Consider the following 72089-nt stretch of genomic DNA (forward strand, 5'->3'; position numbering starts at 1 on the left):
TCCCCACATTACAGATTGAGCTGTATTTTATATTAGACTCTACAGGTAACACTGACACCTGGTGGTCATCTCCCCACATTACAGGCTGAGCTGTATTTTATATTAGACCCTACAGGTAACACTGACACCTGGTGGTCATCTCTCCACATTACAGGCTGAGCTGTATTTTATATTAGACCCTACAGGTAACACTGACATCTGGTGGTCATCTCTCCACATTACAGGCTGAGCTGTATTTTATATTAGACCCTACAGGTAACACTGACACCTGGTGGTCATCTCTCCACATTACAGGCTGAGCTGTATTTTATATTAGTCTCTACAGGTAACACTGACACCTGGTGTTCATCTCCCCACATTACAGGCTGAGCTGTATTTTATATTAGTCACTACAGGTAACACTGACACCTGGTGGTCATCTCCCCACATTACAGGCTGAGCTGTATTTTATATTAGACCCTACAGGTAACACTGACACCTGGTGGCCATCTCTCCACATTACAGGCTGAGCTGTATTTTATATTAGACCCTACAGGTAACACTGACACCTGGTGGTCATCTCCCCACATTACAGGCTGAGCTGTATTTTATATTAGACTCTACAGGTAACACTGACACCTGGTGGTCATCTCTCCACATTACAGGCTGAGCTGTATTTTATATTAGACCCTACAGGTAACACTGACACCTGGTGGTCATCTCTCCACATTACAGGCTGAGCTGTATTTTATATTAGACCCTACAGGTAACACTGACACCTGGTGGTCATCTCCCCACATTACAGGCTGTGCTGTATTTTATATTTGTCTCTACAGGTAACACTGACACCTGGTGGTCATCTCTCCACATTACAGGCTGAGCTGTATTTTATATTAGGCCCTACAGGTAACACTGACACCTGGTGGCCATCTCTCCACATTACAGGCTGAGCTGTATTTTATATTAGACCCTACAGGTAACACTGACACCTGGTGGTCATCTCTCCACATTACAGGCTGAGCTGTATTTTATATTAGACTCTACAGGTAACACTGACACCTGGTGGACATCTCCCCACATTACAGGCTGAGCTGTATTTTATATTAGACCCTACAGGTAACACTGACACCTGGTGGCCATCTCTCCACATTACAGGCTGAGCTGTATTTTATATTAGACTCTACAGGTAACACTGACACCTGGTGGACATCTCCCCACATTACAGGCTGAGCTGTATTTTATATTAGACTCTACAGGTAACACTGACACCTGGTGGTCATCTCCCCACATTACAGGCTGAGCTGTATTTTATATTAGACCCTACAGGTAACACTGACACCTGGTGGTCATCTCTCCACATTACAGGCTGAGCTGTATTTTATATTAGACTCTACAGGTAACACTGACACCTGGTGGTCATCTCTCCACATTACAGGCTGAGCTGTATTTTATATTAGACTCTACAGGTAACACTGACACCTGGTGGTCATCTCCCCACATTACAGGCTGAGCTGTATTTTATATTAGACCCTACAGGTAACACTGACATCTGGTGGTCATCTCTCCACATTACAGGCTGAGCTGTATTTTATATTAGACTCTACAGGTAACACTGACACCTGGTGGTCATCTCCCCACATTACAGGCTGAGCTGTATTTTATATTAGACCCTACAGGTAACACTGACACCTGGTGGTCATCTCTCCACATTACAGGCTGAGCTGTATTTTATATTAGACTCTACAGGTAACACTGACACCTGGTGGTCATCTCCCCACATTACAGGCTGAGCTGTATTTTATATTAGACTCTACAGGTAACACTGACACCTGGTGGCCATCTCTCCACATTACAGGCTGAGCTGTATTTTATATTAGACCCTACAGGTAACACTGACACCTGGTGGTCATCTCTCCACATTACAGGCTGAGCTGTATTTTATATTAGACCCTACAGGTAACACTGACACCTGGTGGTCATCTCTCCACATTACAGGCTGAGCTGTATTTTATATTAGTCACTACAGGTAACACTGACACCTGGTGGTCATCTCTCCACATTACAGGCTGAGCTGTATTCTATATTAGACTCTACAGGTAACACTGACACCTGGTGGTCATCTCCCCACATTACAGGCTGAGCTGTATTTTATATTAGTGTCTACAGGTAACACTGACACCTGGTGGTCATCTCCCCACATTACAGGCTGAGCTGTATTCTATATTAGAATCTACAGGTAACACTGACACCTGGTGGCCATCTCCCCACATTACAGGCTGAGCTGTATTTTATATTAGTGTCTACAGGTAACACTGACACCTGGTGGTCATCTCCCCACATTACAGGCTGAGCTGTATTCTATATTAGACTCTACAGGTAACACTGACACCTGGTGGTCATCTCCCCACATTACAGGCTGAGCTGTATTCTATATTAGACCCTACAGGTAACACTGACACCTAGTGGTCATCTCTCCACATTACAGGCTGAGCTGTATTCTATATTAGACTCTACAGGTAACACTGACACCTGGTGGTCATCTCTCCACATTACAGGCTGAGCTGTATTTTATATTAGACCCTACAGGTAACACTGACACCTGGTGGTCATCTCCCCACATTACAGGCTGAGCTGTATTTTATATTAGTGTCTACAGGTAACACTGACACCTGGTGGTCATCTCCCCACATTACAGGCTGAGCTGTATTTTATATTAGTCTCTACAGGTAACACTGACACCTGGTGGTCATCTCCCCACATTACTGGCTGAGCTGTATTTTATATTAGTCTCTACAGGTAACACTGACACCTGGTGGTCATCTCCCCACATTACAGGCTGAGCTGTATTTTATATTAGTCTCTACAGGTAACACTGACACCTGGTGGTCATCTCTCCATATTACAGGCTGAGCTGTATTTTATATTAGACTCTACAGGTAACACTGACACCTGGTGGTCATCTCCCCACATTACAGGCTGAGCTGTATTTTATATTAGTCTCTACAGGTAACACTGACACCTGGTGGTCATCTCTCCACATTACAGGCTGAGCTGTATTTTATATTAGACCCTACAGGTAACACTGACACCTGGTGGTCATCTCTCCACATTACAGGCTGAGCTGTATTTTATATTAGTCTCTACAGGTAACACTGACACCTGGTGGTCATCTCCCCACATTACAGGCTGAGCTGTATTTTATATTAGACTGTACAGGTAACACTGACACCTGGTGGTCATCTCTCCACATTACAGGCTGAGCTGTATTTTATATTAGACCCTACAGGTAACACTGACACCTGGTGGTCATCTCCCCACATTACAGGCTGAGCTGTATTTTATATTAGACCCTACAGGTAACACTGACACCTGGTGGTCATCTCCCAACATTACAGGCCGAGCTGTATTTTATATTAGACCCTACAGGTAACACTGACACCTGGTGGTCATCTCTCCACATTACAGGCTGAGCTGTATTTTATATTAGACTCTACAGGTAACACTGACACCTGGTGGTCATCTCCTCACATTACAGGCTGAGCTGTATTTTATATTAGACCCTACAGGTAAGTCTCCCACACCTTTACATTGGCCATGTGACATCATTCACATTACTGTTTCCTATTACTGCTGGATACTGATCCATTGTACCAAGCATGTGGCATGATTGTCCACCTTAGTGCATTCCAGAGTACAGGTGCAGCACTGGAGTAGTCTTGTAGGGCTGATGTTTGGTGATGGTGTCATGTGACAGTGGATGTTGGACCAGTCCTAAGCCGTGGACTTGATGGTGCAGCAGGTGCCGCCGGCCTTTGCTTGTGTTGTGGGGTCAGCACTGACCTTTTCCGTCATTGATATTGATACCAATGTTTGTTTTTCTGACAATTGATGCGCTGTGTCCCTTTAAGTGACCGAGTTCCCACCCGAGACAGGGATGGTGGTATATACTGGGCGTGAAAGGGTTATGTGTGAGGCAGGTGCAGTGGATATATATATCCCATGTTAAGGTCAGGACTCAGTCTCCCCCCTCTCCGGCTCATTCCCGAGACGCCTAAAGGGCAGGGGTAACAGGAGCCCGAGCTGACCCCTGACAAGGTCACGTAGGGGACAGCAGATCTCCAGTGTCCGCTCCCCACACCCTGCTCCAGCCCTACAGTCCGGGTGTCACCGTCTGATTACAGGGGTCACCGACATCAATGTATGAGCAGAAGTGAGAGATCCAGACATGCGGCACCAGAAACTTCATAGAACAAGACCGAGTCACATACAGGTCCTTCTCAAAAACTTAGCATATAGTGTTAAATTTCATTATTTACCATAATGTAATGATTACAATTAAACTTTCATATATTATAGATTCATTATCCACCAACTGAAATTTGTCAGGTCTTTTATTGTTTTAATACTGATGATTTTGGCATACAACTCCTGATAACCCAAAAAACCTGTCTCAATAAATTAGCATATTTCACCCATCCAATCAAATAAAAGTGTTTTTTAATAACAAACAAAAAAACCATCAAATAATAATGTTCAGTTATGCCCTCAATACTTGGTGGGGAATCCTTTGGCAGAAATGACTGCTTCAATGCGGCGTGGCATGGAGGCAATCAGCCTGTGACACTGCTGAGATGTTATGGAGGCCCAGGATGCTTCAATAGCGGCCTTAAGCTCATCCAGAGTGTTGGGTCTTGCGTCTCTCAACTTTCTCTTCACAATATCCCACAGATTCTCTATGGGGTTCAGGTCAGGAGAGTTGGCAGGCCAATTGAGCACAGTAATATCATGGTCAGTAAACCATTTACCAGTGGTTTTGGCACTGTGAGCAGGTGCCAGGTCGTGCTGAAAAATGAAATCTTCATCTCCATAAAGCATTTCAGCCGATGGAAGCATGAAGTGCTCCAAAATCTCCTGATAGCTAGCTGCATTGACCCTGCCCTTGATGAAACACAGTGGCCCAACACCAGCAGCTGACATGGCACCCCACACCATCACTGACTGTGGGTACTTGACACTGGACTTCAGGCATTTTGGCATTTCCTTCTCCCCAGTCTTCCTCCAGACTCTGGCACCTTGATTTCCGAATGACATGCAAAATTTGCTTTCATCAGAAAAAAGTACTTGGGACCACTTAGCAACAGTCCAGTGCTGCTTCTCTGTAGCCCAGGTCAGGCGCCTCTGCCGCTGTTTATGGTTCAAAAGTGGCTTTACCTGGGGAATGCGGCACCTGTAGCCCATTTCCTGCACACGCCTGTGCACGGTGGCTCTGGATGTTTCCACACCAGACTCAGTCCACTGCTTCCTCAGGTTCCCCAAGGTCTGGAATCGCTCCTTCTCCACAATCTTCCTCAGGGTCCGGTCTCCTCTTCTCGTTGTACAGCGTTTTCTGCCACATTGTTTCCTTCCAACAGACTTACCATTGAGGTGCCTTGATACAGCACTCTGGGAACAGCCTATTTGTTGAGAAATTTCTTTCTGGGTCTTACCCTCTTGCTTGAGGGTGTCAATGATGGCCTTCTTGACATCTGTCAGGTCGCTAGTCTTACCCATGATGGGGGTTTTGAGTAATGAACCAGGCAGGGAGTTTATAAAAGCCTCAGGTATCTTTTGCATGTGTTTAGAGTTAATTAGTTGATTCAGAAGATTAGGGTAATAGGTCGTTTAGAGAACCTTTTCTTGATATACTAATTTATTGAGACAGGTTTTTTGGGTTATCAGGAGTTGTATGCCAAAATCATCAGTATTAAAACAATAAAAGACCTGACAAATTTCAGTTGGTGGATAATGAATCTATAATATATGAAAGTTTAATTGTAATCATTACATTATGGTAAATAATGAAATTTAACACTATATGCTAATTTTTTGAGAAGGACCTGTATTACTCCCCTCCCCCACTGCTTGTAAAACTGCCCCATTATAGCTTATCCTGATAATCAGTATCGGACAGAGGTGCTAAGGCCCACCGATAACCAACTCCAGGGCCCACCGATAACTAACTCCAGCGCCCACCAGTAAACAGCTCCAGGGCCCAGCAGTAACCTATTCCAGGGCCCACCGGTAACCAACTCCACAGCCCAGCGGTAACAAACTCCAGGGCCCACCGGTAACCAACTCCATGACACACCAGTAACCAATTCCAGAGCCCACCGGTAACCAACTCCAGCACCTAACAGTAACCAACTACAGGACACACCAGTAACCAGCTCCAGAGCCCATCGATAACCAACTCCATGACCCACAAGTATCCTACTCCAGGGCCCACCGATAACTAACTCCAGCGCCCACCAGTAACCAACTCCAGAGCCCACCGGCAACCAACTCCATGACCCACCAGTAACCTACTCCAGGGCCCACCAGTAACCTACTCCAGGGCCCACCGATAACTATCTCCTGGGCCCAGCAGTAACCAACTCCAGAGCCCACCGGCAACCAAGTCTATGACCAACCAGTAACCTACTGTAGGGTACACCAGTAACCAACTCCCGGGCCCACCAGTAACCTATTCCAGGTCACACCAGTAACCTATTCCAAAGCCCATCAGTAACATACTCCAGGGCCCACCGATAACTAACTCCAGCGCCCAACAGTAAACCGCTCCAGGGCCCAGCAGTAACCAACACAAGGACCCACCGATAACCAACTCCACGGCCCAGTAGTAACCAACTCCAGGGCCCAACAGTAACCAACTCCAGGGCCCAACAGTAACCAACTCCATGGCCCAACAGTAACCAACTCCATGGCCCAGCAGTAACCAACTCCAGGGCCCACCGGTAACCAACTCCACAGCCCAGCAGTAACCAACTCTAGGGTCCACCAGTAACCAACTCCACAGCCCAGCAGTAACCAACTCCAGGGTCCACCAGTAACCAACTCCACAGCCCAGCAGTAACCAACTCCATGACCCACCAGTAACCTATTCCAGGGCCCACCAGAAACCTACTCCAGGGCCCACCGGTAACCAACTCCAGCACCTAACAGTAACCAACTACAGGACACAGCAGTAACCAGCTCCAGAGCCCATCGATAACCAACTCCGTGACCCACCAGTATCCTACTCCAGGTCCCACCAGTAACCTACTCCAGGGCCCACCGATAACTAACTCCAGGGCCCAACAGTAACCAACTCCAGAGCCCACCGGCAACCAACTCCATGACCCACCAGTAACCTACTCCAGGGTCCACTAGTAACCTATTCCAGGGCCCACCAGTAACCTATTCCAGGGCCCACCAGTAACCTATTCCAGGGCCCACCAGTAACCTACTCCAGGGCCCACCGGTAACCAACTCCAGCACCTAACAGTAACCAACTACAGGACACACCAGTAACCAGCTCCAGAGCGCATCGATAACCAACTCCGTGACCCACCAGTAACCTACTCCAGGTCCCACCAGTAACCTACTCCAGGGCCCACCGATAACTAACTCCAGCGCCCACCAGTAACCAACTCCAAAGCCCACGGGTAACCAACTCCAGCGCCCACCAGTGAACAGCTCCAGGGCCCAGAAGTAACCAACTCCAGTGCCCACCGATAACCAACTCCATGAACCAGCAGTAACCTATTCCAGGGTCCACCGGTAACCAACTCCATGACCCACCAGTAACCAACTCCAGAGCCCACCAGTAACCAACTCCAGCGCCTAACAGTAACCAACTACAGGACACACCAGTAACCAGCTCCAGAGCCCATCGATAACCAACTCCAGGGCCCACAGGCAACCAACTCCAGGGCCCACCAGTAACCAAATCCAGGGCCCAGTAGTAACCTACTCCAGAGCCCACCAGTAACTTACTCCAGGACCCACCAGTAATGAACTCTAGGGCCCACCAGAGCCCACCGGCAACCAAGTCTATGACCAACCAGTAACCTACTGTAGGGTACACCAGTAACCAACTCCCGGGCCCACCAGTAACCTATTCCAGGTCACACCAGTAACCTATTCCAAAGCCCATCAGTAACATACTCCAGGGCCCACCGATAACTAACTCCAGCGCCCAACAGTAAACCGCTCCAGGGCCCAGCAGTAACCAACACAAGGACCCACCGATAACCAACTCCATGGCCCAGTAGTAACCAACTCCAGGGCCCAACAGTAACCAACTCCAGGGCCCAACAGTAACCAACTCCATGGCCCAACAGTAACCAACTCCATGGCCCAGCAGTAACCAACTCCAGGGCCCACCGGTAACCAACTCCACAGCCCAGCAGTAACCAACTCTAGGGTCCACCAGTAACCAACTCCACAGCCCAGCAGTAACCAACTCCAGGGTCCACCAGTAACCAACTCCACAGCCCAGCAGTAACCAACTCCATGACCCACCAGTAACCTATTCCAGGGCCCACCAGAAACCTACTCCAGGGCCCACCGGTAACCAACTCCAGCACCTAACAGTAACCAACTACAGGACACAGCAGTAACCAGCTCCAGAGCCCATCGATAACCAACTCCGTGACCCACCAGTATCCTACTCCAGGTCCCACCAGTAACCTACTCCAGGGCCCACCGATAACTAACTCCAGGGCCCAACAGTAACCAACTCCAGAGCCCACCGGCAACCAACTCCATGACCCACCAGTAACCTACTCCAGGGTCCACTAGTAACCTATTCCAGGGCCCACCAGTAACCTATTCCAGGGCCCACCAGTAACCTATTCCAGGGCCCACCAGTAACCTACTCCAGGGCCCACCGGTAACCAACTCCAGCACCTAACAGTAACCAACTACAGGACACACCAGTATCCAGCTCCAGAGCGCATCGATAACCAACTCCGTGACCCACCAGTAACCTACTCCAGGTCCCACCAGTAACCTACTCCAGGGCCCACCGATAACTAACTCCAGCGCCCACCAGTAACCAACTCCAAAGCCCACGGGTAACCAACTCCAGCGCCCACCAGTGAACAGCTCCAGGGCCCAGAAGTAACCAACTCCAGTGCCCACCGATAACCAACTCCATGAACCAGCAGTAACCTATTCCAGGGTCCACCGGTAACCAACTCCATGACCCACCAGTAACCAACTCCAGAGCCCACCAGTAACCAACTCCAGCGCCTAACAGTAACCAACTACAGGACACACCAGTAACCAGCTCCAGAGCCCATCGATAACCAACTCCAGGGCCCACAGGCAACCAACTCCAGGGCCCACCAGTAACCAAATCCAGGGCCCAGTAGTAACCTACTCCAGAGCCCACCAGTAACTTACTCCAGGACCCACCAGTAATGAACTCTAGGGCCCACCAGTAACCAACTCCAGGGCCCACTGACAGGAAAAAAATCTATGACCACCAGTAACCAACTCCAGGGCCGACCTATAACCAACTCCAGGGCCCACCAGTAACCTATTCCAGGGCTCACTAGTAACCTACTCCAGGGCCAACCAGCAACCAACTCCAGGGCCCACCAGTAACCAACTCCAGGGCCCACCGGCAACCAAATCCATGACCCACCAGTAACCAACTCCAGAGCCCACGGGTAACCAACTCCAGCACCCACCAGTAACTAACTCCAGGGCCCACCAGTAACCAGCTCCAGGGCCCACAAGTAACTGTCACGGTTCACAGGGAGGATAACTTTATTATCCCCACCACTCTCACCAATTTGTCATAAACCGGGGTTGTTTGGTTGCCCCTGGTTCTTTCTAAGGGGGATTTATCTATATCCCACTTCCCAGTTCCCATTTGGAACTTGCAGCTCTCTGGCACCACCCTTACCCTCAGGTCAGACCGGGTACTGTACCTAGGATAATTAGTCGCCAGAAATGCTACCTTCTATGTACTGGCTTTTTGACATGCTGCAGTGAGGGCAATATAACTACTTCCACTCAGGCGGGAACAATAATTATCAATGCCGCCGGTCACAACAAAGCCTCTCAATCACACAGGACAAATCCCGCTGCCACCAGCTCCGATTCCTTAATTATTAACGGGTCCGGAGCCAACCCAGATTAGTAGCATAATTCAATTCAGAGGACGTGACAGTTCGTTATAGAGCAAGGAGAGACAAGATAGTCTATTTTATATTTTACTCCAAAAAAAGGTAAGCAGTGTTTACAGAAGTATAAAAAGATATTATAAAGAAGACAAGTATCGTATGTACAGTACAGTTACAAATAAAATGGGATTAATGTTGAAAAACACTTACATTTCTCTATGCCATATAATTTCATGGCTGACCGTGTGATGTGGGGGATGAGTGAGCATATATCCAGATGCATCACACCCCTGTATAGCAGCTAGACCCCAGACAAAGACACGTGAGACTGCTGCTTCACTCACTTATTTCCTAGCCTAAAACCCAGGCACTCCCCCTGGGGTGACCTCACTTAGAGGTAGAAACCTCTGATTTACTTAGAGTTATGGCAACCATTTTTATGCCTAGCTTGCTGTATGAATCCCATATAGGAAAGACACAATGATCAGGATGTGCCCCGCATCAGGGGGATTCTTTTATGTGTAAATACGGTGTAATTACATGACCCGCTTATGGAAAAACCAGCTCTTTGCACTCGTTGGGTTTAGCTTCTAGCGATTTCAGGGAGTTATAGATCCCTCAATGGACATCCGGAATACATAATTCTTCTATCTCTAGCCCTTATTGGTGCCAATAGACATAACCTTCAGATAACAATAGAATCTCCTGCTTTCTGTACCAGTTTTAACCAGTACCAGGTGGGAGGGGGCGGAAGAGAAGGATAGCGAGACTTGTCTGTGGCAGCATAGAGCCATATGAATTCTGAGGGAGGGGGGAAATGAGGGGTTTTGGATTACACGCTCCGGAACAGTGAAAAGACGGGGGGAAGGGGAGGGGGGTGTTTGAAAAGCCATGGAACTTTTAGGTAAATAGTCAAACATGGCATATTCACATTATCGTGAGAGTAACCAACTCCAGAGCCCACCAGAAACCAGCTCCACGGCCCACAAGTAACCAGTTCCAGAGCCCACCAGTAACCACCTCCACGGCCCACAAGTAACCAGTTCCAGAGTCCACCAGTAACCAACTCCAGAGCCCACCAGTAACCACCTCCACGGCCCACAAGTAACCAGTTCCAGAGCCCACCGGTAACCAACTCTAGGCCTTACTTTTCAGCTACATGTAACTTTGACATGATCTTCAATCACAGATTTATATAACAATGATCTGATTGTTAATGAATAAGACACCGCCTCTGACTTTACACAGTGATCAATGTATATAGTGTCCAGTACTGCTCATATAGCAGGGTAGTGGCTTCCGGAGGATTCTCCTGATGGCCTGTGGGCCAGTCCAAGACTGCTGATAATGAACGCATAGATTCTATGACGATATATCCTCGGAGGTAATGATGCACCATGAACGGTGATGACAGCAGCCAAAACGCAGCAGATCCTGGGTTTGGAATGTACAAGTTGTCTTGCAGGTTCCCGACACCACAAACCACCACAGGGACAAACACAGAACTGAATGAGGTCACTAAAGTGACAGATCTGCCCCCTCCAGACTTCTCTATATCCTCTAACCTACTCTGCCACATTCAGACTCCTATATCTCATTCCAGACATCTGTCTCCTACTATACTCCTCTTTCTCCTTCTGACTCCTCTGTCTCCTTTCAGACTCCTCTGCCCCGTTCCAGACCCATCTGTCCTCTCGTATATTTGTCTATATCCTCCAGACTACTCTTTCCTCATCCACACTTCTCTTTCTCCTCCGGACTTCTCTGTCTCCTCCTATACTTCTTTCTGCTCCAGTCTCCTCCTATACTTCTCTTTCTCCTCCGGACTCCTCTGTCTTGTCCTATTCTTCTCTTTCTCCTCCGGACTCCTCCTATACTTCTTTCTCCTCTGGACTCCTCTGTCTTGTTCTATACTTCTTTCTTCTTCGGACTCCTCTGTCTTGTCCTATTCTTCTTTCTCCTCCCGACTCTTCAGTCTCCTCTTAAACTTCTCTTTCACCTCCAGACTCCACTGTTTTGTCCAATACATCTCTTTCTCCTCTGGACTTCTGTCTCCTCCTATACTTCTCTTTCTTCTCTGAACTCCTCTGTCTCCTCCTATACTTCTTTCTCCTCCGGACTCCTCTGTCTTGTCTTGTCCTATTCTTCTCTTTCTCCTCCGTACTCCTCTGTCTCCTCCTATACCCCTATACCCCTCTTTCTCCTCTGGACTCCTTTGTCTTGTTCTATACTTCTTTCTCCTTTGGACTCCTCTGTCTTGTCCTATTCTTCTTTCTCCTCCCGACTCTTCTGTCTCCTCTTATACTTCTCTTTCACCTCCAGACTCTGCTGTTTTGTCCTATACTTCTTTCTCCTCCAAACTCCTGTCTCCTCCTATACTTCTCTTTCTCCTTCGGACTCCTCTGTCTCCTCCTACACTTCTTTTTCTTATCTGGACTCATCGGTCTCCTCCTATACTTCTTTCTCCTCCGGACTCCTCTTTCCTCCTCCACACTTCTGTGTCTCCTTCCAGACTCCTCTGTCTTTTCCAATGCTTCTTTCTCCTCTGGACTCCTCAGTCTCCTCTTATACTTCTCTTTCTCCTTCAAACTTCTCTGTCCTCCTCCAGATTCCTCTGTCTCTTTACAGACTCATCTGTCCCCTTGCAGACACATCTGTCCTCTCCTATACTTCCCTTTCTCCTCGAGACTCCTCTTTCCTTAACCACACTCCTCTATGCTCCTCCACACTTCTCTATCGTCTCCTTCCAGACCATACTGTCTTTTCCATAATTCCTTGTTTCTACTAGACCCTTTTGTGTCTATTCAGACTCCTCTGTCTTCCTCCTCACTTTTCTGTTTCCATTTGCCTCTTCTCTTTGCTGGAGATGCAGGCTCGGACTGGCCCATGGGGTAATAGGTGAATAACCCGGTGGGCCCTTGCCCCTTACATCAGCAGTGTCGGGCTCAGGACACTCAATATGTGTAAAGACATGGGCAGCATTTCACTTTTTAACAATCTTCTCTATGTATCAATAAATAGAAGCAGAGGCAATCTTGTGAGCAGGGGTCAGGTAGTATTGCTTGTTGCAGTGGGCTCCCAGAATCAATGTCACTGGTGGGCGTTTGGAATTCCAGTCCGACATTCTCCAGACTCTACTGTGCCATACACACTCCTCTGTCAGCGACAGACATGTTTGTCTCTTCCAGACTCTTTGGTTCCCCTCCAGAACTCTGTTTCCTCCAGGCTACTTTGTTTTCCTCCATTTCCATAATTCCTCTGACCCTTCTGTTTCCTCCAGACCCCTCTGTTCCCTGCATATTTCCCTGTTTCTTCCAGATCCTTCTAACTCCATTCAGAACCTTCCGTCTTCCTCTAGAGCCTTTTATTTTCTTGTTTTCTCCAGGCTTTGTTTCCCCTCCAGACTCCTCTTTCTCCTGAGACACCTTAATAGACTCTTCCTTCTAAACATCTATGTCCTCCTCCGAACTCCTCTTTCTCCTGAGACACCCTACTGGACTCTTCCTTCTAAACATCTATGTCCTCCTCCGGACTCCTCTTTGCTCTTCAAGCTCTTCTGTCCTCTGCAAAACCCTTTATCTCTCAAAAAGTTTCACTTCACACTCCTCTGTCCCTTCTAAACTTCTCTCTGCTCCATACTCCCATGTCACCATCCAGACTTCCATGTACCCTTCAAAACTCAGTGGTCTCCATTCAGACCCGCATGTCTGTTCTTCTTGAGACAACTCTATGCATTCTAGACTCTCTTCTAGTCTGCGGCTGGACAGTCTTCTGCCATCTGTTCCCTGCAAAACTCTGTGTCCCGCTAAACTCTATGTCCTGTTTCCACTCTCCTCACCCCCATACTTGTCTAAATTACTGTCATGCATACAGCTGTCCATCATCAGACTCCTCTCTTCTCCACCAGACTCCTGTGTCCTCCACTAGACTCCACTGTCTTCTATTAGACCTCTCTCTTTCCTTTTCTAGAGACCACTTTTCCTTTTCAGATTTCTCTGCTCCTCCAAGACATATCTTCCTGATTATATCTTTTTGTCTCCTCCAGGCTCCTCAACATAAACTCCTCTGCTCCCTCTACATTCTTTTTCATCCTCCAGACCCCTCTATCCTCATCCAGACCCATCTGTCCTCATCCAGACCCCTCTGTCCTCATCCAGACTTCTTTGGTCCTTCCCAGACTGTTCTTCTAACCCCAAATACATCTTCTCCTGCAGACCCTTCCCTCCTCTCTAGACTCCTCTGCTCTCGTCAGAGACCTCATACCTTTCGGAAATCTCTTCTCCATACACCTCTCCTCCTGACAGACACCAACGCACAAAATCCGCATAAAAAATGTGCAGATTTTGACCTGCATTTTCTGCCAAGAGATACAGAATCCGCACAGAAAATTCAACAGGCAAATCCGCAACGTGTGCACATACCCTTAAAGACTCTTCTGTCTTCTCCAGAATCGTAATACTAGCCTACACACTAACCCTAGCCCTAACACCAATCCTAGCCCTAACACCAATCCTAGCCCTAACACCAATCCTAGCCCTAACACCAATCCTAGCCCTAACACCAATCCTAGCCCTAACACCAATCCTAGCCCTGACACTAATCCTAGCTCGAATACTAATCCTAGCCAAAACACCAATCCTATCTCTAACAATAATCCTAGCCCTATCACTAATCCTAGCCCTCGCTGGAGAGCTGTCTGTGTGACAGCTCTCCAGCGACCAAACAGCGACGCTGCAGCGATCGACATCGTTGTCGGTATCGCTGCAGCGTCGCTTAGTGTGACGGTACCTTTAGGGCTAGGATTAGTGTTAGGGCTAGGATTAGTGTTAGGGCTAGGATTAGTGTTAGGGCTAGGATTAGTGTTAGGGCTAGGATTAGTGTTAGGGCTAGGATTAGTGTTAGGGCTCATACTCACCTGCGAGAAACTCGGATAAGTCTCGCACGTCAATACCCGCGCTGCTGCCGGCACTCAGGAGCGGAGCGTGCTGCTGCATGTATTCCTATGCGGTGATAGGACTAAGATTAGTGTTAGAGATAGGACTAAGATTAGTGTTAGAGATGGTACCTTTAGACTAATCCTATCACTAATCTTAGTCCTATCACTAATCTTGGTCCTATCACTAATCTTAGTCCTATCACTAATCTTAGTCCTATCACTAATCTTAGTCCTATCACTAATCTTAGTCCTATCACTAATTCAAGCCATAACACTAATTCTAGCCCTGTCCCTAATCCAGTCCCTAAGGGCTCATACTCACCTGTGAGAAACTCGGATGAGTCTCGCACGTCAATACCCGGCACTGCACCCGGAACTCAGATCGGAGCGTGCGGCCGCATAGGAATACATGCAGCAGCACGCTCCGCTCCTGAGTGCCGGCAGCAGCGCGGGTATTGACGTGCGAGACTTATCCGAGTTTCTCGCAGGTGAGTATGAGCCCTAACACTAATCCTAGCCCTAACACTAATCCTAGCCCTAACACTAATCCTAGCCCTAACACTAATCCTAGCCCTAACACTAATCCTAGCCCTAAAGGTACCGTCACACTTAGCGACGCTGCAGCGATACCGACAACGATCCGGATCGCTGCAGCGTCGCTGTTTGGTCGCTGGAGAGCTGTCACACAGACAGCTCTCCAGGGACCAACGATGCCGGTAACCAGGGTAAACATCGGGTAACTAAGCGCAGAGCCGCGCTTAGTAACCCGATGTTTACCCTGGTTACCATCCTAAAAGTAAAAAAAACAAACACTACATACTTACCTACAGCAGTCTGTCCTCCAGCGCTGTGCTCTGCACTCCTCCTGTACTGTCTGTGTGAGCACAGCGGCCGGAAAGCAGAGCGGTGACGTCACCGCTCTGCTTTCCGGCTGACCGATGCTCACAGCCAGTACAGGAGGAGTGCAGAGCACAGCGCTGGAGTACAGACGGCTGTAGGTAAGTATGTAGTGTTTGTTTTTTTTACTTTTAGGATGGTAACCAGGGTAAACATCGGGTTACTAAGCGCGGCCCTGCGCTTAGTTACCCGATGTTTACCCTGGTTACCAGTGAAGACATCGCTGAATCGGTGTCACACACGCCGATTCAGCGATGTCTGCGGGGAGTCCAGCGACGAAATAAAGTTCTGGACTTTCTTCCCCGACCAGCGACAGCACAGCAGGGGCCTGATCGCTGCTGCCTGTCACACTGGACGATATCGCTAGCGAGGACGCTGCAACGTCACGGATCGCTAGCGATATCGTCTAGTGTGACGGTACCCTAACACTAATCCTAGCCCTAACACTAATCCTAGCCCTAACACTAATCCTAGCCCTAACACTAATCCTAGCCCTAACACTAATCCTAGCCCTAACACTAATCCTAGCTGTGATGGTGTGATACGTTATGTGGGTATCATTTTGTGAATATTTATATTTTACTGATTTCCATAGTGTTCTCTTGTTGCCCTGTATCATTCTGTGTATTCCCCATATTGTCTAGAGTCTCTATTACCTTCCAAAAGGCTGATAATTGAATTAGCCCACTAAGGGTACCGTCACACAGTGGCATTTTGATCGCTACGACGGCACGATTTGTGACGTTCCAGTGATATATCCGTGAGGTTCCAGCGATCTCGCTGTGTCTGACACGCTCCTGCGATCAGGGACCCCGCTGAGAATCGTACGTCGTAGCAGATCGTTTGAAACTTTCTTTCGTCGTCTAGTTTCCCGCTGTGGCGGCATGATCGCATGGTGTAACAAAGGTGTGCACGATATTGTATACGATGTGCGCATAGTAACCAACGGCTTTTACATCGCACATACGTCATGAAATTATCGCTCCAGCGTCGTACATTGCAAAGTGTGACAGCAGTCTACGACGCTGGAGCGATATTGTTACGATGCTGGAGCGTCACGGATCGTGCCGTCGTAGCGATCAAAATGCCACTGTGTGACGGTACCCTTACTGTCTGCAGCCTGACTGTATCTATGCCTCTTGATGACCCCCTGTAGTGCCTTAATCCCCGAGGCACCTTTGTCAGGTCTGGGAAGCCTGAAAACCACCCTAACCTGTCTGATTACCCCTGGACATAGGGAGGGGGCTGGGGAGGACAGGAGCTGGGAAGTCAGTTCCTGTGTGGTGAGGATGGTGTGAACACAGCACATCAGAGAGAAAGGGAAGTTTATGGATTTTTTATCCTCTGTGTGCTGGATTATTGGACTCTCATCTCCTTGGACATTTTATCCTGTTACTGAACTGCATTCGTGTTCTGGACTATTGAATCCTCAGTGTGGTGGATCGTATATGGACCTTTTAGTTTTGCCTATAATAAAGGTCTTGGGATTGTTCACACTTCCCTCGCTCTGATTGTGTGGTATCGAAGACGTACCCCATGACACTAGCCCTAACACTAATTCTAGCTCTTACACTAACTCAAGCCATAACACTATTCCTAGCCCTATCCCTAATCCTGTCCCTAACACTAATCCTATCCCTTAAGGTACCTTCACACTGAACAACATTACAACGATAACGATAGCGATCCGTGATGTTGCAGCGTCCTGGATAGCGATCTCGTTGTGTTTGACACGCAGCCGCGATCTGGATCCTGCTGTGACATCGCTGGTCGGAGCTAGAAGGCCAGAACTTTATTTCATCGCTGCATCACCCGCTGACATCGCTGGATCGGCGTGTGTGACGCCGATCCAGCGATGTATTCACTGGTAACCAGGGTAAATATCGGGTTACTAAGCGCAGGGCCGCGCTTAGTAACCCGATGTTTACCCTGGTTACCATTGTAAATGTAAAAAAAAACCCACTACATACTTACATTCCGGTGTCTGTCAGGTCCCTCGCCGTCAACTTCCCGCACTGACTGTGACTGTTTTTTTTTTTTTTTACATTTACAATGGTAACCAGGGTAAACATCGGGTTACTAAGCGTGGCCCTGTGCTTAGTAACCCGATGTTTACCCTGGTTACCCGGGGACTTCAGCATCGTTGGTCGCTGGAGAGCTGTCTGTATGACAGCTCTCCAGCGACCACACAAGGACTTTCCAACGATCACGGCCAGGTCGTATCGCTGGTCGTGATCGTTGGAAAGTTGCTGAGTGTGACGGTACCTTTACACTAATTATAGCTGTTATACACTATTCCTAGGCCTAACCCTAATCCTGTCCCTAATACTAATCCTATCCCTAACACTAATCCCAGCCCAAACACTGATCCCAGCCCTAACTCTAATCCCAGCCCTAACTCTAATCCCAGCCCTAACACTAATCTTAGCCCTATCCCTAATCCTAGCCCTAACATTAATCTTAGCCCTGTCCCTAATCCTAGCCCTAACACTGATCCTAGCCCTAACACTGATCCTAGCTCTAATACTAATCCTATCCCTAACACAAATCCCAGCCCTAACACAGATCCCAGCCCTAATACTAATCCTATCCCTAACACAAATCCCAGCCCTAGCAGTGATCCCAGCCCTAGCAGTGATCCCAGCCCTAGCAGTGATCCCAGCCCTAACACAGATCCCAGCCCTAACACAGATCCCAGCCCTAGCAGTGATCCCAGCCCTAGCAGTGATCCCAGCCCTAGCAGTGATCCCAGCCCTAGCAGTGATCCCAGCCCTAGCAGTGATCCCAGCCCTAACACTGATCCCAGCCCTAACACTGATCCCAGCCCTAACACTGATCCCAGCCCTAACACTGATCCCAGCCCTAACACTGATCCCAGCCCTAACACTGATCCCAGCCCTAACACTGATCCCAGCCCTAGCAGTGATCCCAGCCCTAGCAGTGATCCCAGCCCTAGCAGTGATCCCAGCCCTAACACTGATCCCAGCCCTAACACTGATCCCAGCCCTAACACTGATCCCAGCCCTAACACTGATCCCAGCCCTAACACTGATCCCAGCCCTAACACTGATCCCAGCCCTAACACTGATCCCAGCCCTAACACTGATCCCAGCCCTAACACTGATCCCAGCCCTAACACTGATCCCAGCCCTAACACTGATCCCAGCCCTAACACTGATCCCAGCCCTAACACTGATCCCAGCCCTAGCAGTGATCCCAGCCCTAGCAGTGATCCCAGCCCTAGCAGTGATCCCAGCCCTAGCAGTGATCCCAGCCCTAGCAGTGATCCCAGCCCTAGCAGTGATCCCAGCCCTAACACTGATCCCAGCCCTAACACTGATCCCAGCCCTAACACTGATCCCAGCCCTAACACTGATCCCAGCCCTAACACTGATCCCAGCCCTAACACTGATCCCAGCCCTAACACAGATCCCAGCCCTAACACAGATCCCAGCCCTAGCAGTGATCCCAGCCCTAGCAGTGATCCCAGCCCTAGCAGTGATCCCAGCCCTAACACTGATCCCAGCCCTAACACTGATCCCAGCCCTAACACTGATCCCAGCCCTAACACTGATCCCAGCCCTAACACTGATCCCAGCCCTAACACTGATCCCAGCCCTAACACTGATCCCAGCCCTAACACTGATCCCAGCCCTAACACAGATCCCAGCCCTAACACAGATCCCAGCCCTAGCAGTGATCCCAGCCCTAGCAGTGATCCCAGCCCTAACACTGATCCCAGCCCTAACACTGATCCCAGCCCTAACACTGATCCCAGCCCTAACACTGATCCCAGCCCTAACACTGATCCCAGCCCTAACACTGATCCCAGCCCTAACACAGATCCCAGCCCTAACACAGATCCCAGCCCTAGCAGTGATCCCAGCCCTAGCAGTGATCCCAGCCCTAGCAGTGATCCCAGCCCTAGCAGTGATCCCAGCCCTAGCAGTGATCCCAGCCCTAACACTGATCCCAGCCCTAACACTGATCCCAGCCCTAACACTGATCCCAGCCCTAACACTGATCCCAGCCCTAACACTGATCCCAGCCCTAACACTGATCCCAGCCCTAACACAGATCCCAGCCCTAACACAGATCCCAGCCCTAGCAGTGATCCCAGCCCTAGCAGTGATCCCAGCCCTAACACTGATCCCAGCCCTAACACTGATCCCAGCCCTAACACTGATCCCAGCCCTAACACTGATCCCAGCCCTAACACTGATCCCAGCCCTAACACTGATCCCAGCCCTAACACTGATCCCAGCCCTAACACTGATCCCAGCCCTAACACTGATCCCAGCCCTAACACTGATCCCAGCCCTAACACTGATCCTAGCCCTAATCCTAGATATGTTCTGTTCCGTGTACATGGGGTTGCGGAAACATCGTGGGCTGTAGATTATTGTCGGATCTGGCACGTATCTCCTCCCGGATCCTGGTGCAGAACCTGTGTGTAATCTGACATGTGCACACGTAACGTTATATGGCAGCCATAGAGGGGGAGGGGTGGTATAAAGCTGCAGGACGGGGTCGGGGGTCCCATACAGTGTGAACTGTCCTGATTATTGTATATTTTGACAATGAAGGTGCAGATAGGTTTTCACAGCGCTGTGATCGTGTGTCTGTTTCCCCCTCCCTCGTTATATGACCCCCGGACCATCCCTCCCTGTATATAAGGCAGGCGATGTACCGAGCTGTCACATCACCCACCGGCCAGTGGCACCGCACACCGGGTAAGAGCTGCTGTATACATGATAGAGGCTCACGCCTGTACATTATATACTGTGTATTACACAGACTCCTCACCTTATATATCATTATACACTGCATATTACACCGCGTCACCCCTGCACTGTACATTATACACTGCATATTACACCGCGTCACCCCTGCACTGTACATTATATACAGAATATTACACCATCACCCCTGCACTGTACATTATATACTGTATATTACACTGTCACCCCTGCACTGTACATTATACACTGTATATTACACCATCACCCCTGCACACTACACTATACACTGTATATTACACCGTCACCCTGCACTGTACATTATACACTGTATATTACACTGTCACCCCTGCACACTACACTATACACTGTATATTACACCGTCACCCTGCACTGTACATTATATACTGTGTATTACACACTCCTCACCTTATATATCGTTATATACTGTATATTACAGTCACCCCTGCACTGTACATTATACACTGTATATTACACCGTCACCCCTGCACTGTACATTATACACTGTATATTACACCGTCACCCCTGCACTGTACATTATACACTGTATATTACACCGTCACCCTGCACTGTACATTATACACTGCATATTACACCGTCACCCCTGCACTGTACATTATACACTGTATATTACACCGTCACCCCTGCACTGTACATTATACACTGTATATTACACCGTCACCCTGCACTGTACATTATACACTGCATATTAGACAATCACCCCTGCACTGTACATTATACACTGTATATTACACCGTCACCCCTGCACTGTACATTATACACTGTATATTACACAATCACCCCTGCACTGTACATTATACACTGTATGTTACACCGTCACCCCTGCACTGTACATTATACACTGTATATTACACCGTCACCCCTGCACTGTACATTATACACTGTATATTACCCTGTCACCCCTGCACTGTACATTATATACTGTGTATTACACCGTCACCCCTGCACTGTACATTATACACTGCGTATTACACAATCACCCCTGCACTGTACATTATACACTGTATATTACACCGTCACCCCTGCACTGTACATTATACACTGTATATTACACCGTCACCCTGCACTGTACATTATACACTGTATATTACACCGTCACCCCTGCACTGTACATTATACACTGTATATTACACCGTCACCCCTGCACAGTACATTATACTCTGTATATTACACCGTCACCCCTGCACTGTACATTATACACTGTATATTACACCGTCACCCCTGCACTGTACATTATATACTGTATATTACACCGTCACCCCTGCACTGTACATTATATACTGTATATTAGTTACCCTGCACTGTACATTATATACTGTATATTACACCGTCACCCCTGCACTGTACATTATATACTGTATATTAGTTACCCTGCACTGTACATTATATACTGTATATTACACCGTCACCCCTGCACTGTACATTATATACTGTATATTAGTTACCCTGCACTGTACATTATATACTGTATATTACACCGTCACCCCTGCACTGTACATTATATACTGTATATTACACCGTCACCCCTGCACTGTACATTATATACTGTATATTAGTTACCCTGCACTGTACATTATATACTGTATATTACACCGTCACCCCTGCACTGTACATTATACACTGTATATTACACCGTCACCCCTGCACTGTACATTATATACTGTATATTACAGTTACCCTGCACTGTACATTATACACTGTGTATTACACCGTCACCCCTGCACTGTACATTATACACTGTATATTACACCGTCAGCCCTGCACTGTACATTATACACTGTATATTACACCGTCACCCCTGCACTGTACATTATACACTGTATATTACACCGTCACCCTGCACTGTACATTATACACTGTATATTACACCGTCACCCTGCACAGTACATTATACTCTGTATATTACACCGTCACCCCTGCACTGTACATTATACACTGTATATTACACCGTCACCCTGCACAGTACATTATACTCTGTATATTACACCGTCACCCCTGCACTGTACATTATACACTGTATATTACACCGTCACCCTGCACTGTACATTATACACTGTATATTACACAGGTCCCAGTAGTGTATGGATTGTGGACTGGCCCTATATGATATGGCCATAGTCACAGTCCTGGTGACCTTTCCCTTTGACTATAATTGTCCTGACCTTTATCTGTCTCCAGTGACTTTTACGCCGGCTATTTATAAATCTCTCGAGATAATTCTAGATACAAATTAAAATACCTCACGTAGAACCCGAGAGCCACACGTACTGCACCGGCATGATGTGCAGAATCAGTGTATAGCGGTATTATAAGTGTCATGTGACCAGTGTATATCGGTATTATTACAGTCATGTGATCAGTGTATATCGGTATTATTACAGTCATGTGATCAGTGTATATCGGTATTACAGTCATGTGATCAGTGTATATCGGTATTATTACAGTCATGTGATCAGTGTATATCGGTATTACAGTCATGTGATCAGTGTATATCAGTATTATTACAGTCATGTGATCAGTGTATATCGGTATTATTAGTCATGTGATCAGTGTATATCGGTATTATTACAGTCATGTGATCAGTGTATATCGGTATTATTACAGTCATGTGATCAGTGTATATCGGTATTATTACAGTCATGTGATCAGTGTATATCGGTATTATTACAGTCATGTGATCAGTGTATATCGGTATTATTACAGTCATGTGATCAGTGTATATCGGTATTATTACAGTCATGTGATCAGTGTATATCGGTATTATTACAGTCATGTGATCAGTGTATATCGGTATTACAGTCATGTGATCAGTGTATATCGGTATTATTACAGTCATGTGATCAGTGTATATCGGTATTACAGTCATGTGATGAGTGTATATCGGTATTATTACAGTCATGTGATCAGTGTATATCGGTATTATTAGTCATGTGATCAGTGTATATCTGTATTATTACAGTCATGTGACCAGTGTATATCGGTATTATTACAGTCATGTGATCAGTGTATATCGGTATTATTACAGTCATGTGATCAGTGTATATCGGTATTATTAGTGTCATGTGATCAGTGTATATTGGTATTAGTGTCATGTATCAGTGTATATCGGTATTATTAGTGTCATGTGATCAGTGTATATCGGTATTACTACAGTCATGTGATCAGTGTATATCTGTATTAGTCATGTGATCAGTGTATATCGGTATTAGTCATGTGATCAGTGTATATCGGTATTATTACAGTCATGTGATCAGTGTATATCGGTATTAATACAGTCATGTGATCAGTGTATATCGGTATTATTACAGTCATGTGATCAGTGTATATCGGTATTATTACAGTCATGTGATCAGTGTATATCGGTATTATTACAGTCATGTGATCAGTGTATATCGGTATTACTACAGTCATGTGACCAGTGTATATCGGTATTATTACAGTCATGTGATCAGTGTATATTGGTATTAGTGTCATGTGATCAGTGTATATCGGTATTATTAGTGTCATGTGATCAGTGTATATCGGTATTATTAGTGTCATGTGATCAGTGTATATCGGTATTACTACAGTCATGTGATCAGTGTATATTGGTATTAGTCATGTGATCAGTGTATATCGGTTATTAGTCATGTGATCAGTGTATATCGGTATTATTACAGTCATGTGATCAGTGTATATCGGTATTATTACAGTCATGTGATCAGTGTATATCTGTATTACTACAGTCATGTGACCAGTGTATATCGGTATTATTACAGTCATGTGATCAGTGTATATCGGTATTATTAGAGTCATGTGATCAGTGTATATCGGTATTACTACAGTCATGTGACCAGTGTATATCGGTATTATTACAGTCATGTGATCAGTGTACATCGGTATTAGTGTCATGTGACCAGTGTATATCGGTATTATTACAGTCATGTGATCAGTGTATATCGGTATTATTAGTCATGTGATCAGTGTATATCGGTATTATTACAGTCATGTGATCAGTGTATATCGGTATTATTACAGTCATGTGATCAGTGTATATCGGTATTAGTGTCATGTGACCAGTGTATATCGGTATTACTACAGTAATGTGACCAGTGTATATCGGTATTAGTGTCATGTGACCAGTGTATATCGGTATTACTACAGTAATGTGACCAGTGTATATCGGTATTAGTGTCATGTGACCAGTGTATATCGGTATTACTACAGTAATGTGACCAGTGTATATCGGTATTATCACAGTCATGTGATCAGTGTATATCGGTATTACTACAGTCATGTGACCAGTGTATATCGGTATTATTACAGTCATGTGATCAGTGTATATCGGTATTATTAGTCATGTGATCAGTGTATATCGGTATTATTACAGTCATGTCATCAGTGTATATCGGTATTATTACAGTCATGTGATCAGTGTATATCGGTATTATTAGTCATGTGATCAGTGTATATCGGTATTATTACAGTCATGTGATCAGTGTATATCGGTATTATTACAGTCATGTGATCAGTGTATATCGGTATTACTACAGTCATGTGACCAGTGTATATCGGTATTATTACAGTCATGTGATCAGTGTATATCGGTATTATTACAGTCATGTGATCAGTGTATATCGGTATTAGTGTCATGTGACCAGTGTATATCGGTATTACTACAGTAATGTGACCAGTGTATATCGGTATTAGTGTCATGTGACCAGTGTATATCGGTATTACTACAGTAATGTGACCAGTATATATCGGTATTATTACAGTCATGTGATCAGTGTATATCGGTATTACTACAGTCATGTGATCAGTGTATATCGGTATTATTAGTCATGTGATCAGTGTATATCGGTATTATTACAGTCATGTGATCAGTGTATATCGGTATTATTACAGTCATGTGATCAGTGTATATCGGTATTATTAGTCATGTGACCAGTGTATATCGGTATTACTACAGTAATGTGACCAGTGTATATCGGTATTATTAGTCATGTGATCAGTGTATATCGGTATTATTACAGTCATGTGATCAGTGTATATCGGTATTATTACAGTCATGTGATCAGTGTATATTGGTATTATTACTGTCATGTGATCAGTGTATATCGGTATTATTACAGTCATGTGATCAGTGTATATCGGTATTATTAGTGTCATGTGGTCAGTGTATATCGGTATTATTGCAGTCATGTGATCAGTGTATATCGGTATTATTAGTGTCATGTGATCAGCGTATATCGTTATTTTATGTCATAAGCCAAAAAAAGAAGAAACAAAGCAGCACCGTAAAGCCCGCACACTACACCAAGAATAGCAATATATCAAACTTTTTTGGGTACATAAACACAGCAAAAAACATAAAACATAAGTAAAAACAAGACAACCCCCCACTCATGGACCCCCAACAGATAAAACATCCATAGCACGTGGGAAATCACAATCAGTACATAGTATGATGATACAAGCATAAATCAACAATAACAATAATATATCCCACTATGCATATATAGAAGATGCAAATACACCTGTGATAACAAGTAGGCAGGATCCCCTATAACAATCAGCTGACGAAGCCGTACGGGTTACGGCGATACGCGTTGGGTCGCACCCCGCTCCTGGTTCCCTCTGGGGCCCCCTTTGGTGGGTATCTTCCTTCTCATTTTGGTCCTCATTAGGATTCTGACTCCGGGCTTTGGGCTTTCTCTGCACACACGATGGGGTTGTGATTCGCACCCATTCGTTGGTGCTAGCCTCGATATTTGTTCTTATATGGACTGTGGCACTTTATAGATCTATTATTTAGCCTGGGGCATTCCGGACGTGGGACGGTCCGCTATTCTTTTCTGTCCCATCTGGACTTATACTGGCCATTTGACCAACCATATATCTTATGATTATTATAGGGGATCCTGCCTACTTGTTATCACAGGTGTATTTGCATCTTCTATATATGCATAGTGGGATATATTATTGTTATTGTTGATTTATGCTTGTATCATCATACTATATACTGATTGTGATTTCCCACGTGCTATGGATGTTTTATCTGTTGGGGGTCCATGAGTGGGGTGTTGTCTTGTTTTTACTTATGTTTTATGTTTTTTGCTGTGTTTATGTACCCAATAAAGTTTGATATATTGCTATTCTTGGTGTAGTGTGCGGGCTTTACGGTAATGCTTTGCTTCTTCTTTCTTTGGCTTATGTCGTTTTATGCTACCGGTCCTTTTGCACCTCCCCTTTGTATATGCAGATTATAGCTGTGCACCTTGTCCCATTTTTTGCGTTACTTTAAGTCATGTGATCATTGTATATCAATATTTTTGCAGTCATATGATCAGTGTATATCGGTATTATTACAGTCATGTGATCAGTGTATATCGTTATTTTTACAGTCATGTGATCACTGTCTCCCCTCATTTCTCCTCCTTTTGTTCCTCTTCAGGGCATTATGTCTATTCAGAAGATTCATGCTCGGGAGATCCTGGACTCCAGGGGTAACCCTACTGTAGAGGTGGACCTGTACACCGAGAAAGGTGCGTGTTCCTGAGGTGTGAGGCTGATTGCAGAGCAGCACAGATTATTTCAGGAGAGGTGCGCTGATCCTTTGAGAGGTCACAGATTGAGAATTACATATTTGAAGCGTCCCCAGCAGCAGAGAGTATGTCAGGAGATAGATTGCTAGCAGCTGAGCAGTTTCTTATCCTGTGTCCTCAGGGATGTTTCGGGCTGCGGTCCCCAGCGGAGCCTCCACAGGAATCTATGAGGCCCTGGAGCTGAGAGATGGCGACAAATCACGATATTTGGGGAAAGGTGAGGCCATTATACTGAAACTCATCCAAGAAGATCTACCCATCCTCCCCACATGTTCTGTAATCACAACTACTCCCAACAGGTGTCCAGAAGGCCGTGGAGCACATCAACAAGACTATTGTCCCCGCTGTACTAGAGAAGGTAAGCGACAGCGCCACAAACACACTGTGGTCAGGTGTCTGATGGTCCAGTTTATGGTGGTCATGGGTCTAATGGACTGGTGTATGGTGGTCATAGGTCTGATGGACAGTTGTATGGTGGTCAAGGGTCTGATGATCCAGTGTATAGTGGTTAGGGGTCTGATGGTCCAGTGTATGGTGGTATGGGGTCTAATGGTCCAGAGTATAGTGATCAAAAGTCTGATGGTCCAGAGTATAGGGCTCATGGGTCTGATTGTCCAGAGTATATTAGTCAGGGGTCTGATGGTCCTGTGTATGGTGGTCAGGGGTCTGACGGTCCAGAGTATAGTGGTCTGGGGTCTGATGGTCCAGTGTATGGTCGCCATGGGTCTGATGGACTGGTGTATGGTGGTCAGGGGTCTGATGGACTGGTGTATGGTGATCCAGGGTCTGATGATGCAGTGTATGGTGGTCAGCGGTTGGATGATCCAGTGTATGGTGGTCATGGGTCTGATGGTCCAGTTTATAGTGGTTAAGGGTCTTATGGTCCAGTGTATAAGTGGTCAGGGGTCTGATGGTCTAATGTATGGTGGTCAGGGGTCTGTTGGTCCAGAGTTTAGTGGTCAGGGGTCTGATGGACAAGTGTATGGTGGTCACGAGTCTGATGGTCCAGAGTATAGTGGTCAAGGATCTGATGGTCCAGAGTATGGTGGTCAGGGGTCTGATTGTCCAGACTATGGTGGTCAGGGGTCTGATGGACTGTTGTATGGTGGTCAGGGGTCCGATGGACTGGTGTATGGTGGTCAGGAGTCTGATGGTCCGCTGTATGGTATTCAGGGGTATGATGGTCCAATGTATGGTGGTCAGGGGTCTGATGGTCCAGAGTATAGTGGTCCGGGGTCTGATGGACTGGTTTATGGTGGGTAGGGGTCTGATGGTTCAATGCTTGGTGGTCAGGGGTCTGATGGTCCAGAGTATAGTGTATAGTGGTCAAGGGTCTGATGGTCCAGAGTATAGTGGTCAGGGGTCTGATGGTCAAGAGTATAGTGTTCAGGGGTCTGATGGTCCAGTTTATGGTGATCATGGGTCTGATGATCTGGTGTATGGTGGTCAGGGGCCTGATGGACTGGTGTACGTTGGTCAATGGTCTGCTGGTCCAAAGTATAGTGGTGAGGGGTCTGACGGTCCAGAGTATAGTGGTCAGGGGTCTGATGGACTGGTGTATCGTGGATAGGGTCTGGTATGTAGTGGTCAGGGGTTTGAATGTTTGGTGTATGGTTTTCAGTGGTCTGATGGTCAGGAATATGGTGGTCAGGAGTCCGAGGGTCTGGTATATGTCTCGCCCTGGACCTCGGGATAAATGTTGTGATGATTGTATATGGACCACCCTCCAGTAAATGGGGGGGCTGTAGATTGGGGTAGGATTTTACATGTTTGGGTTCTGTGCCTGTAGAAACTCAGTGTTGTGGAGCAGGAGAAGATCGATAAACTGATGCTGGAACTGGATGGGACTGAGAACAAATGTAAGTATGAAAAGTAAAGAAATGTGAGAGGCGAGACATCTGTGGGGGGAAAATCTGATTTTCCTCTTTTGTTTAAGCTAAGTTTGGTGCTAACGCAATCCTGGGGGTGTCCCTGGCCGTGTGCAAGGCTGGCGCAGCGGAGAAGGGGGTCCCCCTCTACAGGCATATTGCTGACCTCGCAGGAAACCCCGATATTATTCTTCCCGTCCCTGTGAGTATTCAGCATCACATTCCCCAAAAATAATACCATCCCCATTTCCTTAGTTACTCCCTCTACATTCCCCCGTCTCCTCAGTCTCTCTCGTTCCTCTGTCTCCTCATTTTCTCTCTCTCCATCCCCAATTTCCTCATTCTATCTCTCTGTCCTCCCGTCACCTAATTCTATCTCTCTGTCCTCCCGAATCCTCATTCTCTCTCTCGGTCTCTTGTCTCCTCATTCTCTCTCTGTCCCCGGTCTCCTTATTCTCTCTCTCCATCCCACAATCTCCTTGTCCTCTTTGTTACGTCGTCTCCTCATTCTGTCTCTACATTCTGCCGTCTCCTCACTCTGTCTGTTTGTCCTCCCGTCTCCTCATTCTATATGTTCGTCCTCCCATCTCCTCATTCTCTCTCTCTCCATCACTTCATCTCCTCATTCTCTTCTCCCTGTCTCCTCATTCTATCTCCCCATCCTCATTATCTCTCTATCCCTCTCATTATTTTTTCTCAGTCCCCCGTCTCCTCATTCTCTCTCCTCACCCCGTCTCTTCAATCTCTCTCCCTGTCTCCTCATTCTATCTCTCTATCCTCATTATCTCTCTATCCCTCATCTCCTCATTCTTTCTCCGTCCCCCATCTCCTCATTCTCTCTCTATGACCCATCTCCTTATTCTCTCTCTCTCCATCCCACCATCTCCTTGTCCACTTCGTCACCCCGTTTCCTCATTCTGTCTCTGCATCCTCTCGTCTCCTCACTCTGTCTCTCTGTCCTCCCGTCTCCTCATTCTATCTGTTCTTCCTCCCATCTCCTCATTCTCTCTCTCTCTCTCTCCATCACCCCGTCTCCTCATTCTATCTCTCCATCCTCCCGTCTCCTCATTCTCTCTGTCCTCCTGTCTCCTCATTCTCACTCTCCGTGCCCATCTCCTCATTCTCTCTCTCTCTGTACTCCAGTCCCCTTTTTTTCTCTCTCCATTCCCTATCTCCTTTTTCTCTCTCTCCATTTCTCCATCTTCTCATCCTCTCTGTCCTCCCATCTCCTCATCCTCTCTCCGTCCCCCATCTCCTCAATATCTCTATCTGTTCCTTCAGCTCCTCATTTTTTCTTTCTCCATCCCACCATCTCCTTGTCCTCTTCGTCCCCCCGTTTCCTCATTGTCTCTCTATCCCTCATCTCATTCTTTTTCCGTCCCTCCCCGTCTTTTCATGCTCTCGCTCCCCGTCTTCTCATCTCTCCTCACCCCATCTCCTCATTCTTTGTCCCCCCGTCTTCTCATCCTCTCTCTCCGTCCCTCCATCTCCTCATTCTCTCTCTCCGTCCCCTCATTCTCTCTCTCTGTCGCGTCTCCTTATTCTCTCTCTCCATCCCACCATCTCCTTGTCCTCTTCGTCACCCCTCCTCTTTCTCTCTCTGTCACCCCATCTCCTTATTCTCTCTCTCCGTCCCCTCGTCTCCTCATCCTCTGTCTCCACATCCGTCCGTCTCCTCTCTCTCTCGCTCCCCCCAACTCCTCATCCTCTATCTTTCCATTCCCCATCTCCTCATGCTCTCTCTGTACCCTGTCTCCTCATTGTCTTTTGCACCGCCGTCTTCTCATTCTCTCTCTTCCCGTTCCCTGTCTCCTCCTCTCTCCCTCTCTCATCCCCATATCTTCTCATCCTCTTTCTGTCCGTCCCCGTCTCGTTATCATCTCTCTCCATCCCATCATCTCCTTATCCTCACTTTCCCCAACCCTCATCATCTCTCTCCCTGTCCCCTCGTCTCCTCATTCTCTCTCCGTCAGATCGTCTCCTCATTTTCTCTCTCCCTGTCCCTGTCTCCTAGTTCCCCATCTCATAATTTATCTCCCTGTCTCCTCATTCTCTCTTGTCCTGTCTCATCATCCCCTCTCTTCTCATCTGTCCGTCGCCTCTCTCTCGCCCCCCCCAACTCCTCATCCTCTCTCTCTTCATCCCTTATCCTCTATCTCTCTGTCCCCCATCTCCTCATGCTTTCTCTCCCTGTTCCTGTTTCCTCTCTTCTCTCTCTCTATCCCCCGTCTCCTCAATCGTTCTCCGTCCCCCGTTTCCTCGCTCTCTCTCCCCGTCCTCCGTCTCCTCATTCTCTCTCTGCCCTCATCTGCTCATTCTCTCTCCATCCCCATCTCATCCTCGCTCTCTCCATCCACCCATCTACCTCATCCTCTCTCTCTCTGTCCCCCGCCTCCTCTTCTCTCTCTCTGTCCCGACGTCTCCTCATCCTCTCTCTGTCCCACCTCCTCATCCACTCTCTCCCTGTCCCTATTTCCTCATCCTCTCTGTCCTCTCATCTCTTCAGCCTCTCTCCCCATTCCTTGTCTCCTCATTCTTTCTCTGTCCCCCATCTCCTCATCATTTCTCTCCCCGTTCCTCATCTCCTCATTCTCTGTCCCCCGTCTTCTCATTCTTTCTCCATCTCCCGTCTCCTCATGCTCTCTCTCCATCTCCTTATCCTCTCTCTCGTTCCCCCTTCTCCTCGTTCTCTATCGTCTTTCCGTCTCATCCTCTCTCTCTCCGTCCTCCTGTCTCATCCTCTCTCTGTCCCCCCCTGTCATCCTCTCTTCACGCCCCCTTCTCCTCATGCTCTCTCTCCCCAATCTCCTAATCCTCTCTCTGGACCCTGTCTCCTCATTCTCTTTTGCACCCATCTTCTCATTCTCTCTTTCCGTTCCGTCTCCTCGCCTCTCTCCCTCCCCACATCTTCTCATCCTCTTTCTGTCCATCCCCGTCTCGATATCCTCTCTCTCCAGCTCATCATCTCCTCATCCTCACTCTCCCCTACCCCATCTCCTCATAATTTATCTCCACGTCTCCTCATTCTCTCTGTCCCCGTGTCCTCATTCTTTCTCCGTCCCCCATCTCCTCATCCTTTCTCTCCCCCGTTCCTCATCTCCTCATTCTCTCTGTCCACGTCTTCTCTTTATTTCTCCGTCCCCATCTCCTCATGCTCTCTCTCTCCATCTCCTTCTCCTCATTCTCTATCGTCTCTCCGTCTCATCCTCTCTCTCCGTCCTCCCATCTCATCCTCTCTCTGGATCGCCCCCACGTAAGGGCAATGGGGTACTCGGTACCGGGTCCTTCAGTTCCCTCAGCGAGGATGTCAAGGTGGCCAGACCTGGACCGTGGTCCTATGAGGGGCGCCCAATAAAAGGCAGAGTTCGTAGATAACGGTAGTGTTCGTGACGCCACCTGTGGTATTTGGTCAGGGTGACCGACGCTGCTTAGGGGTCCGCTGGGGTGATGGAATGGCAGCTAGATGGTATACCTACCCACAGGTGAAGTATGTCCCCAGGGCTTCCCAGAAGTGTAGATGTTGATGGTGGATGGTGCAAGGCGCGGTGAATAACGAGGACACAATGGGTGCAGTCTCTTTACCTTTACTGAAGGCTTCGGCATCCACAGTCCAGAGTGCCGGATGACAGGGTAGGCAGAGTCCGGCCGGTCTGATGGCAATTCCAGAGTCCCCTTATCCAGGTGGAAATCAATAGCCTTCCCCTTGAGCACAGTAAAGTAGTAGGTCCCTACTTGCATTAGCTACCATAAGGTCCTCACTGTTGTTACTTCTCTCTCTCTGTCCCCCAGATGGATAGGACAAACCCGTATGACGGTGATGGCCTGAGGCTATTTTATAGGGACCCTAGTGACGCCCCCTCCTCCGCGATGCCACCGTGTCTGCTTAGGTGTTTAGGTCGGACAGCCAACTTGGAATTGACTGCCCTGCCGGTCTCTGAAGTAAAGCGTAGAGTCTATTACTCCCTCGGTGTTCCGGCCACCGGATCTGCACTTCAGAAAGAGGCAGCCTTCTTCTAGCTGGTCTCCCACTGATGTTTCACTCCTGTTGCTATGACTTCTGTGCTCACTCCCTATGGCACACTTCCTTTTGTGTCCTTTCTTAGGAGGCTGCTGCATGGGTTGCAGGCGCAGCTCCGTGTCCTTCTTTCCTATTGAGCCGCTGATGTTCTTTCCTTTTTCCTCTGTCTGCCTGACAGGAATTCCCAAGGCCGAGCCCAGTGTGCTTCTCTCCCTCTCCTTCTCCTTCCGACTCCTGACTCCAACTGACTGACTTCCTAACCAACCCACCAGTTTTACCCTTTGTGAGGAGTGGCCTAGTACATAGAACCCTTAGCTCCCCCTGGTGGACCGGCATGTGAAGTGTGTGTGTGTGGCTGTGATACCTGGCAGGGTAAACTCTTTTGGTGCCATCAGACGTAACATTGCTCCCCCTGGTGGAAGAACGACATTACTGCAACGACCAGGACTCTGGGGCGCTGCATCTCCATCCCCCCTTCTCATCCTCTCTCCGCCCCCCATCTCCTCATGCTCTCTCTCCCCGTCTCCTGATGGTCTCTAGTCCCCCATCTCCTCATCCTCTCTCTGTGTCCTCATTCGCCCTCATCCCTCTGTCTCCTCATCCTCTCTTTCCATCCTCCTCTATCTCTCTACCCATCTCCTCTTTCTCTCTTGTCCCCTCATCTCTTCATTCTCTCTCTCTCCCCATCTCCTCATCTACTCCATCTCCCGTCTCCTCATTGTCTCTAGTCCTCCCGTCTTTTCATCCTCTCTCCATGTCCTCATTCTGTCTTGTCCCTCTGTCTCCTCATTCTCTCTCCATCCCCTGACTCCTCACCTTCTGTCTGTCCTCCAGTCTCCTCATTCTCTCTATATCCCCGTCTCCTCATTATCTCTCCATCTCCCGTCTCCTCATCCTCTCTCTGTATGTCAACCTTTCTCCTCATTCTATCTTGTCCCCCGTCTCCTCATCCTCTCTGTCCCTGTCTCCTCATTCTCTCCATGTCCCCCCGTCTCCTCACCCTCTCTTTCTATGTCAACCTTTCTCCTCATTCTCTCTGATCCCTCCATCTAATCACTCTCTCTCTCTCCGTCCCCATCTCCTCATAATCTCTCTGTTCCCCCTTTCTCCTCATCCTCTCTGTACCCCAGTCTCCTCATTCTCTCTATGTCCCCCTGTCTCCCCATTCTATCTCGTCCCATCTCCTCACCCCTCTTTCTCCTTCCCCCTTCTCCGCATTCTCTCTTGTCCCCCAGACTCCTCATTCTCTCTCTCTCTCTCTCTCTCTCTCTCCTCGTGCTCTATCTCCCTGTCCCCTTATCCTCTTTCTCCTTCCCTCGTCTCCTCATCCTCTCTTTGTCCCCCAGTCTTTTCATTCTCTCTCTGTCCCCGTCTCCTCATTCTCTCTCATCCCTCGTCTCCTCATGATCTCTCTCTCTGTTTCCTTTTCCTCTCTCTCTACGTCCCGTCTCCCCATCCTCACCGTTTCCTCATCCTCTCTCCCTCATTCTCTCTCATCCCTCCATCTCCTCATCCTCTCTCCGTCACCCGTCTCCTCATCCTCTCGTCCACAATCTCCTCATTCTCTCTCGTACCCCGTCTCCTCATGCTCTCTTTCCCCTTCCCCCTTCCCCTCATTCTCTCTTTTGGCCCCCCTGCCTCCTCATTATTTCTGTATCTTTTCAGGCGTTCAATGTCATTAATGGTGGCTCCCATGCCGGAAATAAGTTGGCCATGCAGGAGTTCATGATCCTTCCTGTGGGGGCATCAACCTTCCGCGAGGCAATGCGCATCGGGGCAGAGGTCTACCACAACCTGAAGGCTGTCATTAAGGCCAAGTATGGCAAAGATGCCACCAATGTGGGGGATGAGGGTGGATTTGCTCCCAACATCCTGGAGAACAATGAGGGTGAGCAGACAAGACCCTTTGGGGGAGGTGCAGGGTCTGACAGTGACCTGCGTACTCCTCACCCCTCATTGTATAATCGTACAGTATAATGTCTGCACCCGGAGTTCAGTGGGTAATGAACGAGGGTGTTATGTCTCATGCAGCTCTGGAGCTCCTGAAAGCCGCCATCGAGAAGGCCGGATATCCAGATAAGATCGTCATTGGGATGGACGTTGCTGCATCCGAATTCTTCCGCAAAGGAAAATACGATCTGGACTTCAAATCGCCAGACGACCCTAACCGCTACATCAGCGGAGAAGAGCTGGGCAACCTGTACAAGTCCTTCATCAAGGGCTACCCGGGTGAGGGCGGATACTTTATATACCCAGACAGAAGGGAGCTGTGAGCTGCCCCCTTCAGGGTGATACAGATAGAAGGGACCTGTGTGCTGGTCCACCACTGGCAGGGTGATACAGATAGGAGGGGGCTGTGAGCTGGCCCCACCCCCTGCAGGGTAATTGTGACGGGGTGTACGGCAGAGCAAGAAGGGACAACAGGCCGAGGGATGATTCAACAGATTTATTATCAAGAACGCTGGAACAACACATGCAGGTAGATCTACAGAGTCCACAATTAGTCCAATGGAACAGGTTCGGGGGCACCTCCCGATAATCCTTGTGCCAGGTAACAAAGCAATAGTCCACAATTAGTCCAAGGGATCCCAAAACAATCTCACGAACGACGAGATATGTCCTCAGCTCAAGTCTCGCCCCGTTCGCTTCCACAGTCCTAGATGGGCGTGGGGTCTTGCCTCAGCTAAAAATCCCCACTCCTCCTTCAAGGATCAACTCACATCTGATCTCAAAATAAGAATGGATTGTCTGAGCTCCAGGGATCCGCCCAAGAAGGGGAGTAGAGGTCACACCTTCTATTCAATGGTTGGGTCCACCAGAAGATTCTAGACTGGTTGGCTCCACTTAGTCTATTCATTGTGTGCATTTGACTAGCCACCTGCTGTGAGGAAGAATGGCTATTCCTTCCCTAGTGGTGTGGACAAAGCTTAATTACATTATAGCTCAGGGCTGCAAGTATTGGGGGAAGGAGACAGGTTAGTTACATACACCCCATAACATTGCAAAATGTACAGTAAATACAACGAAAGAGAAGTCGCATCACATCATGACATTTTATACAAAATACAGGACAGGGAAAAAAGTACAGATCATGACAGTAATCATCTCCTCTTTTCCATGCAGTGGTCTCCATCGAGGATCCCTTTGACCAGGATGACTGGGATAACTGGAAGAACTTCCTCTCCACTGTTGACATCCAGGTCGTTGGTGATGATTTGACTGTCACGAATCCAAAGAGGATCCAGAAAGCTGTGGAGCAGAAAGCCTGCAACTGCCTCCTGCTGAAGGTCAACCAGATCGGCTCCGTCACTGAGTCCATCCAGGCGTAAGTGTCCAGAGTGGCCACTGTAAAGACACCAACACTGTGGGGAGAGGATGCATGAATTCTGTTCTTTCCTTCAGTCCCATCGCTCCAATGTATAACATCCCACCCCCTAGTGTATAACATCAGTTCCCCCCCTTCCCGGCGTATAACATCCGGCCATCCCTCTTGGTGTATAACATCCTACCATCTATGTTTAACATCCCGCCCCCCAGCTCGTGTATAACATCCCGCCCCTTCATCTCCACCCAGTGTATAACATTTGGCCTCTTCCCCTATCCCTGTATAACATTCATTGCCTCAAACACACCTAGTGTATGACATCCGGCCACTCCATCTCCCCCTAGTGTATGACATCTAGCACTTCACACACCCCTTCCCCATTGTATAACTTCCGGCCCCCCCATCTCCTCATCGATGTGCAACATCCGGCCCCTCCATTTCCCCACGATGTGTAACATCTGGCCCCTCCATCTCCCCACGATGTATAATATCCGGTCCCTCCGTTTCCTCACGATGTATAACATCCGGCCCCTCCATCTCCCCATGATGTATAACATCCGGCCCCTCCATCTCCCCACAATGTATAACATCTGGTCCCTCCATCTCCCCATGATGTATATTATCCGGCCCCTCCAACTCCCCACGATGTATAACATCCTGCCCCTCCAACTCCCCCACGATGTATAACATCCGGCCCCTTCATCTCCCCACAATTTGTAACATCCGGCCCCTTCATCTCCTCGGCGATGTGTAACATTCGGCCCCTCCATCTCCCATGATGTGTAACATCAGGCCCCCCATCTTCCCACGATGTATAACATCTGGCCCCTCCATCTCCCCACGATGTGTAACATATATCCCCTCCATCTCCCCACGATGTATAACATCTGGACCCACCATCTCCCCACGATGTGTAACAACAGACCCCTCCTTCTCCCCATGATGTGTAACATCCAGCCCCTCCATCTCCCGACGATGTATAACTACTGGCCCCCTATCTCCCCACGATGTGTAACATATATCCCCTCCATCTCCCCACGATGTGTAACATCTGGACCCTCTATCTCCCTACAATGTGTAACATACACCCCCTCCATCTCCCCATGATGGGTAACATCCGGCCCCTCTATCTCCCCATGATGTGTAACATCCACCTCCATCTACCCATGATATGTAACATCCAGCAACTCCACATCCCCCGGTGTGTAACATGCAGCCCCTCCATCTCTCCACGATGTGTAAGATCCGGCCCCTCCATCTCCCCCCAGTGTATAAGATCCAGCCCCTCCATCTCCCGACGATGTGTAACATCCGTCCCCTCCATCTCCCGACGATGTGTAACATCCGTCCCCTCCATCTCCCTCCGATGTGTAACATCTGGCCCCCCATCTCCCCACAATGTGTAACATCTGGTCCCACATCTCCCTATGATGTGTAACATCCGGCCCCTCCATCTCCCTGGTGGTGTGTAACATCCAGTCCCTCCATCTCCCCACGATGTATAACATCTGGACCCTCTATCTTCCCATGATGTGAAACATCTACCCCTCCATCTCCCCATGATGTGTAACATCCAGCCCCTCCATCTCCTCACGATGTGTAACATCCAGCCACTCCATCTCCCTGGCGGTGTGTAACATGCAGCCCCTTCATCTCTCCACGATGTGTAAGATCCGGCCCCTCCATCTCCCTCCAGTGTATAACATCCAGTCCCTCCATCTCCCCCCGATGTCTAACATCTGGCCCCTGCATCTCCCCATGATGTGTAACATCTGGCCTCCCATCTCCCCATGATGTGCAACATCTAGCCCCCATCTACCCACAATGTGCAATATCTGTCTCCTCCATCTCCCTGGAGGTGTGTAACATCCGGCCCCCCATCTCCCCACGATGCGTAACATCCAGCCCCCCCTTAACCCCATGATGTGTTACATCCAGCCCCTCCATCTATCCCCAGTGTATAACATCTGGCCCATTCATCTCCCAATGATGTGTAACATCTGGCCACTCCATCTCCCAAAGATGTGTAACATCCGGCCCCTCCATCTCCCTGGCGGTGAGTAACATCCAGCCCTTCCATCTCCTCACAATGTGTAATATCCAGCACCTCCACATCCCCAGTGTGTAACATGCAGCCCCTCCATCTCTCAACGATGTGTAACGTCCGGCCCCTCCATCTACCCCCAGTGTATAACATCTGGCCCGTTCATCTCCCCATGATGTGTAACATCCGGCCCCTCCATCTTCCCGGCGGTGTGTAACATCCACCCCCTCATCTCCCTATGATGTGTAACATCCAGCTCCTCCATCTCCTCTCGATGTATAACATCATAGTAACATAGTTAGTAAGGCCGAAAAAAGACATTTGTCCATCCAGTTCAGCCTATATTCCATCATAATAAATACCCAGATCTACGTCCTTCTACAGAACCTAATAATTGTATGATACAATATTGTTCTGCTCCAGGAAGACATCCAGGCCTCTCTTGAACCCCTCGACTGAGTTCGCCATCACCACCTCCTCAGGCAAGCAATTCCAGATTCTCACTGCCCTAACAGTAAAGAATCCTCTTCTATGTTGGTGGAAAAACCTTCTCTCCTCCAGACGCAAAGAATGCCCCCTTGTGCCCGTCACCTTCCTTGGTATAAACAGATCCTCAGCGAGATATTTGTATAGTCCCCTTATATACTTATACATGGTTATTAGATCGCCCCTCAGTCGTCTTTTTTCTAGACTAAATAATCCTAATTTCGCTAATCTATCTGGGTATTGTAGTTCTCCCATCCCCTTTATTAATTTTGTTGCCCTCCTTTGTACTCTCTCTAGTTCCATTATATCCTTCCTAAGCACCGGTGCCCAAAACTGGACACAGTACTCCATGTGCGGTCTAATTAGGGATTTGTACAGAGGCAGTATAATGCTCTCATCATGTGTATCCAGACCTCTTTTAATGCACCCCATGATCCTGTTTGCCTTGGCAGCTGCTGCCTGGCACTGGCTGCTCCAGGTAAGTTTATCATTAACTAGGATCCCCAAGTCCTTCTCCCTGTCAGATTTACCCAGTGGTTTCCCGTTCAGTGTGTAATGGTGATATTGATTCCCTCTTCCCATGTGTATAACCTTACATTTATCATTGTTAAACCTCATCTGCCACCTTTCAGCCCAAGTTTCCAACTTATCCAGATCCATCTGTAGCAGAATACTATCTTCTCTTGTATTAACTGCTTTACATAGTTTTGTATCATCTGCAAATATCGATATTTTACTGTGTAAACCTTCTACCAGATCATTAATGAATATGTTGAAGAGAACAGGTCCCAATACTGACCCCTGCGGTACCCCACTGGTCACAGCGACCCAGTTAGAGACTATACCATTTATAACCACCCTCTGCTTTCTATCACTAAGCCAGTTACTAACCCATTTACACACATTTTCCCCCAGACCAAGCATTCTCATTTTGTGTACCAACCTCTTGTGCGGCACGGTATCAAACGCTTTGGAAAAATCGAGATATACCACGTCCAATGACTCACCGTGGTCCAGTCTATAGCTTACCTCTTCATAAAAACTGATTAGATTGGTTTGACAGGAGCGATTTCTCATAAACCCATGCTGATATGGAGTTAAACAGTTATTCTCATTGAGATAATCCAGAATAACATCCCTCAGAAACCCTTCAAATATTTTACCAACAATAGAGGTTAGACTTACTGGCCTATAATTTCCAGGTTCACTTTTAGAGCCCTTTTTGAATATTGGCACCACATTTGCTATGCGCCAGTCCTGCGGAACAGACCCTGTCGCTATAGAGTCCCTAAAAATAAGAAATAATGGTTTATCTATTACATTACTTAGTTCTCTTAGTACTCGTGGGTGTATGCCATCCGGACCCGGAGATTTATCTATTTTAATCTTATTTAGCCGGTTTCGCACCTCTTCTTGGGTTAGATTGGTGACCCTTAATATAGGGTTTTCATTGTTTCTTGGGATTTCACCTAGCATTTCATTTTCCACCGTGAATACCGTGGAGAAGAAGGTGTTTAATATGTTAGCTTTTTCCTCGTCATCTACAACCATTCTTTCCTCACTATTTTTTAAGGGGCCTACATTTTCAGTTTTTATTCTTTTACTATTGATATAGTTGAAGAACAGTTTGGGATTAGTTTTACTCTCCTTAGCAATGTGCTTCTCTGTTTCCTTTTTGGCAGCTTTAATTAGTTTTTTAGATAAAGTATTTTTCTCCCTATAGTTTTTTAGAGCTTCAATGGTGCCATCCTGCTTTAGTAGTGCAAATGCTTTCTTTTTACTGTTAATTGCCTGTCTTACTTCTTTGTTTAGCCACATTGGGTTTTTCCTATTTCTAGTCCTTTTATTCCCACAAGGTATAAACCGCTTACACTGCCTATTTAGGATGTTCTTAAACATTTCCCATTTATTATCTGTATTATTAGTTCTGAGGATATTGTCCCAGTCTACCAGATTAAGGGCATCTCTAAGCTGTTCAAACTTTGCCTTCCTAAAGTTCAATGTTTTTGTGACTCCCTGACAAGTCCCCCTAGTGAAAGACAGGTGAAACTGCACAATATTGTGGTCGCTATTTCCTAAATGCCCAACCACCTGCAGATTTGTTATTCTGTCAGGTCTATTAGATAGTATTAGGTCTAAAAGTGCTGCTCCTCTGGTTGGATTCTGCACCAATTGTGAAAGATAATTTTTCTTGGTTATTAGCAGAAACCTGTTGCCTTTATGGGTTTCACAGGTTTCTGTTTCCCAGTTAATATCCGGGTAGTTAAAGTCCCCCATAACCAGGACCTCATTATGGGTTGCAGCTTCATCTATCTGCTTTAGAAGTAGACTTTCCATGCTTTCTGTTATATTTGGGGGTTTGTAACAGACCCCAATGAGAATTTTGTTACCATTTTTCCCTCCATGAATTTCAACCCATATGGACTCGACATCCTCATTCCCTTCGCTAATATCCTCCCTTAAAGTGGACTTTAGACAAGACTTTACATAGAGACAAACCCCTCCTCCTCTCCGATTTTTACGATCCTTTCTAAACAGACTGTAACCCTGTAAGTTAACTGCCCAGTCATAGCTTTCATCTAACCATGTCTCGGTTATTCCCACTATGTCAAAGTTACCTGTAGATATTTCTGCTTCTAGTTCTTCCATCTTGTTTGTCAGGCTTCTGGCGTTTGCGAGCATGCAGTTTAGAGGATTTTGTTTTGTTCCAATCTCCTCACTGTGGATTGTTTTAGAAATGTTCTTACCTCCCTTCTGAGTATGTTTTCCTGGGTCGTCTTTGTTCGAGTCTAATGTTTTTCTTCCCGTCCCCTCTTCTTCTAGTTTAACGCCCTCCTGATGAGTGTAGCGAGTCTTCTGGCGAATGTGTGTTTCCCAGGTTTGTTGAGGTGTAGTCCGTCTCTGGCGAGGAGTCCATCATACCAGTAATTCACACCGTGGTCCAGGAATCCAAATCCTTGTTGTCTGCACCATCGTCTTAGCCAGTTGTTTGCATCAAGGATCCTGTTCCATCTCCTGGTGCCATGCCCGTCTACTGGAAGGATAGAAGAAAAAACTACCTGTGCATCCAGTTCCTTTACTTTCTTCCCCAACTCTTCAAAGTCCTTGCAGATTGTCGGTAGGTCCTTCCTTGCCGTGTCATTGGTGCCAACATGTATCAGAAGAAATGGGTGAACGTCCTTGGAGCTGAAGAGCTTTGGTATCCTATCGGTCACATCCTTGATCATCGCACCTGGAAGGCAGCATACTTCTCTTGCAGTTATGTCCGGTCTGCAGATGGCTGCTTCTGTGCCTCTCAGTAGTGAGTCTCCCACCACCACCACTCTTCGTTGCTTCTTGGCTGTACTTTTTGCTGTCACTTGTTGCTGTGTGCCCTTTTCTATTTTGCTTGCTGGTATTGCTTCATCCTTAGGTGTGCCATCTTCATCCTCTACAAAGATTTGATATCGGTTCTTCAGTTGTGTGGTTGGTGATTTCTCCATGGTCTTCTTGCTTCTTTTGGTCACATGCTTCCACTCATCTGCTTTTGGAGGTTCTCTGACACTTTTTGCACCTTCTGTGACCAGTAGAGATGCTTCTGTTCTGTCTAGAAAGTCTTCATTCTCTTTGATGAGTTTCAAAGTTGCTATTCTTTCTTCCAGACCCCGCACCTTTTCTTCTAAAAGGGCCACTAGTCTACACTTCTGACAGGTGAAATTGGATTCTTCTTCTGGTCGATCTGTGAACATGTAGCACATGCTGCAGCTCACCATGTAGGTTGTCACATCTGCCATGTTGCTCCTAGATCCTGCTGACTTGCTGTGTGTTTTCCTTCTTGTGTAATCTACTCAGCCAAGCTCTCTTGCAATAATGTCCTACGGCGCGCGGTTTGGTGATGCTTTCGAAGCAGCTGGTCCCGGCTGTACCCAACGATCTTCTAGCTTAGGGAGACTTCGCTTCTCCCAGAAGGCACCTGGAATATGCAAATTAGCCTCCTGAAGCTTGAATCCCTGGTTTGGTGATGCTTTCGAAGCAGCTGGTCCCGGCTGTACCCAACGATCTTCTAGCTTAGGGAGACTTCGCTTCTCCCAGAAGGCACCTGGAATATGCAAATTAGCCTCCTGAAGCTTGAATCCCTGGTTTGGTGATGCTTTCGAAGCAGCTGGTCCCGGCTGTACCCAACGATCTTCTAGCTTAGGGAGACTTCGCTTCTCCCAGAAGGCACCTGGAATATGCAAATTAGCCTCCTGAAGCTTGAATCCCTGGTTTGGTGATGCTTTCGAAGCAGCTGGTCCCGGCTGTACCCAACGATCTTCTAGCTTAGGGAGACTTCGCTTCTCCCAGAAGGCACCTGGAATATGCAAATTAGCCTCCTGAAGCTTGAATCCCTGGTTTGGTGATGCTTTCGAAGCAGCTGGTCCCGGCTGTACCCAACGATCTTCTAGCTTAGGGAGACTTCGCTTCTCCCAGAAGGCACCTGGAATATGCAAATTAGCCTCCTGAAGCTTGAATCCCTGGTTTGGTGATGCTTTCGAAGCAGCTGGTCCCGGCTGTACCCAACGATCTTCTAGCTTAGGGAGACTTCGCTTCTCCCAGAAGGCACCTGGAATATGCAAATTAGCCTCCTGAAGCTTGAATCCCTGGTTTGGTGATGCTTTCGAAGCAGCTGGTCCCGGCTGTACCCAACGATCTTCTAGCTTAGGGAGACTTCGCTTCTCCCAGAAGGCACCTGGAATATGCAAATTAGCCTCCTGAAGCTTGAATCCCTGGTTTGGTGATGCTTTCGAAGCAGCTGGTCCCGGCTGTACCCAACGATCTTCTAGCTTAGGGAGACTTCGCTTCTCCCAGAAGGCACCTGGAATATGCAAATTAGCCTCCTGAAGCTTGAATCCCTGGTTTGGTGATGCTTTCGAAGCAGCTGGTCCCGGCTGTACCCAACGATCTTCTAGCTTAGGGAGACTTCGCTTCTCCCAGGAGGCACCTGGAATATGCAAATTAGCCTCCTGAAGCTTGAATCCCTGGTTTGGTGATGCTTTCGAAGCAGCTGGTCCCGGCTGTACCCAACGATCTTCTAGCTTAGGGAGACTTCGCTTCTCCCAGAAGGCACCTGGAATATGCAAATTAGCCTCCTGAAGCTTGAATCCCTGGTTTGGTGATGCTTTCGAAGCAGCTGGTCCCGGCTGTACCCAACGATCTTCTAGCTTAGGGAGACTTCGCTTCTCCCAGAAGGCACCTGGAATATGCAAATTAGCCTCCTGAAGCTTGAATCCCTGGTTTGGTGATGCTTTCGAAGCAGCTGGTCCCGGCTGTACCCAACGATCTTCTAGCTTAGGGAGACTTCGCTTCTCCCAGAAGGCACCTGGAATATGCAAATTAGCCTCCTGAAGCTTGAATCCCTGGTTTGGTGATGCTTTCGAAGCAGCTGGTCCCGGCTGTACCCAACGATCTTCTAGCTTAGGGAGACTTCGCTTCTCCCAGAAGGCACCTGGAATATGCAAATTAGCCTCCTGAAGCTTGAATCCCTGGTTTGGTGATGCTTTCGAAGCAGCTGGTCCCGGCTGTACCCAACGATCTTCTAGCTTAGGGAGACTTCGCTTCTCCCAGAAGGCACCTGGAATATGCAAATTAGCCTCCTGAAGCTTGAATCCCTGGTTTGGTGATGCTTTCGAAGCAGCTGGTCCCGGCTGTACCCAACGATCTTCTAGCTTAGGGAGACTTCGCTTCTCCCAGAAGGCACCTGGAATATGCAAATTAGCCTCCTGAAGCTTGAATCCCTGGTTTGGTGATGCTTTCGATGCAGCTGGTCCCGGCTGTACCCAACGATCTTCTAGCTTAGGGAGACTTCGCTTCTCCCAGAAGGCACCTGGAATATGCAAATTAGCCTCCTGAAGCTTGAATCCCTGGTTTGGTGATGCTTTCGAAGCAGCTGGTCCCGGCTGTACCCAACGATCTTCTAGCTTAGGGAGACTTCGCTTCTCCCAGAAGGCACCTGGAATATGCAAATTAGCCTCCTGAAGCTTGAATCCCTGGTTTGGTGATGCTTTCGAAGCAGCTGGTCCCGGCTGTACCCAACGATCTTCTAGCTTAGGGAGACTTCGCTTCTCCCAGAAGGCACCTGGAATATGCAAATTAGCCTCCTGAAGCTTGAATCCCTGGTTTGGTGATGCTTTCGAAGCAGCTGGTCCCGGCTGTACCCAACGATCTTCTAGCTTAGGGAGACTTCGCTTCTCCCAGAAGGCACCTGGAATATGCAAATTAGCCTCCTGAAGCTTGAATCCCTGGTTTGGTGATGCTTTCGAAGCAGCTGGTCCCGGCTGTACCCAACGATCTTCTAGCTTAGGGAGACTTCGCTTCTCCCAGAAGGCACCTGGAATATGCAAATTAGCCTCCTGAAGCTTGAATCCCTGGTTTGGTGATGCTTTCGAAGCAGCTGGTCCCGGCTGTACCCAACGATCTTCTAGCTTAGGGAGACTTCGCTTCTCCCAGAAGGCACCTGGAATATGCAAATTAGCCTCCTGAAGCTTGAATCCCTGGTTTGGTGATGCTTTCGAAGCAGCTGGTCCCGGCTGTACCCAACGATCTTCTAGCTTAGGGAGACTTCGCTTCTCCCAGAAGGCACCTGGAATATGCAAATTAGCCTCCTGAAGCTTGAATCCCTGGTTTGGTGATGCTTTCGAAGCAGCTGGTCCCGGCTGTACCCAACGATCTTCTAGCTTAGGGAGACTTCGCTTCTCCCAGAAGGCACCTGGAATATGCAAATTAGCCTCCTGAAGCTTGAATCCCTGGTTTGGTGATGCTTTCGAAGCAGCTGGTCCCGGCTGTACCCAACGATCTTCTAGCTTAGGGAGACTTCGCTTCTCCCAGAAGGCACCTGGAATATGCAAATTAGCCTCCTGAAGCTTGAATCCCTGGTTTGGTGATGCTTTCGAAGCAGCTGGTCCCGGCTGTACCCAACGATCTTCTAGCTTAGGGAGACTTCGCTTCTCCCAGAAGGCACCTGGAATATGCAAATTAGCCTCCTGAAGCTTGAATCCCTGGTTTGGTGATGCTTTCGAAGCAGCTGGTCCCGGCTGTACCCAACGATCTTCTAGCTTAGGGAGACTTCGCTTCTCCCAGAAGGCACCTGGAATATGCAAATTAGCCTCCTGAAGCTTGAATCCCTGGTTTGGTGATGCTTTCGAAGCAGCTGGTCCCGGCTGTACCCAACGATCTTCTAGCTTAGGGAGACTTCGCTTCTCCCAGAAGGCACCTGGAATATGCAAATTAGCCTCCTGAAGCTTGAATCCCTGGTTTGGTGATGCTTTCGAAGCAGCTGGTCCCGGCTGTACCCAACGATCTTCTAGCTTAGGGAGACTTCGCTTCTCCCAGAAGGCACCTGGAATATGCAAATTAGCCTCCTGAAGCTTGAATCCCTGGTTTGGTGATGCTTTCGAAGCAGCTGGTCCCGGCTGTACCCAACGATCTTCTAGCTTAGGGAGACTTCGCTTCTCCCAGAAGGCACCTGGAATATGCAAATTAGCCTCCTGAAGCTTGAATCCCTGGTTTGGTGATGCTTTCGAAGCAGCTGGTCCCGGCTGTACCCAACGATCTTCTAGCTTAGGGAGACTTCGCTTCTCCCAGAAGGCACCTGGAATATGCAAATTAGCCTCCTGAAGCTTGAATCCCTGGTTTGGTGATGCTTTCGAAGCAGCTGGTCCCGGCTGTACCCAACGATCTTCTAGCTTAGGGAGACTTCGCTTCTCCCAGAAGGCACCTGGAATATGCAAATTAGCCTCCTGAAGCTTGAATCCCTGGTTTGGTGATGCTTTCGAAGCAGCTGGTCCCGGCTGTACCCAACGATCTTCTAGCTTAGGGAGACTTCGCTTCTCCCAGAAGGCACCTGGAATATGCAAATTAGCCTCCTGAAGCTTGAATCCCTGGTTTGGTGATGCTTTCGAAGCAGCTGGTCCCGGCTGTACCCAACGATCTTCTAGCTTAGGGAGACTTCGCTTCTCCCAGAAGGCACCTGGAATATGCAAATTAGCCTCCTGAAGCTTGAATCCCTGGTTTGGTGATGCTTTCGAAGCAGCTGGTCCCGGCTGTACCCAACGATCTTCTAGCTTAGGGAGACTTCGCTTCTCCCAGAAGGCACCTGGAATATGCAAATTAGCCTCCTGAAGCTTGAATCCCTGGTTTGGTGATGCTTTCGAAGCAGCTGGTCCCGGCTGTACCCAACGATCTTCTAGCTTAGGGAGACTTCGCTTCTCCCAGAAGGCACCTGGAATATGCAAATTAGCCTCCTGAAGCTTGAATCCCTGGTTTGGTGATGCTTTCGAAGCAGCTGGTCCCGGCTGTACCCAACGATCTTCTAGCTTAGGGAGACTTCGCTTCTCCCAGAAGGCACCTGGAATATGCAAATTAGCCTCCTGAAGCTTGAATCCCTGGTTTGGTGATGCTTTCGAAGCAGCTGGTCCCGGCTGTACCCAACGATCTTCTAGCTTAGGGAGACTTCGCTTCTCCCAGAAGGCACCTGGAATATGCAAATTAGCCTCCTGAAGCTTGAATCCCTGGTTTGGTGATGCTTTCGAAGCAGCTGGTCCCGGCTGTACCCAACGATCTTCTAGCTTAGGGAGACTTCGCTTCTCCCAGAAGGCACCTGGAATATGCAAATTAGCCTCCTGAAGCTTGAATCCCTGGTTTGGTGATGCTTTCGAAGCAGCTGGTCCCGGCTGTACCCAACGATCTTCTAGCTTAGGGAGACTTCGCTTCTCCCAGAAGGCACCTGGAATATGCAAATTAGCCTCCTGAAGCTTGAATCCCTGGTTTGGTGATGCTTTCGAAGCAGCTGGTCCCGGCTGTACCCAACGATCTTCTAGCTTAGGGAGACTTCGCTTCTCCCAGAAGGCACCTGGAATATGCAAATTAGCCTCCTGAAGCTTGAATCCCTGGTTTGGTGATGCTTTCGAAGCAGCTGGTCCCGGCTGTACCCAACGATCTTCTAGCTTAGGGAGACTTCGCTTCTCCCAGAAGGCACCTGGAATATGCAAATTAGCCTCCTGAAGCTTGAATCCCTGGTTTGGTGATGCTTTCGAAGCAGCTGGTCCCGGCTGTACCCAACGATCTTCTAGCTTAGGGAGACTTCGCTTCTCCCAGAAGGCACCTGGAATATGCAAATTAGCCTCCTGAAGCTTGAATCCCTGGTTTGGTGATGCTTTCGAAGCAGCTGGTCCCGGCTGTACCCAACGATCTTCTAGCTTAGGGAGACTTCGCTTCTCCCAGAAGGCACCTGGAATATGCAAATTAGCCTCCTGAAGCTTGAATCCCTGGTTTGGTGATGCTTTCGAAGCAGCTGGTCCCGGCTGTACCCAACGATCTTCTAGCTTAGGGAGACTTCGCTTCTCCCAGAAGGCACCTGGAATATGCAAATTAGCCTCCTGAAGCTTGAATCCCTGGTTTGGTGATGCTTTCGAAGCAGCTGGTCCCGGCTGTACCCAACGATCTTCTAGCTTAGGGAGACTTCGCTTCTCCCAGAAGGCACCTGGAATATGCAAATTAGCCTCCTGAAGCTTGAATCCCTGGTTTGGTGATGCTTTCGAAGCAGCTGGTCCCGGCTGTACCCAACGATCTTCTAGCTTAGGGAGACTTCGCTTCTCCCAGAAGGCACCTGGAATATGCAAATTAGCCTCCTGAAGCTTGAATCCCTGGTTTGGTGATGCTTTCGAAGCAGCTGGTCCCGGCTGTACCCAACGATCTTCTAGCTTAGGGAGACTTCGCTTCTCCCAGAAGGCACCTGGAATATGCAAATTAGCCTCCTGAAGCTTGAATCCCTCCATCTCCCCACAATGTGTAACATTTGGCCCCTCCATCTCTCCAGTGGTGTGTAACATCCAGCCCATGCATCTCCCCAAGATGTGTAACATCTGGCCCCCATCTCCACACAATGTGTAACATCCATCTTCTCCATCTCCCGGTGGTGTGTTACATCCGGCCCCCCATCTCCCTACAATGTATAACATCTGGCCCTTCCATCTGCCTACGATGTGTAACATCCAGCCCCTCTCTATCCCCCAGTGTGTAACATGCAGCCCCTCCATCTCTCCGCGATGTGTAACATCAGGCCCCTCAATCCCCCCAGTTTATGACATCCGGCCCCTCCATCTCCCCATGATGTGTAGCATCCAGCCCCTCCATCCCCCCCCCGTGTGAAACACCTGGCCCCTTCATCCTCCCCAGTCTATGATATCTGGCCCCTCCATCTCACCCTCCCCTCGATGTATGACATCCGGACCCTCACCTCCCCTGTGTATGACGTCTGGCCCTCCCACGTGCCATAAACCTTTACCAACATTCAGTGCCAGTCTGGGGTGCCAGGGGCCCTCCAGTAACACTGACACTGGGGGCCACTGTTCAGCTACATGCAGATATCACATTACCGTCATATATAATAATAGGGGGTAGTTTGTTAGACTAAGGTGCAGATGACGCCTTTCTGTATATAGTGGGGACCATACAAGCAATGGATGGATTTATAGGAATCCCGCGGTGCCGCTATTTACCGCTGCGTATACTCAGCATGTCAATTTCTGTAGTGCAGCATTTAGGACGTTGCGCTTTAGACGCTGCACAGATCCTCTGCGTCCAATACGCTGCTATTCCTCATCGTGGCCGAACTGGTTTTATTTCATCTACAGCTGTAAGTTGGCTCAGTCTAACGGATGGGGTGTGATGGTCAGCCACCGCTCCGGAGAGACCGAGGACACCTTCATCGCTGACCTGGTGGTGGGACTCTGCACAGGACAGGTAAGGAGGACGGGAAGGAGGAGGACAGGGACTGTGTACAGGACAGGTAAGGAGGACGGGAAGGAGGACGGGAAGACAGGCCGCACCCAGGAGAGGGAAGGAGGAGGACGGGAAGGAGGACGGGAAGACAGGCCGCACCCAGGAGAGGGAAGGAGGAGGACGGGAAGACAGGCCGCACCCAGGAGAGGGAAGGAGGAGGACGGGAAGGAGGACGGGAAGACAGGCTGCACCCAGGAGAGGGAAGGAGGAGGACGGGAAGACAGGCCGCACCCAGGAGAGGGAAGGAGGAGGACGGGGAAGAAAGGCTGCACCCAGGAGAGGGAAGGAGGAGGACGGGGAAGACAGGCCGCACCCAGGCGGGGGAAGGAGGAGGACGGGGAAGACAGGCTGCACCCAGGAGAGGGAAGGAGGAGGACGGGAAGACAGGCTGCACCCAGGAGAGGGAAGGAGGAGGACGGGGAAGACAGGATACACCCAGGAGAGGGAAGGAGGAGGACGGGAAGGAGGACGGGAAGGAGGACGGGAAGACAGGCTGCACCCAGGAGAGGGAAGGAGGAGGACGGGAAGACAGGCCGCACCCAGGAGAGGGAAGGAGGAGGACGGGGAAGAAAGGCCGCACCCAGGAGAGGGAAGGAGGAGGATGGGGAAGACAGGCCGCACCCAGGCGGGGGAAGGAGGAGGACGGGGAAGACAGGCTGCACCCAGGCGGGGGAAGGAGGAGGACGGGGAAGACAGGCTGCACCCAGGAGAGGGAAGGAGGAGGACGGGAAGACAGGCTGCACCCAGGAGAGGGAAGGAGGAGGACGGGGAAGAAAGGCTGCACCCAGGCGGGGGAAGGAGGAGGACGGGGAAGACAGGCCGCACCCAGGCGGGGGAAGGAGGAGGACGGGGAAGACAGGCTGCACCCAGGCGAGGGAAGGAGGAGGACGGGAAGACAGGCCGCACCCAGGCGGGGGAAGGAGGAGGACGGGGAAGACAGGCTGCACCCAGGAGAGGGAAGGAGGAGGACGGGGAAGACAGGCCGCACCCAGGCGGGGGAAGGAGGAGGACGGGGAAGACAGGCTGCACCCAGGAGAGGGAAGGAGGAGGACGGGAAGACAGGCTGCACCCAGGAGAGGGAAGGAGGAGGACGGGGAAGAAAGGCTGCACCCAGGCGGGGGAAGGAGGAGGACGGGGAAGACAGGCCGCACCCAGGCGGGGGAAGGAGGAGGACGGGGAAGACAGGCTGCACCCAGGCGAGGGAAGGAGGAGGACGGGAAGACAGGCCGCACCCAGGCGGGGGAAGGAGGAGGACGGGAAGGAGGACGGGAAGGAGGACGGGAAGACAGGCTGCACCCAGGAGAGGGAAGGAGGAGGACGGGAAGACAGGCCGCACCCAGGAGAGGGAAGGAGGAGGACGGGGAAGAAAGGCCGCACCCAGGAGAGGGAAGGAGGAGGACGGGGAAGACAGGCCGCACCCAGGCGGGGGAAGGAGGAGGACGGGGAAGACAGGCTGCACCCAGGCGGGGGAAGGAGGAGGACGGGGAAGACAGGCTGCACCCAGGAGAGGGAAGGAGGAGGACGGGAAGACAGGCTGCACCCAGGAGAGGGAAGGAGGAGGACGGGGAAGAAAGGCTGCACCCAGGCGGGGGAAGGAGGAGGACGGGGAAGACAGGCCGCACCCAGGCGGGGGAAGGAGGAGGACGGGGAAGACAGGCTGCACCCAGGCGAGGGAAGGAGGAGGACGGGAAGACAGGCCGCACCCAGGCGGGGGAAGGAGGAGGACGGGGAAGACAGGCTGCACCCAGGAGAGGGAAGGAGGAGGACGGGGAAGACAGGCCGCACCCAGGCGGGGGAAGGAGGAGGACGGGGAAGACAGGCTGCACCCAGGAGAGGGAAGGAGGAGGACGGGAAGACAGGCTGCACCCAGGAGAGGGAAGGAGGAGGACGGGGAAGAAAGGCTGCACCCAGGCGGGGGAAGGAGGAGGACGGGGAAGACAGGCCGCACCCAGGCGGGGGAAGGAGGAGGACGGGGAAGACAGGCTGCACCCAGGCGAGGGAAGGAGGAGGACGGGAAGACAGGCCGCACCCAGGCGGGGGAAGGAGGAGGACGGGGAAGACAGGCTGCACCCAGGAGAGGGAAGGAGGAGGACGGGAAGAAAGGCTGCACCCAGGAGAGGGAAGGAGGAGGACGGGGAAGACAGGCCGCACCCAGGCGAGGGAAGGAGGAGGACGGGGAAGACAGGATACACCCAGGCGAGGGAAGGAGGAGGACGGGGAAGACAGGATACACCCAGGAGAGGGAAGGAAGAGGACGGGGAAGACAGGCTGCACCCAGGCGAGGGAAGGAGGAGGACAGGAAGACAGGATACACCCAGGAGAGGGAAGGAGGAGGACGGGGAAGACAGGCTGCACCCAGGCGGGGGAAGGAGGAGGACGGGGAAGACAGGCCGAACCCAGGAGAGGGAAGGAGGAGGACGGGGAAGACAGGCCGCACCCAGGCGGGGGAAGGAGGAGGATGGGGAAGAAAGGCTGCACCCAGGAGAGGGGAGGAGGATGGGGAAGACAGGCTGCACCCAGGCGAGGGAAGGAGGAGGACGGGAAGACAGGCTGCACCCAGGAGAGGGAAGGAGGTGGATGGGGAAGACAGGCTGCACCCAGGCGAGGGAAGGAGGAGGATGGGGAAGACAGGCTGCACCCAGGAGAGGGAAGGAGGAGGATGGGGAAGACAGGCTGCACCCAGGCGAGGGAAGGAAGAGGACGGGAAAGACAGGCTGCACCCAGGCGAGGGAAGGAGGAGGACGGGGAAGACAGGATACACCCAGGCGAGGGAAGGAGGGGGACGGGGAAGGCTGGCTGCACCCAGGAGAGGGAAGGAGGAGGACGGGGAAGACAGGCTGCACCCAGGCGAGGGAAGGAGGAGGACGGGGAAGGCTGGCTGCACCCAGGAGAGGGAAGGAGGAGGACGGGGAAGACAGGCTGCACCCATGCGAGGGAAGGAGGAGGACGGGGAAGACAGGCTTCACCCAGGAGAGGGAAGGAGGAGGATGGGGAAGACAGGATACACCCAGGCAGGGGAAGGAGGAGGACGGGGAAGACAGGCTGCACCCAGGCGAGGGAAGGAGGAGGACGGGGAAGACAGGATACACCCAGGCGAGGGAAGGAGGAGGACGGGGAAGACAGGCTGCACCCAGGCGAGGGAAAGAGGACGGGGAAGACAGGCTGCACCCAGGCGAGGGAAGGAGGAGGACGGGGAAGACAGGATACACCCAGGCGAGGGAAAGAGGACGGGGAAGACAGGCTGCACCCAGGAGAGGGAAGGAGGACGACGGGGAAGACAGGCTTCACCCAGGAGAGGGAAGGAGGACGGGGAAGACAGGCTGCACCCAGGCGAGGGAAGGAGGAGGATGGGGAAGACAGGCCGCACCCAGGCGAGGGAAGGAGGATGGGGAAGACAGGCTGCACCCAGGCGAGGGAAGGAGGAGGACGGGGAAGACAGGCTGCACCCAGGCGAGGGAAGGAGGACAACGGGGAAGACAGGCTGCACCCAGGCGGGGGAAGGAGGAGGACGGGGAAGACAGGATACACCCAGGAGAGGGAAGGAGGAGGACGGGGAAGACAGGCCGCACTCAGGCGGGGGAAGGAGGAGGACGGGGAAGACAGGCTGCACCCAGGAGAGGGAAGGAGGAGGATGGGGAAGACAGGATACACCCAGGCGAGGGAAGGAGGAGGACAGGATACACCCAGGAGAGGGAAGGAGGAGGACAGGATACACCCAGGAGAGGGAAGGAGGAGGACAGGATACACCCAGGAGAGGGAAGGAGGAGGACAGGATACACCCAGGAGAGGGAAGGAGGAGGACAGGATACACCCAGGCGGGGGAAGGAGGACGGGGAAGACAGGCTGCACCCAGGAGAGGGAAGGAGGAGGATGGGGAAGACAGGCTGCACCCAGGCGAGGGAAGGAGGAGGACAGGGAAGACAGGCTGCACCCAGGCGAGGGAAGGAGGAGGACGAGGAAGACAGGCTACACCCATGCGAGGGAAGGAGGAGGACGGGGAAGACAGGCTGCACCCAGGCGAGGGAAGGAGGAGGACGAGGAAGACAGGCTGCACCCAGGCGAGGGAAGGAGGAGGACGAGGAAGACAGGCTGCACCCAGGCGAGGGAAGGAGGAGGACGAGGAAGACAGGCTGCACCCAGGCGAGGGAAGGAGGAGGAAGAGGAAGACAGGCTGCACCCAGGCGAGGGAAGGAGGAGGACGAGGAAGACAGGCTACACCCATGCGAGGGAAGGAGGAGGACGGGGAAGACAGGCTGCACCCAGGCGAGGGAAGGAGGAGGACGAGGAAGACAGGCTGCACCCAGGCGAGGGAAGGAGGAGGACGAGGAAGACAGGCTGCACCCAGGCGAGGGAAGGAGGAGGACGAGGAAGACAGGCTGCACCCAGGCGAGGGAAGGAGGAGGAAGAGGAAGACAGGCTGCACCCAGGCGAGGGAAGGAGGAGGAAGAGGAAGACAGGCTGCACCCAGGCGAGGGAAGGAGGAGGACGGGGAAGACAGGCTGCACCCAGGCGAGGGAAGGAGGAGGACGGGGAAGACAGGATACACCCAGGCGAGGGAAGGAGGAGGACGGGGAAGACAGGCTGCTCCCAGGCGAGGGAAGGAGGAGGACGGGGAAGACAGGATACACCCAGGCGAGGGAAGGAGGAGGACGGGGAAGTCAGGCTACACCCAGGCGAGGGAAGGAGGAGGACGGGGAAGTCAGGCTGCACCCAGGCGAGGGAAAGAGGAGGACGGGGAAGACAGGCTGCACCCAGGCGAGGGAAGGAGGAGGACGGGGAAGACAGGCTGCACCCATGCGAGGGAAGGAGGAGGACGGGGAAGACAGGCTCCACCCAGGCGAGGGAAAGAGGACGGGGAAGACAGGCTGCACCCAGGCGAGGGAAGGAGGACGGGAAGACAGGCTGCACCCAGGCGAGGGAAGGAGGACGGGAAGACAGGCTGCACCCAGGCGAGGGAAGGAAGAGAAAGGGAAGACTGGGACTGCCTGTCGGACAGGCGAGGAAGACATGGTCTGTGTGCAGGATTGAGGAGGAGGAGGACAAGGACTGCATCCAGAACTGGTGAGGAGGAGAAGAGGGGACTGCGTACAGGACTGGTGAAGAGGAGCAGAGTGATTGTGTACAGGATATGGACTGTGTGCAGGACTGAGAGGAGGACAGGATACAGAATTGGTGAGGAGGACATGGACTGTACAGGACTGGTGAGGAGGACAAGGACAGGGACTGCATACAGGACTGGTGGAGAACGAGGACAGGGACTGTGTAAATGACTGAGGAAGATGACAGGATCTGTATAAGACTGGTGAGGAGGAAGGGGACATGAACTGTGTACAGGACTGAGGAGGAGGACAGGGTACAGGACTGGTGTAGAGGAGAGGGACTGTGTACAGAACTGGTGAGGAGAAGGACAGGGACTGCGTACAGGACTGGTGAGGAGGATAGGGTACAGGACTGATGAAGAGGAGGAGGACTGTGCACAGGACTGGTGAAAGGGAGGAGAGGGACTGTGTACAGGACTGGTGAGTAGGAGGACAGGGACTGTGTACAGGACTGGTGAGTAGGAGGACAGGGATTGTGTACAGGACTGGTGAGTAGGAGGACAGGGACTGCGTACAGGACTGGTGAGGAGGATAGGGTACAGGACTGATTAAGAGGAGGAGGACTGTGCACAGGACTGGTGAGGAGGAGGAGAGGGACTGTGTACAGGACTAGTGAGTAGGAGGACAGAGACTGTGTACAGGACTGGTGAGTAGGAGGACAGGGACTGTGTGCAGGACTGTTGAGAAGGACAGGGACTGTGTGCAGGACTGGTGAGGAGGACAGGGACTGTGTACAGGACTGGTGAGGACAGGGACTGTGTACAGGACTGGTGAGGAGGACAGGGACTGTGTACAGGACTGGTGAGGAGGACAGGGACTGTGTACAGGACTGGTGAGGAGGACAGGGACTGTGTACAGGATTGGTGAGGAGGACAGGGACTGTGTACAGGACTGGTGAGGAGGAGGACAGGGACTGTGTACAGGACTGGTGAGGAGGAGGACAGGGACTGTGTACAAGACCGGTGAAGAGGACAGGGACTGTGTACAGGACTGATGAGGAGGACAGGGACTGTGTACAGGACTGTTGAGAAGGACAGGGACTGTGTACAGCACTAGTGAGGAGGACGTCAGGGACTTATAAAAGACTAGTGAGGAGGACTTGGACTATACGGGACTGAGGAGGAGGATAGGGTACAGGACTGGTGAGGAGGAGGACTGGGGCTGCATACAGGACTGGTGAAGAGAAGGTATACACATGGGCTTCCCACATCACACAATGAAATAAAATGCCAGCACAATAAATAATATTCTGCTCGTTGTTTTCCTAGATTAAGACTGGCGCCCCCTGCAGGTCAGAGAGATTGGCTAAATACAACCAGCTGATGAGGTAAGGCCCGTGCCGCGGCCGCGCACCCTCGTGTTATTATTTATAGCTGGTGGGTTGTATGTGGGCATAAACAATCTAATGAAGGGCAGTGCCCACGGCAGCACTGGGATCTGGGCCGTCGTGTCTCTGACCAGCACCGATCTCTTCTGCAGAATTGAGGAAGAACTGGGCGACAAAGCGAAGTTTGCTGGACGTAACTTCAGAAACCCCCGGGCCAAGTGAAGATAGACGTTCATGAATCTCCTGCCTCATCGGCCTCCTCACCAACCACCTAAGACTCCTCTATATATACTACAGATCCAACATGGCTGCCGTGACCCCATTGCGCCACCCGGAGGAGGGTGTAGATACGCCATTCCTCATCCGCCAGGCCCATTCCTCACATGTACAGGACATTTGGTGCCGTATGAGGCACGATCGTCAGGGCCTCCTACTGCACCTCCACATACCGGTGCCACGCATCCACCTGAGGTGTAAGTGTCCCGTATGACATCACCGGCATCTACTGATGATGTCATACAGCGCCTTGATACTGACAAGGGCCATCATAATGGCGCCTCCATGGAACCCCAAAGAACAAATAAAACAAATATAAAAACCGAAGGAAATGCGTTATGTACTTACTTTTAGGAAGAGATGTCTCTCCTTTCCTAAGTGCTGGAGACTGCTCTCAGGCTCTTCTCAGACGGGCGCAGTATGGGACAGATGTCTCCTGGTCTCGAGGGTCCCAGTGATGGTTGGCAGCTCGTGGTGCCCGGCTGCCTAAATTACTCTCCTCAACCCTGAACCTCCAGCACCAAGAAGGGAAGTGGTGACCGATGGAAGTCAGGGGCCGGAGACAACACTGACCAAAAATAGTGGAGAAAAGGAAACTAAATGTTCACGTCTTTATATCTTCACCTGGAGTGCGAACGTCACATGTAGAAATCTCGGCACTGACCGCTGGTGTCACCATTAATGTCCCATTAGAAGCACAGGGCGGCAGACATGACCAAACCATCAGAAGTCATCTGCACCACACTGGGTTACAGGCGGCCACTGAGCTCATGCCACCTCTCAGGGGCCATCATGGCACAGAGCTCACCCCATACCAGGGCCGTCATGGCACAGAACTCACCCCATACCAGGGCCGTCATGGCGCAAAGCTCACCCCATACTGAGGCCATCATGGCGTAGAGCTCACTCCATACCGGAGCCATCATGGCGTAGAGCTCACTCCATACCACGGCCATCATGGCACAGAGCTCACCCCATACCAGGGCCGTCATGGCGTAGAGCTCACTCCATACCATGGCCATCATGGCGTAGAGCTCACTCCATACCGGAGCCATCATGGCGTAGAGCTCACTCCATACCAGGGCCATCATGGCATAGAGCTCACTCCATATCATGGCACAGAGCTCACTCCATACTGAGGCCATCATGGCACAGAGCTCACTCCATACCAGGGCCATCATGGCACAGAGCTCACTCCATACAGGAGCCATCATGGCGCAGAGCTCACTCCATACCAGGGCCATCATGGCCCAGAGCTCACTCCATACTGGGGCCATCATGGCGTAGAGCTCACCCCATACTGGGGCCATCATGGCGCAAAGCTCACCCCATACTGGGGCCATCATGGCGTAGAGCTCACTCCATACCATGGCCATCATCGCACAGAGCTCACTCCATACAGGAGCCATCATGGCGCAGAGCTCACTCCATACCACGGCCATCATGGCGTAGAGCTCACTCCATACCGAGGCCATCATGGCACAGAGCTCACTCCATACCAGGGCCATCATGGCACAGAGCTCACTCCATACTGAGGCCATCATGGCGCAGAGCTCACTCCATACCAGGGCCATCATGGCACAGAGCTCACTCCATACTGGAGCCACCATGGCGCAGAGCTCACTCCATACCAGGGCCATCATGGTGCAGAGCTCACTCCATACCATGGCCATCATGGCACAGAGCTCACTCCATACAGGAGCCATCATGGCGCAGAGCTCACTCCATACTGAGGCCATCATGGCACACAGCTCACTCCATACTGAGGCCATCATGGCACAGAGCTAACTCCATACCACGGCCATCATGGCGTAGAGATCACTCCATACCATGGCCATCATGGCATAGAGCTCACTCCATACCGGGGCTATCATGGCGCAGAGCTCACTCCATACCGGGGCTATCATGGCACAGAGCTCACTCCATACCACGGCCATCATGGCGTAGAGATCACTCCATACCACGGTCATCATGGCAAAGAGCTCACTCCATACCGAGGCTATCATGGCGCAGAACTCACTCCATACCAGGACTATCATGGCACAGAGCTCACTCAGCAGGTAGAAGTCACTCATGTTATAGGTGGTCTATTTCCTTACTTCTCGTAGCTGATGGATATCTATTGCTGCGCTCACTATGTGCTGTGAGGGGTTGACTCATTCAGGTAAACACGGGAACCGTACTGGTGGTAGTTCATCTACTAGTTTATTAAGGACAGCATAATCTTCAGCAGAGTTCAGGAAAAACAAACAAAGCCTTTCTGGCATAACGGAAAACCAAAAGGTAAAAAAGTCCTTGCCCTGCAGGGTTCACTGTAGGCACCACATACAGCGTCCTTAGCTCCTCCTGGAGCCACGTTGGAGTTCCACCTCTCCCAGCACACCACCCCCACAACTGTCATAGCTAGGTATTTAACACCCCATGTGATGATCATATGACCCTGACCTCACACAGGTCCTGTCAGGACTCTGCAGGTAAAGATAAGGTGGACCCTCTCCCAACCGCTCTATGGAGGTCCACCAAAACCAGCCCATAACATAACTTAACCATCTCACGGCATAGCATACTGGAGGAAAACTATTCTGGTTTCACATCACTGAAGATAATATGTGCAGTGACACATATCTCCCAGGTCCGTTAAAGCACTGGTTAGAGGCAAAATGATATAATCTTTCTTATCTTAATAAAAAAAACCAGAATAAAGAAAAAATTCTCAATCTTCATCTAGAACTTAAAAACAAGGAAGAATCCCAACAAAAATTATCCTCTCCTTTGTCAAATATTCATTCTGAAATTATTAGACTGAGAACCGAATTAAGATCTGCTCTTTTTAATGTGTATGATAAGTTTGCAAAGATCATGAAATCTAATTACTATTCTTCATTTAACAAACTTACTAAACTCATGGCTCAAAAATGTAAAGCGATTAGATTAAAAAACAGAAAAAAAGGACTTAAGCATAAAGGCCTTGTGAAGGAAACTGGTTCCTCCCACGTCACTAATCCGGGACGCCACTACACAGGCCCAGCTCTCCAGTGCCCCTTTGTCTCTCAGGTCAATAAGGGAACTGCACCTAGCGCAAACGGCCACCGGAGAGACTGCCCTGTTACCCATGCTGGGTATTCTAAGATTCGCAATCAGAATAAAGGATCAGCCCAAGATTAATTTATGGTTTAATTGCCTTAAGGGCGCACTAGATAATTACAAGAAATATGCAGAAAAATATACCAAGAGTTACAGTCAGTCAAATACAATAATAATAGTACAAGGCTTATATAAAGGTAATAAAGAGGTATAAAGCTGGATGTCAATTTACCAGGTTGAAGGTCGCTTGTGGAGGCCGGGGAGCTCTGCGTTCCACAGGTACAAGACTTCTAGTTGTCGGGCAGCCCCCAAAAAGCATGTGCTTGCTCCCCTCTGGCTGGCATGGGTTCCTTATTTCATCATCATATTCTCATGTGTGTCCACTCTCCATGTGTCCTCAGCTCTTAACCCTTCTGTGTCCCTCCCCCCTGTATCTAGGTGGGCTAGCAATCTCCACCCTCTAACTTCCCTGCAGAACCTATTCCCAATATCTAATAAATGGAATAACTTCTCTCAGGATGATCGGATCAGTACACGGGCGGTACCTGTGCATGTGGTTTGTTCTGCTGGTTATACAGGGATCCAACCTGGACCCATTCGATTGCTGTGGGAGGCTGATCTCTATATCTCAGGTTCCAGAACCCTCACTGACCTGGGAATTGCACCGTCAGGGGCACATTTTCTCCAGTGTTATGAAGATATTTTTTTTGAGCCTGTACCTTGGACAATGCGTCCATAATTCAAAATTTCATGTTGTAGACGGTATGGTTGGGAAGACAATAGACGTGTATCCTGTAGCCACCTGACATGTATACGTTAATTGAGCCCCCAGGGACCTACATGCACCCTGCTGGCGTGGCTTCCTCATTCAAGCTTTGAAGTGCCATCTGCCTGCTACACTGGTCTCAGTCCATTACCATACTAAAGGGTCTTCACTCAGGTAGGAAAAAGTTGGGGGCTAGGAGTGCTCATATCCCTGAAGATGTGTGACAAGGGGAATTCTGATAGGAGACAAAATGGCGTCAGGCCAATCTCAGATAGGAGGCCAGCGTTATGCCCCATATCAAAGATGGCAGCGACTCCCTCATCACAGGCCTACTTGTAGAACACCCAAGTGTTATGAAAGGCAATTCAGAATCACAATGGACATGGAGGTCAGAGCACATACAGTGAACTGACAATAACCCAAAATAATAGAACGAGCTCTGAGACGTGGGAACTCTGCAGACCGCAATTCCTAAGCCTATCAAACCACAACTAAAGGTAGCCGTGGAGCGCTCCTGACCAGAACCTAGGCGCCTCGTCACAGCCTGAGAAACTAGCTAATCCTGAAGATAGAAAAATAAGCCTACCTTGCCTCAGAGAAATTCCCCAAAGGAAAAGGCAGCCCCCCACATATAATGACTGTGAGTAAGATGAAAACACAAACGCAGAGATGAATCAGATTTAGCAAAGTGAGGCCCGACTAGCTGAACAGAACGAGGATAGGGAAGATAACTTTGCGGTCAGCACAAAAACCTATAAAAAACCACGCAGAGGGGACAAAAAGACCCTCCGTACCGACTAACGGTACGGAGGTGGTCCCTCTGCGTCTCAGAGCTTCCAGCAGGCGAGAAAAACCAATTAAGCAAGCTGGACAGAAAAATAGCAACAAAATAACATAAGCAAAACTTAGCTTTGCAGAGCAGCAGGCCACAGGAATGATCCAGGGAAAAAAACAAGTCCCACACTGAAACATTGACAGGAAGCATAGATCAAAGCATCAGGTGGAGTTAAGTAGAGAAGAAGCTAACGAGCTCACCAGATCACCTGAGGGAGGAAACTCAGAAGCTGCAGTACCACTTTCCTCCACAAACGGAAGATCCCAGAGAGAATCAGCCGAAGTACCACTTGTGACCACAGGAGTGAACTCTGCCACAGAATTCACAACAGTACCCCCCCCTTGAGGAGGGGTCACCGAACCCTCACCAGAGCCCCCAGGCCGACCAGGATGAGCCACATGAAAGGCACGAACAAGATCGGGAGCATGGACATCAGAGGCAAAAACCCAGGAATTATCCTCCTGAGCATAACCCTTCCATTTCACCAGATACTGGAGTTTCCGTCTTGAAACACGAGAATCCAAAATCTTCTCCACAATATACTCCAATTCCCCCTCCACCAAAACCGGGGCAGGAGGCTCAACAGATGGAACCATAGGTGCCACGTATCTCCGCAACAATGACCTATGGAATACGTTATGTATGGAAAAAGAATCTGGAAGGGTCAGACGAAAAGACACAGGATTAAGAACCTCAGAAATCCTATACGGACCAATAAAACGAGGTTTAAACTTAGGAGAGGAAACCTTCATAGGAATATGACGAGAAGATAACCAAACCAGATCCCCAACACGAAGTCGGGGACCCACACGGCGTCTGCGATTAGCGAAAAGTTGAGCCTTCTCCTGGGACAAGGTCAAATTGTCCACTACCTGAGTCCAAATCTGCTGCAACCTGTCCACCACAGTATCCACACCAGGACAGTCCGAAGACTCAACCTGTCCAGAAGAGAAACGAGGATGGAACCCAGAATTGCAGAAAAACGGTGAAACCAAGGTAGCCGAGCTGGCCCGATTATTAAGGGCGAACTCAGCCAAAGGCAAAAAGGACACCCAGTCATCCTGATCAGCAGAAACAAAGCACCTCAGATATGTTTCCAAGGTCTGATTGGTTCGCTCGGTCTGGCCATTAGTCTGAGGATGGAAAGCTGAGGAAAAAGACAAGTCAATGCCCATCCTACCACAAAAGGCTCGCCAAAACCTTGAAACAAACTGGGAACCTCTGTCAGAAACAATATTCTCTGGAATGCCATGCAAACGAACCACATGCTGGAACAACAAAGGCACCAAATCAGAGGAGGAAGGCAATTTAGACAAGGGTACCAGATGGACCATCTTAGAAAAGCGATCACAGACCACCCAAATGACTGACATCTTTTGAGAAACGGGAAGGTCAGAAATAAAATCCATAGAGATATGTGTCCAAGGCCTCTTCGGGACCGGCAAGGGCAAAAGCAACCCACTGGCACGAGAACAGCAGGGCTTAGCCCGAGCACAAATCCCACAGGACTGCACAAAAGCACGCACATCCCGCGACAGAGAGGGCCACCAAAAAGATCTAGCCACTAACTCTCTGGTACCAAAGATTCCAGGATGACCAGCCAACACCGAACAATGAAGTTCTGAGATAACTCTATTCGTCCACCTATCAGGGACAAACAGTTTCTCCGCTGGGCAACGATCAGGTTTATTAGCCTGAAATTTTTGCAGCACCCACCGCAAATCAGGGGAGATGGCAGACACAATTACTCCTTCCTTGAGGATACCCGCCGGCTCAGATAAACCCGGAGAGTCGGGTACAAAACTCCTAGACAGAGCATCCGCCTTCACATTTTTAGAGCCCGGAAGGTACGAAATCACAAAGTCAAAACGGGCAAAAAACAACGACCAACGAGCTTGTCTAGGATTCAAGCGCTTGGCAGACTCGAGATAAGTCAAATTCTTATGATCAGTCAATACCACCACGCGATGCTTAGCTCCTTCAAGCCAATGACGCCACTCCTCGAATGCCCACTTCATGGCCAGCAACTCTCGGTTGCCCACATCATAATTACGCTCAGCAGGCGAAAACTTCCTGGAAAAGAAAGCGCATGGTTTCATCACTGAGCAACCAGAACCTCTCTGCGACAAAACAGCCCCTGCTCCAATCTCAGAAGCATCAACCTCGACCTGGAACGGAAGAGAAACATCTGGTTGACACAACACAGGGGCAAAAGAAAAACGACGCTTCAACTCTTGAAAAGCTTCCACAGCAGCAGAAGGCCAATTGACCACATCAGCACCCTTCTTGGTCAAATCGGTCAATGGTTTCGCAATACTAGAAAAATTGCACATGAAGCGACAATAAAAATTAGCAAAGCCCAGGAACTTTTGCAGACTTTTCAGAGATGTCGGCTGAGTCCAATCATGGATGGCTTGGACCTTAACAGGATCCATCTCGATAGTAGAAGGGGAAAAGATGAACCCCAAAAATGAAACCTTCTGCACACCAAAGAGACACTTTGATCCCTTCACAAACAAAGAATTAGCACGCAGGACCTGAAAAACCGTTCTGACCTGCTTCACATGAGACTCCCAATCATCCGAGAAGATCAAAATGTCATCCAAGTACACAATCAGGAATTTATCCAGGTACTCTCGGAAGATGTCATGCATAAAGGACTGAAACACTGATGGAGCATTGGCAAATCCGAACGGCATCACGAGATACTCAAAATGACCCTCGGGCGTATTAAATGCAGTTTTCCATTCATCGCCTTGCTTAATTCGCACCAGATTATACGCACCACGAAGATCTATCTTTGTGAACCAACTAGCCCCCTTAATCCGAGCAAACAGATCAGATAACAATGGCAAGGGGTACTGAAATTTAACCGTGATCTTATTAAGAAGGCGGTAATCTATACAAGGTCTCAGCGAACCATCCTTCTTGGCTACAAAAAAGAACCCTGCTCCTAATGGCGACGATGACGGGCGAATATGCCCCTTCTCCAGGGATTCCTTCACATAACTGCGCATAGCGGTGTGCTCAGGCACGGACAAATTAAACAATCGACCTTTTGGGAATTTACTACCAGGAATCAAATTGATAGCACAATCACAATCCCTATGCGGAGGTAGGGTATTGGACTTGGGCTCATCAAATACATCCCGGTAATCAGACAAGAACTCTGGGACCTCAGAAGGAGTGGATGACGAAATTGACAGACATGGAACATCACCATGTACCCCCTGACAACCCCAGCTGGACACCGACATGGATTTCCAATCTAATACTGGATTATGGGCTTGTAGCCATGGCAACCCCAACACGACCACATCATGCGATTATGCAACACCAGAAAGCGAATAACCTCCTGATGTGCAGGAGCCATGCACATGGTCAGCTGGGTCCAGTATTGAGGCTTATTCTTGGCCAAAGGCGTAGCATCAATTCCTCTCAATGGAATAGGACACTGCAAGGGCTCCAAGAAAAACCCACAACGCTTAGCATACTCCAAGTCCATCAAATTCAGGGCAGCGCCCGAATCCACAAATGCCATGACAGAATATGATGACAAAGAGCAGATCAAGGCAACGGACAGAAGAAATTTTGACTGTACAGTACCAATGGTGGCAGACCTAGCGAACCGCTTAGTGCGCTTAGGACAATCAGAGATAGCATGAGTGGAATCACCATAGTAGAAACACAGCCCATTCAGACGTCTGTGTTCTTGCCGTTCAACTCTGGTCAAGGTCCTATCACACTGCATAGGCTCAGGTTTAAGCTCAGGTAATACCGCCAAATGGTGCACAGGTTTACGCTCACGCAAGCGTCGACCGATCTGAATGGCCAAAGACATAGACTCATTCAAACCAGCAGGCATAGGAAATCCCACCATGACATCCTTAAGGGCTTCAGAGAGACCCTTTCTGAATATTGCTGCCAGCGCAGATTCATTCCATTGAGTGAGCACTGACCACTTTCTAAATTTCTGACAAGATACCTCTATCTCATCCTGAGCCTGACAAAGAGCCAGCAAATTTTTTTCAGCCTGATCCACTGAATTAGGCTCATCGTACAGTTATGAAAGGCAATTCAGAATCACAATGTACATGGAGGTCAGAGCACATACAGTGAACTGACAATAACCCAAAATAATAGAACGAGCTCTGAGACGTGGGAACTCTGCAGACCGCAATTCCTAAGCCTATCAAACCACAACTAAAGGTAGCCGTGGAGCGCTCCTGACCAGAACCTAGGCGCCTCGTCACAGCCTGAGAAACTAGCTAATCCTGAAGATAGAAAAATAAGCCTACCTTGCCTCAGAGAAATTCCCCAAAGGAAAAGGCAGCCCCCCACATATAATGACTGTGAGTAAGATGAAAACACAAACATAGAGATGAATCAGATTTAGCAAAGTGAGGCCCGACTAGCTGAACAGAACGAGGATAGGGAAGATAACTTTGCGGTCAGCACAAAAACCTATAAAAAACCACGCAGAGGGGACAAAAAGACCCTCCGCACCGACTAACGGTACGGAGGTGGTCCCTTTGCGTCTCAGAGCTTCCAGCAGGCGAGAAAAACCAATTAAGCAAGCTGGACAGAAAAATAGCAACAAAATAACATAAGCAAAACTTAGCTTTGCAGAGCAGCAGGCCACAGGAATGATCCAGGGAAAAAACAAGTCCCACACTGAAACATTGACAGGAAGCATAGATCAAAGCATCAGGTGGAGTTAAGTAGAGAAGCAGCTAACGACCTCACCAGATCACCTGAGGGAGGAAACTCAGAAGCTGCAGTACCACTTTCCTCCATAAACGGAAGATCCCAGAGAGAATCAGTCGAAGTACCACTTGTGACCACAGGAGTGAACTCTGCCACAGAATTCACAACACCCAAGGGATATCAAAAATGCGTTCGCAGACTATTACTCTTCACCATATAATCTCAAATTTGATCAAGAAACTCAGCAACCTGACAAATATAAAATTAACAATTTTCTCTCTCAAATAAAATTACCCAAACTTACTGATCAGCAACGTTCCTGTCTTGATGCATTTATTTCAGAATCGGAAGTATCAGAAGTCTTCAGGACCAGACGGTTACTCCCACAACTACTACCAATCTTTTGCTGACCATTTGGTTCCTTTTTTAACCCAAGTTTTTAACAAAGCATAAACAGTAGGTGAATTTCCCCCAGAAATGTTACAAACTACAATAATACTGATGCCTAAACTTAAAGGAGATTTAGTATTGGTCAAAAGTTATAGGCCTATACCCCTAGTCAATTCAGATGTAAAGATATTTTCCAAAATTATAGCAAATAGACTTATAAAAAAAATTCTACCAAATATCAATCACAAAAATTAACTGAGATTTATCGAAGGCCGCCAAACTAGTGACGGTACAAGAAAAATCTTTAACTTAATTAACCATATTAAACTTAAAAAAAACTCCATCTTTATTTGTGGCTTTGGATGCAGAGAAAGCCATCGATAGCGATTAAATAGTCCCAATTCACCCTACTCTTAGTAAATTCGGCTTTAACCCTAAAATTATAAGGATGATCATGCCATTATACTCGTATCCGTCTGCGAATGTATTTGTGAATATTCTTTTGCCCAAAAAAATTCAAATAACCAACGGGACTAGGCAAGGCTGCCCACTTTCACCTTTACTTTTCGCTAATGGAGCCACCAGCTGAGTTTATAAGGGAGAACCAACAAATAAAAGGCATTCAAATTGGAAATAACCAGTATAAACTGGGTTTATTTGCTGACGATATAATTTTAAGTTTATCTAATCCTTTAGAATCCCTATGAACTATCTTACAAATTTTTGAAGAATTTTCTAAAATCTCATATTACATAGTAACATAGTAGCATAGTTAGTAAGGCCGAAAAAAGACATTTGTCCATCCAGTTCAGCCTATATTCCATCATAATAAATCCCCAGATCTACGTCCTTCTACAGAACCTAATTGTATGATACAATATTGTTCTGCTCCAGGAAGACATCCAGGCCTCTCTTGAACCCCTCGACTGAGTTCGCCATCACCACCTCCTCAGGCAAGCAATTCCAGATTCTCACTGCCCTAACAGTAATAATAATCTTTATTAACAGTAAAGAATCCTCTTCTATGTTGGTGGAAAAACCTTCTCTCCTCCAGACGCAAAGAATGCCCCCTTGTGCCCGTCACCTTCCTTGGTATAAACAGATCCTCAGCGAGATATTTGTATTGTCCCCTAATATACTTATACATGGTTATTAGATCGCCCCTCAGTCGTCTTTTTTCTAGACTAAATAATCCTAATTTCGCTAATCTATCTGGGTATTGTAGTTCTCCCATCCCCTTTATTAATTTTGTTGCCCTCCTTTGTACTCTCTCTAGTTCCATTATATCCTTCCTGAGCACCGGTGACCAAAACTGGACACAGTACTCCATGTGCGGTCTAACTAGGGATTTGTACAGAGGCAGTATAATGCTCTCATCATGTGTATCCAGACCTCTTTTAATGCACCCCATGATCCTGTTTGCCTTGGCAGCTGCTGCCTGGCACTGGCTGCTCCAGGTAAGTTTATCATTAACTAGGATCCCCAAGTCCTTCTCCCTGTCAGATTTACCCAGTGGTTTCCCGTTCAGTGTGTAATGGTGATATTGATTCCTTCTTCCCATGTGTATAACCTTACATTTATCATTGTTAAACCTCATCTGCCACCTTTCAGCCCAAGTTTCCAACTTATCCAGATCCATCTGTAGCAGAATACTATCTTCTCTTGTATTAACTGCTTTACATAGTTTTGTATCATCTGCAAATATTGATATTTTACTGTGTAAACCTTCTACCAGATCATTAATGAATATGTTGAAGAGAACAGGTCCCAATACTGACCCCTGCGGTACCCCACTGGTCACAGCGACCCAGTTAGAGACTATACCATTTATAACCACCCTCTGCTTTCTATCACTAAGCCAGTTACTAACCCATTTACACACAATTTCCCCCAGACCAAGCATTCTCATTTTGTGTACCAACCTCTTGTGCGGCACGGTATCAAACGCTTTGGAAAAATCGAGATATACCACGTCCAATGACTCACCGTGGTCCAGCCTATAGCTTACCTCTTCATAAAAACTGATGAGATTGGTTTGACAGGAGCGATTTCTCATAAACCCATGCTGATATGGAGTTAAACAGTTATTCTCATTGAGATAATCCAGAATAACATCCCTCAGAAACCCTTCAAATATTTTACCAACAATAGAGGTTAGACTTACTGGCCTATAATTTCCAGGTTCACTTTTAGAGCCCTTTTTGAATATTGGCACCACATTTGCTATGCGCCAATCCTGCGGAACAGACCCCGTCGCTATAGAGTCACTAAAAATAAGAAATAATGGTTTATCTATTACATTACTTAGTTCTCTTAGTACTCGTGGGTGTATGCCATCCGGACCCGGAGATTTATCTATTTTAATCTTATTTAGCCGGTTTCGCACCTCTTCTTGGGTTAGATTGGTGACCCTTAATATAGGGTTTTCATTGTTTCTTGGGATTTCACCTTGCATTTCATTTTCCACCGTGAATACCGTGGAGAAGAAGGTGTTTAATATGTTAGCTTTTTCCTCGTCATCTACAACCATTCTTTCCTCACTATTTTTTAAGGGGCCTACATTTTCAGTTTTTATTCTTTTACTATTGATATAGTTGAAGAACAGTTTGGGATTAGTTTTACTCTCCTTAGCAATGTGCTTCTCTGTTTCCTCTTTGGCAGCTTTAATTAGTTTTTTAGATAAAGTATTTTTCTCCCTATAGTTTTTTAGAGCTTCAATGGTGCCATCCTGCTTTAGTAGTGCAAATGCTTTCTTTTTACTGTTAATTGCCTGTCTTACTTCTTTGTTTAGCCACATTGGGTTTTTCCTATTTCTAGTCCTTTTATTCCCACAAGGTATAAACCGCTTACACTGCCTATTTAGGATGTTCTTAAACATTTCCCATTTATTATCTGTATTCTTATTTCTGAGGATATTGTCCCAGTCTACCAGATTAAGGGCATCTCTAAGCTGGTCAAACTTTGCCTTCCTAAAGTTCAGTGTTTTTGTGACTCCCTGACAAGTCCCCCTAGTGAAAGACAGGTGAAACTGTACAATATTGTGGTCGCTATTTCCTAGATGCCCGACCACCTGCATAAAATTAATCAGACTAAATCAATCTTGGATTTCTTCTTAAGCGACTCAATTATTTCCAACATTAAAACATTTTCAAGTTTTAAATGGGAAAATAATGTATAGTTTATCTGGGTATTTCTATCTTAAGAAATTTCAGTAAAACTAATTAGTTTAACCTACAAAAAAACATTACTGGATACCCAAACAGAGTTAAATAACTTAGTGAAACACGAAATATCATGGATTGGCAGGATTATTCTATTAAAAGGGAACCTGTCACCCCCAAAATCGAAGATGAGCTAAGCCCACCAGCATCAGGGGCTTATCTCCAGCATTCTGTAATGCATTCTGTAATGCTGTAGATGAGCCCCCGATGTATCCTAAAAGATGAGAAAAAGAGGTTAGATTATACTCACCCAGGGGCGGTCCTGCTGCGGTGGGCGTCGCAGTCCGGATCCCATTTTCTTACGATGACGTCCTCTTCTTGTCTTCACGCTGTGGCTCCGGCGCAGGCGTACTTTGTCTTGTTGAGGGCAGAGCAAAGTACTGCAGTGCGCAGGCACCGGGAAAGGTCAGAGAGGCCCAGCACCTGCGCACTGCAGTACTTTGCTCTGCCCTCAACAGGGCAAATCAGTACGCCGAAGACAAGAAGAGGACGTCATCCTATGAAGATGGGAGGCCCCGGACTGCGACTCCTATCGGACCAGAACCGGACCGCAGCGGTTTATCAAAAATAAAATAAAGGGAGGCCATGCCCTTCCAAATTTAATCAGTTATTACCATGCGAATTTAGTTAAGCAGTCTCATTGTTGGATTAAAACTGATAACATTCCGAAATGGTTCGAAATTGAAAAATATGTTATTAACAACACCCCTCTTTCGAGTCTTATTCTAGAATTTCTTCTATCTTCCAGACCAATGACTTTTCAATCACCTACAATTTCAGCTACTCTCTTGGCCTGGAAATATTTAGCCAAGCCTCAGATTCATAATAAAAGAGGTACAAGGTTTAACCACCTTAAAAATATTTCCTTAAGGTTCTTTGGAAAAATGGATTCTAGCTTCTTGGAAACAAGCAAATATTACTTTGGTTAGGGATTTGCACAATGGTAAACAGTTTATAAGCAAAGAAATTTGACTAAACCCAAAAAAATGTTTCTACTCAAGATCGTAAGCTACTGTCTTAAAAAAAAAAATATTTTGAAACTCATTAAGAAAAAAATCTTTTGTTACAGAATCTTCTAGCTTGCTGTTGTGCAATCCGGACAATAAATCATATTGGAATTCAAAAAATACAGTATCTGATAAATTGAACATGGAGCCTGAGAATGATAATATCCCTAGAACAATGGCATGAAGACCGTCTTCAAATATTTGCGCCACATTACATGAGTCATACCATAAAATAGTATCTCGATGTTTTTTTACCCCTCTCAAGTTGGCTAGAATTTTTCCCAGTAAATCTCTTGATTGCTGGAGAGGATGTGGTTTTACAGATCTTCTTCATCTGTTTTGGGAGTGTCCTAAAATTAGGCCGTTATGGTTGGGAATTTCAAAAATTGTTAATAAAATAGTAAAGCAAAAAATTGTTTTGATGCCCAAAATGGCCTATCATTGGATTTAGATGTAATTCACCCTTCTCGCAAATCCACAGTAATTCGTTTATGTCTGCTCACTAAAGATTCTATAGCAACTTTATGGAAAGAAGATTCTATTCCTAATATTGGTGATATTTTGGATAAAATGGCTCTACCTAACTTAAAGCCACGCTATAGCAATTTTATTTAATCGTATGAACATATATTTAAACATCATGTAAGAATACATAAGTGATAAACAGTGATTGAAAAGAACAAAGGAACATAAATCAGAGTCGGATATCGAGATTTTCTATGTATGCAATAACATTGTCATTTCCAGTATAGAAATCATTCTTGTCACCAGTATAAGATCTGAGGGGACATTCCTCGACAATGTGCTGAATTGTTGGATGGTCAGCTCCACAGTCACAGGCAGGAGAGTCAGATTTTCCCCACTTATGCATAAGATCTGCACAGACACCAAAATTTGTTCTGATACGATTCAAAGTGACCCAGGTTTTCCTTGGTAGATTGAAGCCTGGTGGTGGATTTTGAAAGTCAGGAAACGTTTGAGGCTCACCGTCTACTGACTGACCCAAAGTTCACGCCATTTCTCTTCTAAATTGAAGTCATGTTCATACAAGGTAATTGCGGTTCGGATGGGTGGATGTCTTGATTTCAGTCGCTGTATTTGAACATCTTGGATATTTTGATGTATTGGGAGATTTTCATTATTCACTACTTTGGTGTATTCTTTAAGTAGGAGTTTTTGTCTTCTCAGATTTGCAGGTGCGATATGGGTCAAGACAGGTAACCAATGGACGGGCGTAGGTCTGATAGCACCAGAAATTATGCGCATAGAGTTGTTCAACTGATTGTCGATTGCATTCACGTGACAACTATTCAGGCATACTGGAGCACAATATTCTGCGGTAGAGTACACCAAGGCAAGGGTAGACATTCGCAAGACAGGTGTGGAGGAACCCCAGGAGGATCTGCAGAGTTTCTGAACAATATTATTGCGTGCTTTTAGTTTCTGTGCTGTCTTTTCCAAGTGAGATTTGAAGGTTAGGCTTCTATCAAGGATTATGCCTAAATACTTGGGATTGAAGTTGTGTTTTGACAAGTTGACCTTCAAAACGTACTTTGAGTTCAGTCTTAGCACTTGCGTTGTGTAAATGAAAGCAACATACTTCCTGTTACGTGTTACGGAACCACTCAGCACCCAGAATATGTTGTGCAATTATATGTATGTATAACTGGTTCCATGTGAGATGCATGCCCCTAATGCATCAGCCCACAGGCTGCGCCCCTGGG

General features: G+C 48.7%; 1 protein-coding gene across 1 annotated transcript; it reads left to right on the plus strand.

Annotated features, from left to right (window-relative positions):
• Window positions 1-20427: 20427 nt before the first annotated feature.
• On the plus strand, window positions 20428-56687 carry LOC138677410 (beta-enolase). Its single transcript, XM_069767513.1, has 12 exons — window positions 20428-20480; window positions 26965-27055; window positions 27237-27332; window positions 27415-27473; window positions 28905-28974; window positions 29052-29185; window positions 34667-34889; window positions 35033-35230; window positions 36125-36326; window positions 49506-49614; window positions 56021-56079; window positions 56232-56687. Exons 2-12 carry the CDS (start codon window positions 26971-26973, stop codon window positions 56299-56301), a joined length of 1305 nt encoding a protein of 434 aa, XP_069623614.1. The 5' UTR covers window positions 20428-20480; window positions 26965-26970; the 3' UTR covers window positions 56302-56687.
• Window positions 56688-72089: the final 15402 nt, after the last annotated feature.

Source organism: Ranitomeya imitator, chromosome 4 (assembly GCF_032444005.1).
Source record: "Ranitomeya imitator isolate aRanImi1 chromosome 4, aRanImi1.pri, whole genome shotgun sequence".
NCBI lineage: Eukaryota > Metazoa > Chordata > Amphibia > Anura > Dendrobatidae > Ranitomeya > Ranitomeya imitator.

What these genes read in the sequence shown, in the direction of transcription:
- LOC138677410 (XM_069767513.1), top strand. Translation starts at nt 26,971, where the DNA reads ATGTCTATTCAGAAGATTCATGCTCGGGAGATCCTGGACTCCAGGGGT. An exon ending in ATCACGATATTTGGGGAAAG is followed by an intron (nt 27,333 to 27,414) that starts GTGAGGCCATTA and finishes TACTCCCAACAG; the next exon opens with GTGTCCAGAAGGCCGTGGAG. An exon ending in ATATTATTCTTCCCGTCCCT is followed by an intron (nt 29,186 to 34,666) that starts GTGAGTATTCAG and finishes GTATCTTTTCAG; the next exon opens with GCGTTCAATGTCATTAATGG.